This window comes from Rutidosis leptorrhynchoides, chromosome 2 (genome assembly GCF_046630445.1).
Source record: "Rutidosis leptorrhynchoides isolate AG116_Rl617_1_P2 chromosome 2, CSIRO_AGI_Rlap_v1, whole genome shotgun sequence".
Taxonomy (NCBI): domain Eukaryota; kingdom Viridiplantae; phylum Streptophyta; class Magnoliopsida; order Asterales; family Asteraceae; genus Rutidosis; species Rutidosis leptorrhynchoides.
In genome coordinates, this window is record NC_092334.1 from 378,885,485 (window position 1) to 378,957,573 (window position 72,089).

Genomic DNA, 72,089 nt, shown 5'->3' on the forward strand with positions numbered 1-72,089 from the left:
GAAAATACCAACCGAGCTTTAAAACGTATTCTAGAAAAAACCGTAGGATCAAATCCGAAGGAATGGTCCATTAAATTGGAGGATGCACTCTGGGCTTTTAGAACAGCCTACAAAACTCCAATTGGAACCACACCTTTTAGACTTGTTTATGGAAAAGCATGTCATCTTCCAGTAGAAATTGAACACAAAGCATTTTGGGCTTTGAAGACATGTAATCTTGATTTACATGAAGTTGGACATCTACGGTTAAGTCAACTAAACGAATTAGAAGAATTAAGATATGAAGCATACGAAAATTCGTTAATCTATAAGGAAAGAACGAAGAAATGGCATGATAAAAGAATCAGAAGTTCAAAAGAATTCAAAGAAGGAGACAGAGTTCTTCTTTTCAATTCACGATTCAAGCTATTTCCTGGAAAATTGAAATCAAGATGGTCTGGACCATTCATAGTCAAAAGAGTTTTCCCATACGGAACGATAGAATTAATAAATTCAAATGGGATTGAATTTAAGGTTAATGGTCACAGAGTTAAACACTACATAGATAGTCCGATGGAAGTCGACAACGAAGTTAATCACAATTTCGACACCACAGCTAACTAAGTGTGGGGAGAATCAAGTCTTTAAAGGATAATATGTATTTCTGTTAGAGTTAGATTTTCTGTTTTCGTGTAGTTCTCGAAAATGGAACCCGAATGTCTTTCCCTAGCAGACCCTAAAGAACTAGTCTTCTCCCCCCATTCTGAATTTTTATTTTTTTAGGTTTTTACGAAATGAAGACTGCCTGTGAACTAAACCATGGTCTAATGCTACACGTTTTGATCACTAAACGTAATAATGACACACTTCCGAGTGAAATAGTATCAGTAATCAGAGAAAGATTGGACGGAGTAAGAAAAGAATCCATATGCGAAGATAATAAGTTACAATTTGGTAAAGGAAAATCAAAATCCGCAGCGAAAAGAAGAGCACGACACCTTGAAAGATGTCACAAATGCGGAAAATGGTCACATGGAGGTAAATGTTCAAATAATCAAACCTATTCAAACACCGAATTTGTTACTTTATACAGAGACGGACCGTTCATATGTTTAGAAGAAAAAACACTGAATGCTCGAGGTTACGCCTATGTAGCTATGGAAAACTAATTAAACCGACTATCTTATGAATGGGATAGATCATATCACTAAGAATACTATCTCACAGGTAAGTCTGTACAGTTTTTATTTTTATTTTTATTTTTAACCTTTTGATAATAAACGCTAATTTGTTCGCTATAAAGTATTAAATTGGTATTGAATAAAATTAGGTTTGGCGACCGAAATTATTGATATCATACAAAAATTTATTACGTCACTGCGAAATTTAACGTTTATTCTTAAGGTATAAATATCTTTAATCAATCAACCCAAAATATTTCAAAAATTCGTCATGAGTTAAATTAGGTCATGGAACCAAAATTACTTTACCAAAAAGAGGGGCGCATATTTTTGATAATATTTGATTGGTTAAAGTGGGATAAAAGCCAAAAAGATTTTTAATTTTATTTTTACCATGTTTTTAAAATTAATATATAAATCTTAAATTAATATTGTGAACTTTGTAAGATCAATATATTTAAGCTTGTCAATATTTGAAAAATTTTAATATTTTTAATATAAGTTTGTATGTATAACAACAAAATTAAATATAAGTTTGGTGTGAATTTTTAATATGAATTTTTAATTAAGTTTGGTGTGAATTTTTAATTTTATGCATTTTAAATTTAAGTTTGATGTGAATTTAAAAACAAAAATTTACTTTATTTCGTTAAGTTAAAAATATGATTTTTAAAATTCGTCGTAAGTTGAAGACTAGGTCTTTGAACCGAAATTGCTTTACCCGAGGGAGGGACGAGAACTTTTATTATCATTATTTTTAATCTTATTAAACTAAAGTATACCAAAAACATTAAAAAAACCCAAAAATCTTTACTTTTAAAACCGCGCTTTGAATTGACAAATTTTAAAATTTTGTCGAGGGAAGGACTAGGACATCGATCCGAAACACCCTCGCTCCTAAAGGAAAAACAAATTTTTAAAATTTAATTAATTATAAGTTTTATAAAGTATAAGGTTTTATAAAAATAAAAAAAATAAAAAAACGCCGCGAGTTGCGGAGTTTGTAAGGTCCAAATGCCGCGACTCGTGGAGGTCCAAAAACCCAGAAAAAAAAATAAAACGCAAGGAAACAGATCAGTCCACCCCCAACCACACTCCAAACTGCGAAAATACACCCGAAAATACCGAAAAACACACACCAAATTCGCAATTTTTGACCGTTTTTCATCAAATCTTTTACTAAAATCATGTTGAGAAGGATGCTATCAAGGAATTACTCAAGAAAAATGGTAAATTTCTACACCTAAACACCATTTAATCCGAAAATTGGTGTTCTTGAGCAATTTTTTACCCAATTCGATTTTGATACTTTTTAGTGTAATTATGCTTAAATTGCTTATGTATTATGCTTGTATAACCTAGATTGATGCTATTTAATATGATTAGAAGCCTTAAACTTCAAATTTTGAGTAATCTAGGTTTTGTGTTCTTGAGCAATTTGGGGGTTTTTGATATAAACAGGTTATGGCCGATTTTTGTCATGAATTGTTGATAAATTAAGTAGTGTAACATGTTTAGGTAGTTAAATGATCCAAACTTTGAGCCTAAACATGATTTTGAGAATTAAAGTGGACTTTTTCAAGTCTAAAATTCATGAACTTGATTTTTAAGAGATAATGCCATTTGAAACTTGTTTAATTGCTAGTAATGATTATTTTGACATGTTATTTGAGTTGAATGCTTATGAACTTGGCGAACATTTTCGTATATGCTTATTTGAAAAAGTGTAGATTTGATAAAAATATGAAAATAAGCTTATGTTTGATATAAATTGAACATGTCATTGTAATTATTTTGATTGATGATTTTGCTGACACTAATGCATATTTGGATGCACAAAAATTGTGTTTGATGTGTTTTGCAGACTGAAAGGGGTGAACCTTCATCCCAAGCTCGCAATGCTCCTCCTGAGAATGCGGAACAACAGGATGTTGATAGCTATTATAAACAAGATATACCTCATCCAGTTATGACATTTTCAGATATGCACTTGGAAGATTTGCACCCGAACTTGAGATTTGACAGACGTTGGATAGATTATCCAAAATACCAAAGGGGCTTGCATACTCTTCATTCTAAAGCTGTTGAAGTACCTAGGGTAATAGAATGGGCACCGTTAGAAGCTGTAGAATTAGCCGGGCCAATTAGGGAATTACTTCACAGAGGTATGGTAATTCTACTTTTAACGATTGGGTACGTTTATTCAACATGCGTAGACCTGTATATAAAGTATGGTGTGAAGAATTATTGTGTAGTATAGAAATAAATGATCGGGTAGCTAGTTTAACCGATCGATCTTTTATTAGATTTTTGTTAGGAGGTTCGATGTGCCACATGTCTCTACTAGACATGGCTCAGGCCTTACGTATATATACGCCTGAGGAGTTAGCATCTGCCGATTGTAGAGGGTTGATATTGAACGGTAGGAAAATTGATGAAAATTTTGATACGCATGGTGTATGGAGTCAAATGACTAGCCATCACCGATTTAAAGGGGGAAAGTACTCTTATTTGGATATAGATAGAGCAGAGTTAAGAGTAATTCATAGGTTTTTAGCTAATTCGATTACACAAAGAGGTAAGAATAAGGAAAAGGTAAATGAACAGGATTTGTTTTACCATATGTGTATTCGAGACCCACAAAGCGCTGTAAGTATACCTTATTGTGTGGGTTATTATTTATCAGCTATGGTTAGGGGGATGAGACCGCATAGCATAATAGGAGGTGGTATATTTATTACTTTGATTGCTGAATATCTCGGTGTGGATATAAGTCGGGCGAGATTATTAGTCGAAGAACCAGAACCCCGCGATACAATAGGTTTAAATGTATACCATGGTGCGAAGGTTTTGAAGAGGCGAAATAACGCCGCAGTACAATACCATGGTAGACATCCACAGGTTGAGAGAAACCAACAGCGAGGTAATGTGGGAGGAGGAAATGAAATGACAGAAATGCAAAGGTTTATAGCTTCACAAGAGTATGAAAATGCTAGACATCGAGCATTTGAAGATTGGCAAGTTCATCAAAACCAAATCATAGCTCATTGCCAACATGTAGGTAGAAACTATATTCCTACTCCATCGCCCGTATTTCCTCCCTGGTCTATAGAGATCCAACCACCGTATCCTACGTATAACCCAGCCGAAGCATTTTATAACACATATGGTTATGCATGGAACCCCTACTAGTATCAGTATCATCCCTAGTTTACTTAGTTTTATTTATTTTATAATTTGTAATGTTGATACATTTAATACTTATGTTAATATCGTAATAGTTTTTATAATTTTCTAATTTTTTTATTAGATTTTAATAATTTTTGAATGTGGGATAATATACCAAACTTCAAAAATATGTATATATGTTTGCAGTTTATCTTATGTACACAACAGGGTAAAACAACGCATTTTCAAAGACTGGCATTAAGTTCAGCAAAAGCAACTAATTTTGACGACAAGATGCAAAATAAATGTGATATAACAACAAGACGGAATGAACAAATGATATGCACCATTTATCATTCAGCAAACAAACACAAATATGTTTGAAAACTTTGGTAAAATTTAATCATTTCTACGCTAATCACCCTCAATAATTTAAATTGTTACTGATTTCTTGCAAATGAGGGCATTGCAAGATCTTAAGTGTGGGAAGGGGTTAAATTCTTTCGGATTTTTATCTTAAACACTTGGTTACCATTAAAAATACTAGTAAAGCAGTAGTTGTATTAGAATCTAGTGCTCTCTGATAATAAAGAACAGCCCTAGTCTTATATACTGACTACCCAATTCTAGTAAAATTTTTTAAAATTTTCAACTAAATGAATTTAAAATCATGTTTATACATATTTATGAACGATAAAACTAGGTGTTAACACCGAAATTATTGTTACCTTGGAAAGGACATAAATTGAGAAACAAACTAAAATGTTAGAATTCATTTAAAATGGAATAGAGGACAATAAAAAGGAAAATAAAAGCCAAGTGTGGGAAAATTTACCAAGATATTTTAAACATATGTCACATATTTCTGTAACAAATAACTGAAAATACTTTTGCTTTGGACTAAACTAAACTGTTTTACCCGATGAAAGAAAAGAAGAGATAGATCTACACGATGAATCAATTCCATCATTAAAAGGAAGTAAAGTCTTCTGAAAAAGAAACGCGCTTCTTGATTTAGGTCAGGAAGTTGTCGTCCAGACCAGCTGTAGGTTGACGAAAAATCTAGAAAAGTCATCTCTAAAATCAGCAGGAAATCCACAGACCTTAGCATAAAACAGGGTCGCCAAGTGGTCAGATTTATCCTAGCCATGAGAAGGATTTATCTCGTAAAATGGGGGGCACCGTGCAAATTAGCTGGATAAGACTAATGAATCAGATCCCCGGAAAGGATAATCTCCTTAAAGATCAAAAATCAGCTTTTAAGACTGATATTACTCAATCCTTGAGATTGACCTTAAAGATTGAGAATTCAAACTCATGGAATTCAATGATATCTAAACTCGAGCTTGAACGAGAAAATATTTTGATCAAATTACAAACCGATTTGTTTTCTGAAAACCCATTTTCAATGCGTTCATTACCTTTGAACGTAAAATCCTAGGAATTCACCTGGAATTCATTAGGTCACCTGAACCAAATTGGGTGTCAACCGTAAGAACGGTGGTTGCATAGCATGGTCAAAGACAGGACCTTATGCCAGACCGAAAAATTATAAGGGTGAGCTTTACTATTGCTCCTACAAAGGATAGTAATTGCGTCCGACACGTTTTAGACCATAATTAAAAGCATGTCAGGGGACATTCCCTTAACAGTTGCTTGTTCAACGCTTTCCTTTACAACCGCACGGTAGTTTACCGAAAGGTAATATACGGAGCAAGTATACTGGACGTGTTGCTTTCCTAATACAAGGTTAGCAAGTGGGTGACACAAAACCATAAGTTTTGAGCCAAAATTTTCAAATCTAAAACCCACCAAACCCACAAAAATATTTTGCAAACACCGGTGAAGGGTTATTCCGGAAAACTAATCTAGGGCAAAAGCTAGATTAAAATTTTCAAAAGATCAAATGTTTTCATAAAGATCCAATTTCCTTACAGGATCTAAATTTTATAGTCATGTGGGACTGTAAACCATATCGTTACTACCATTGTTTATACCGCCGTATAGAAATCACTGATGTACAAAGTGTGAAGAATAAAGAAGTGATTCTAGTATTTCAAGACTATATTGCTTGAGGACAAGCAACACTCAAGTGTGGGAATATTTGATAATGCTAAAAACGAACATATATTTCATAGCATTATTCCTCAAGAAAGACAAGCTTTTAGTTGCAATTGTTCTATTTACAAGTGATATTCGTTTAAATAATAAAAGGTGAAGACAAAAGGCAGATTCGACGAATTGAAGACGCAAATGACCAAAAAGCTCAAAAGTACAAAATACAATCAAAGAGGTTCCAATTATTGATAAGAAACGTCTCGAAATTACAAGAGTACAAGATTCAAAATGCAAAGTACAAGATATTAAATTTTTCGCAAAGACGTTCGAAAATCCGGAACCGGGACCAGAGTCAACTCTCAACGCTCGACGCAACAGACTAAAAATTACAAGTTAACTATGTATATAAATATAATATAATATATAATTAATTATATAAATTATATATATATTATATTTATATAATAATCCGTCGGCAAGAAAGGCTCCAAAATGGTGTGAGCTGTAAAATCGAACTCCGCAACTTGCGGAGTTCAAAGAGGGAAAAGGCCGCGACTCGCGTAGTTCACCTGGACTCAAATTCCTATAAAAGCCAATGCAGTTCGACGAAAAATATATCCAAAAATATCAATCTCTCTATATCTATACGTAAATATTTATATTTATATTTTAATTTTAATTTTAATTTTAATTTTAATTCTAATAATAAGGGTATGTTAGCGAATATTGTAAGGGTGTAAGTCGAAATTCTGTCCGTGTAACGCTACGCTATTTTTAATCATTGTAAGTTATGTTCAACTTTTTTAATTTAATGTCTCGTAGCTAAGTTATTATTATGCTTATTTAAAACGAAGTAATCATGATGTTGGGCTAATTACTAAAATTAGGTAATTAGGCTTTGTACTATAATTGGGGTTTGGACAAAAGAATGACACTTGTGGAAATTAGACTATGGGCTATTAATGGGCTTTATATTTGTTTAACTAAATGATAGTTTGTTAATTTTAATATAAAGATTTACAATTGGACGTCCCTATAAATAACCATATACACTCAATCGGACACTATGGGCGGGGTATTTATAAGTACGAATAATCGTTCATTTAACCGGACACGGGAATGGATTAATAGCCACTAGAATTATTAAAACAGGGGTGAAATTATGTACAAGGACACTTGGCATAATTGTTAACAAAGTATTAAAACCTTGGGTTACACGCAGTCGATAACCTGGTGTAATTATTAAACAAAGTATTAAAATCTTGTTACAGTTTAAGTCCCCAATTAGTTGGAATATTTAACTTCGGGTATAAGGATAATTTGACGAGGACACTCGCACTCTATATTTATGACTGATGGACTGTTATGGACAAAAACCAGACGGACATATTAAATAATCCAGGACAAAGGACAATTAACCCATGGGCATAAAACTAAAATCAACACGTCAAACATCATGATTACGGAAGTTTAAATAAGCATAATTCTTTTATTTCATATTTAATTTCCTTTATTTTATATTTAATTGCACTTCTAATTATCGCATTTTATTTATTGTTATTGTATTTAATTGCACTTTTAATTATCGTACTTTTTAATTATCGCAAGTTTATTTTATCGTACTTTTATTTATCGTAATTTCATTATCGTTATTTACTTTACATTAAGTCTTGTATTTATTTTTAATTTTGGTTTTAACTGCGACTAAAGTTTTAAAATCGACAAACCGGTCATTAAACGGTAAAAACCCCCCTTTATAATAATAATATTACTTATATATATATATATTTGTATTTATATAAATTTAAACTAATATAGCGTTAAGCTTTGTGAAAAAGATTCCCTGTGGAACGAACCGGACTTACTAAAAACTACACTACTGTATGATTAGGTACACCGCCTATAAGTGTTGTAGCAAGGTTTAAGTATATCCATTCTATAAATTAATAAATATCTTGTGTAAAATTGTATCATATTTAATAGTATTTCCTTGTAAAATATAAGCTATTTTATATACACCTCGCATAACATCAAAGTCTTTCAAAAGTGTAAGAATACATATCAAAACACAACATGTATATACATTCTAATGGAGTCGTTAAGTCTTCGTTAGTCGTTACATGTAAGTGTTGTTTTCAAACCTTTAAGTTAACGATCTCAATTAATGTTGTTAACCCAATGTTTATTATATCAAATGAGATGTTAAATTATTATGTTATCATGATATTATGATGTATGAATATCTCTTAATATGATATGTACATTAAAATATCGTTACAACGATAATCGTTACATATAAGTCTCGTTTCGTAATTCTTGAGTTAGTAGTCTTGTTTTTACATATGTAGTTCATTGTTAACACACTTAATGATATATTTAAATATCATTTTATCATATTAAATATAGTGTATTAATATCTTAATATGATACATATGTATTTAATAGACGTTATCATAACGATAATCGTTATATATATCATTTCGAGTTTCTTAACTTAGTAATCTCATTTCTTATGTATATCACACATTGTTAATATACTTAGTGAGATACTTACTCATCATAATCTCATGTCAACCATATATATATGTCTATATATACCACCACATGTAGTTTTTACAAATTTGTAACGTTCGTGAATCGCCGGTCAACTTGGGTGATCAATTGTCTATATGAAACTTATTTCATTTAATCAAGTCTTAACAAGTTTGATTGCTTAACACATTGGAAACATTTAGTCATGTAAATATCAATCTCAATTAATATATATAAACATGGAAAAGTTCGGGTCACTACAGTACCTACCCGTTAAATAAATTTCGTCTCGAAATTTTAAGCTGTTGAAGGTGTTGACGAATCTTCTGGAAATAGATGCGGGTATTTCTTCTTCATCTGATCTTCACGCTCCTAGGTGAACTCGGGTCCTCTACGAGCATTCCATCAAACCTTAACAATCGGTATCTTGTTTTGCTTAAGTCTCTTAACCTCTCGATCCATTATTTCGACGGGTTCTTCAATGAATTGAAGTTTTTCATTGATTTGGATTTCGTCTAACGGAATAGTGAGATCTTCTTTATCAAAACATTTCTTCAAATTCGAGACGTGGAAAGTGTTATGTACAGCCGCGAGTTGTTGAGGTAGCTCCAGTTAGTAAGCTACTGGTCTGACACGATCTATAATCTTGAATGGTCCAATGTACCTTGGATTTAGTTTCCCCCGTTTACCAAATCGAACAACGCCTTTCCAAGGTGAAACCTTAAGCATGACCATTTCTCCAATTTCAAACTCTATATCTTTTCTTTTACTGTCCGCGTAGCTCTTTTGTCGACTCTGGGCGGTTTTCAATCGTTGTTGAATTTGGATGATTTTCTCGGTAGTTTCTTGTATTATCTCCGGACTCGTAATCTGTCTATCCCCCACTTCATTCCAATAAATCTGTCTACCATAAAGTGCCTTAAATGGCGCCATCTCAATACTAGAATGATAACTATTGTTGTAGGAAAATTCTGCTAACGGTAGGTGTCGATCCCAACTGTTTCTGAAATCAATAACACATGCTCGTAGCATGTCTTCAAGCATTTGTATCGTCCTTTCGCTCTGCCCATCAGTTTGTGGAGTACTCATGTCTAAACGAGTCCCCAATGCTTGTTTCAACGTCTGCCAGAACCTTGAAACAAATCTACCATCCCTATCAGAGATAATAGAGACGGGTATTCCATGTCTGGAGATAACCTCCTTCAAATACAATCGCGCCAACTTCTCCATTTTGTCATCTTCTCTCATTGGCAGGAAGTGTGCTGACTTGGTGAGATGATCAACTATTACCCAAATAGTATCATAACCACTTGCAGTCCTTGGCAATTTAGTAATGAAATCCATGGTAATGTTTTCCCATTTCCATTTCGGGATTTCAGGTTGTTGTAGTAGACCTGATGGTTTTTGATGTTCAGCTTGGACCTTAGAACACGTCAAACATTCTCCTACATATTTAGCAATATCGGCTTTCATACCTAGCCACCAAAAGTGTTTCTTGAGATCTTTATACATCTTCCCCGCTCCGGGATGTATTGAATATCTGGTTATGTGCTTCCTTAAGTACCATTTCTCTCACATCTCCAAACCTTGGTACCCAAATTCTCTCAGCCCTATATCGGGTTCCGTCTTCTCGAATATTAAGATGTTTCTCTGATCCTTTGGGTATCTCATTCTTCAACTTTCCTTCTTTTACAACCCCCTGTTGCGCCTCCTTTATTTGAGTAGTAAGGTTAGTACGAATAATTATATTCATAGCTTTTACCCGTATAGGTTCTCTGTCCTTTCTACTCAAAGCGTCAGCTACCACATTCGCCTTCCCCGGGTGGTATCGAATCTCAAAATCATAATCATTCAACAGTTCAATCCACCTGCGTTGTCTCATATTCAGATGCTTCTGATTAAATATATGTTGGAGAATTTTGTGGTCGGTATATATAATACTTTTGACCCCATATAAATAATGCCTCCAAGCCTTTAATGAAAAAATAACAGCACCCAATTCCAAATTGTGAGTCGTATAATTTTGCTCGTGAATCTTCAATTGTCTAGACGCATAAGCAATCACCTTCGTTAGTTGCATTAATACACACCCGAGACCTTGCTTTGATGCGTCACAATAAATCACAAAATCATCATTCCCTTCAGGCAATGACAATATAGGTGCCGTAGTTAGCTTTTTCTTCAATAACTGAAACGCCTTCTCTTGTTCATCCTTCCATTCAAATTTCTTCCCTTTATGCGTTAATGCAGTCAAGGGTTTTGCTATTTTGGAGAAATCTTGGATGAATCTTCTGTAGTAACCAGCCAATCCTAAAAATTGACGTATATGCTTCGGAGTTTTTGGGGTTTCCCACTTTTCAACGGTTTCGATCTTTGCCGGGTCTACTTGGATACCTTCTTTGTTCACTATGTTACCGAGGAATTGAACTTCTTCCAACCAAAATGCACACTTTGAAAACTTAGCATACAGTTTTTCTTTCCTCAATACTTCTAACACTTTTCTCAAATGTTCTTCGTGCTCTTGATCATTCTTTGAGTAAATAAGTATGTCATCGATGAAAACAATGACAAACTTGTCAAGATATGGCCCACACACTCGGTTCATAAGGTCCATGAACACAGCTGGTGCGTTAGTCAATCCAAACGGCATAACCATAAACTCGTAATGACCATAACGCGTCCTAAAAGAAGTTTTTGGAATATCATCCTCCTTTACTCGCATTTGATGATATCCAGAACGTAAATCGATTTTCGAATAAACCGACGAGCCTTGTAGTTCATCAAATAAGTCATCAATTCTCGGCAGTGGATAACGGTTTTTGATGGTAAGTTTATTCAACTCTCTGTAGTCAATACACAATCTAAATGTACCATCCTTCTTCTTGACAAACAAAACATGAGCTCCCCATGGTGATGTGCTTGGTCGAATGAAACCACGTTCTAATAGTTCTTGCAGTTGGCTTTGCAGTTCTTTCATCTCGCTGGGTGCGAGTCTGTAAGGAGCACGAGCTATTGGTGCAGCTCATGGTACAAGATTTATTTGAAATTTAACAGATCGATGTGGAGGTAGTCCCGGTATTTCTTTCGAAAATACATCGGGAAATTCTTTTGCGACGGGAACATCATTGATGCTCTTTTCTTCAGTTTGTACTTTCTCGACGTGTGCTAGAATAGCATAACAACCTTTTTTTTATTAGTTTTTATGCCTTCAAATTACTAATAAGATGTAGCTTCGTGTTGCCCTTTTCTCCATACACCATTAAGGGTTCTCCTTCTTCTCGTACAATGCGAATTGCATTTTTGTAACATACAATCTCTGCTTTCATCTCCTTCAGCCAGTCCATGCTAACTATTACATCAAAACTCCCTAACTCTACTGGTATCAAATCAATCTTAAATATTTCGCTACCCAGTTTAATTTCTCGATTCCGGCATATATAATCTGCTGAAATTAATTTACCGTTTGCTAATTCGAGTAAAAATTTACTATCCAACGACGTCAATGGACAACTTAATTTAGCACAAAAATCTCTACTCATATAGCTTCTATCCGCACCCGAATCAAATAAAACGTAAGCAGATTTATTGTCAATAAGAAACGTACCCGTAACAAGTTTCGGGTCTTCCCGTGCCTCTGCCGCATTAATATTGAAAACTCTTCCGCAGCCTTGTCCATTCGTGTTCTCCTAGTTCGGGCAATTTCTAATAATGTGGCCCGGTTTTCCACATTTATAACAAACTACATTGGCATAACTTGCTCCGACACTACTTGCTCCGCCATTACTCATTCCGACACCATTTGTTCCTTTCGTTCTGTTAACCCCTGGTCCGTAGACCTCACACTTAGCCGCGCTATGATCATTTCTTTTACACTTGTTGCAAAATTTGGTGCAGACCCCGAGTGATACTTTTCACACCTTTGGCATAGCTGCTTCTGATTGTTGTTGTTGTTGTTGCGGTTGTTATTGTTGTTGGGATCATTGTTGTAGTTGTTGTTGTTGTTGTTGTTATTGTTGTGCCGTTTGTTGTAGTTGCGATTGATGTTGCGATTGTTGGGATAGTTATTGTTGTATTGGTGACTCTTATCACCGTTTTCCTCCCACTTTATTTTGACTAGCTTCACGTTGGCCTCTTCGACCGCCTGTTCTTTAATTCTTCCCTCAATCTGGTTCACTAGTTTGTGAGCCATTCTACATGCCTTTTGTATGGAGGCAGGCTCGTTTGAACTTATATCTTCTTGGATTCTCTCCGGTAACCCTTTCACAAACGCGTCGATCTTTTCTTCCTCATCTTCGAACGCTCTCGGACACAATAGGCACAATTCTGTGAATCGTCTTTCGTACGAGGTAATATCGAATCCTTGTGTTCATAACCCTCTAAGTTCTGACTTGAGCTTATTGACCTCAGTTCTGGGACGGTACTTCTCGTTCATCAAGTGCTTGAATGCTGACCACGGTAGTGCGTAAGCAGCATCTTGTCCCACTTGCTCTAGATAGGTATTCCACCATGTTAACACAATACCTGTGAAGGTATGCGTAGCGTACTTCACTTTGTCTCCTTCAGCACACTTACTTATGGCAAACACCGATTCAAATATCTCGGTCCACCGTTTCAATCCGATTGATCCTTCGGTCCCATCAAATTCTGAAGGTTTGCAGGCAGTGAATTCCTTGTAGGAGCATCATACACGATTTCTTACGCCATTAGATGTATTGCTAGATTCATAGTTATTGTTGGTATGTAGCGCGGCCTGTACTGCGGCTATGTTTGAAGCAAGAAAGGCACGAGATTCCTCTTCGCTCATATTCAAGGTGTGTCGAGTAGTCGGTTCCATTTCCTTCAAAATAGTCAAATGAAACAAGTTAATCATACAGAATATTAAGAGTAGTTAATAGTATCTTGTAGCATAATATGAACTCATTTATAAAAGCTTTTTCTTCATATTAGCGTTTTATAAGTTTAAATTCGGGTACTACCTACCCGTTAAGTTCATACTTAGTAGCTAATATACAATTCAACTACTACAATTCCATATGAAAAACTGATTATAATAATATATCACATACAAATATTCTTCAAACTTACAACTTCGTTATATTACATATAACATGAAATATAGTACACTATGATACATGACAGTTTTGAAGATAAATCTAGTTAATACGCAAGTTGTTCAGCAAAGGAAATAAAGACACGTAATTCATAAATCCAGAAACAAGTCATGCATTCTGGTTTTACTACGACGACTTTCCATCCTTGGTCTTGTGGAAAATAACCGTTATGACCATTAGCTAGGCAGCATGTTGTAATGTCGTCAAAAGGACGAGGGTTTCGTAATGTCCAACAGCCCCGTAATAATCTAAAAACCTTGTTTATCACCCCAACTACTAAATCTTTCACTTGTGGGAAAGTTTTATTTAAAAGCTGCAATCCGATGTTCTTTTTCTCACTTTGGTAAGAAGCGAACATCACTAACCCGTAAGCATAATATGCTTCTTTATGTTGCATGTTAGAAGCTCTTTCTAATTCACGAAATCCTATGTTGGGATATGTTGAGTCAAAATAGGTTCTCAACCCGTAGCGTAAAATTGCATTTGGGTTCCCCGCATTTAACGATTTAAAGAAAACACGGCGTAACTTAAAGTCTCCCCAATGTGATATACCCCACCTATCAAAGGAAGGCCTTTTATAAACTAAGGCATTTCTAGAAAGTCTTTCAAATGATTGACAAGTTAATTTCACCATAACTAAATGTGCTGATGAATTCTGACCGACTCTAGACAAGATTTCCTCAATCATATCCTCTGGTAGGTCTTCTAAAATATTCGGTTGTCTACCCTTAACGTCCATTTTGTTTTTATACTGTAATATAGACAAGGATTAGATTCGTAATAACAAACAATACAAGCAATTTTTACATAGAACATAAAAGTACAAGCACACTACAATACATTTATTACACAACATGCTCACACCCCTCTAATCTGAATCACTGGTTTCTTCTTCTTCGGACTTGGTTCTTTTTCCTAATTTTCTAGGGATATATGATGTTCCTCTAATACGAGCCATCATTTTTCCACAATGGTTTAGAGAAACCTGGTGGTTTCGAGGTTCCCGGGTCATTGTTACATTTTAGAAAATACGGATGTTGTCGATACATATAAAGTTCATCGGGGTTGGAATCGGGTTTCTCTATTTTTATACCTTTTCCCTTATTATTTTCTTTCGCTTTATTAAATTGGGTCGAGGTAATTTCTATAACATCATCAAAATCCTCATCGGGATCCGATTCATCAGAAAATTGGTAATCTTCCCAATATTTTGCTTCTTCGGCGGAAACACCATTGACCATTATTAACTTTGGTCCGTTGGTTGAGGATTTTCTTTTATTTAATCGATTTACTATAGGTATCAATATTTCTTCCTCCGGATCCTCTTCTTCTGGTTCCTCCTCTTCCGATTCCTCCTCTTCTGGTTCCTCTTCTTTCGGTTCCTCCTCTTCCGGTTCCTCTTCGGGAATTTGTGAATCTTCCCAAAATATATTCGACTCTTCATTATTATTAAGTGAATCAATGGGATTTGTACTAGAGGTAGACATCTATCACATAATATCAAATACGTTAAGAGATTAATATATCACATAATATTTACATGTTAATAATATATAGTTTCCAACAAAAAATGTTAAGCAATCGTTTTTGAAGAAAAACACGGTCGAAGTCCAGACTCACTAATGCATCCTAACAAACTCGGTAAGACACACTAATGCAATTTTTTGGTTCTCTAAGACCAACCCTCGGATACCAACTGAAATGTCCCGTTCATATTGATTATAAACGTTCCATATTAATTGATTTTGTTGCGAGGTTTTGACCTTTATATGAGACGTTTTTCAAAGACAGCATTCATTTTTAAAACAACCATAACCTTTATTTTATCAATAAAGGTTTTAAAAGCATTACTTAGATTATCAAATAATGATAATCTAAAATATACTGTTTACACATGACCATTACATAATGGTTTACAATAGAAATATATTACATCGACATATGTTTCTTGAATGCAGTTTTTACACAATATCATACAAACATGGACTCCAAATCTTGTCCTTATTTTAGTATGCAACAGCGGAAGCTCTTAGTATTCACCTGAGAATAAACATGCTTTAAACGTCAACAAAAATGTTAGTGAGTTATAGGTTTAACCTATATATATATATATATATATATATCAAATCGTAACAATAGACCACAAGATTTCATATTTCAATACACATCCCATACATAGAGATAAAAATAATTCATATGGTGAACACCTGGTAACCGACATTAATAAGATGCATATATAAGAATATCCCCATCATTCTGGGACACACTTCGGATATGATATAAATTTCGAAGTACTAAAGCATCCGGTACTTTGGATGAGGTTTGTTAGGCCCAATAGATCTATCTTTAGGATTCGCATCAATTAGGTGCCATTTCCCTAATTCTTAGGCTACCAAGCTAAAAAGGGGCATATTCAGTTCGATAATCCAACATAGAAAGTATTTTCGATTACTTATGTCTATTTTGTAAAACATTTATAAAATCGCATGTATTCTCATCCCAAAAAAAATTAATAGATTTTAAAAGTGGGACTATAACTCACTTTCACAGATTTTTACTTCGTCGGGAAGTAAGACTTGGCCACTGGTCGATTCACGAACCTCAAGTTTTGTGGATAAACCTACTGGAAAAGAGACAAATGGATCTAGCTTCAAAGGATCCTTGGATGGCTTGAAAGTTCTTGAAGCAGAATCATGATACGAAAACAGTTCAAGTAAGATTTTCACTCGAAATAAGATTGTTATAGTTGTAGAAATTGAATCAAAGTTTGAATATGAATATTACCTTGAATTAGAAAGATAACCTACTGTAAATAACAAAGGTTCCTTGATCTTAGATGATTACTTGAAATGAATTAGAAAGCTTGGAAGTAGACTTGCAAACTTGGAAGTATTCTTGATTTTTATGAAACTATACTTATGGAATTTATGAAGAACACTTAGAACTTGAAGATGGAACTTGAGAGATATCAATTAGATGAAGAAAATTGAAGAATGAAAGTGTTTGTAGGTGTTTTTGGTCATTGTAATATGGATTAGATATAAAGGATATGTAATTTTGTTTTCATGTAAATAAGTCATGAATGATTACTAATATTTTTGTAATTTTATGAGATATTTCATGCTAGTTTCCAAATGATGATTCCCACATGTGTTAGATGACTCACATGGGCTGCTAAGATCTGATCATTGGAGTGTATATACCAATAGTACATACATCTAAAAGTTGTGTATTGTACGAGTACGAATACATGTGCATACGAGTAGAATTGTTGATGAAACTGAACGAGGATGTAATTGTAAGCATTTTTGTTAAGTAGAAGTACTTTGATATGTGTCTTGAAGTCTTTCAAAAGTGTAAGAATACATCTCAAAACACAACATGTATATACATTCTAATGGAGTCGTTAAGTCTTCATTAGTCGTTACATGTAAGTGTTGTTTTGAAACCTTTAAGTTAACGATCTCAATTAATGTTGTTAACCCAATGTTTATTATATCAAATGAGATGTTAAATTATTATGTTATCATGATATTATGATGGATGAATATTTCTTAATATGATATGTACATTAAAATATCGTTACAACGATAATCGTTACATATAAGTCTCGTTTCGTAATTCTTGAGTTAGTAGTCTTGTTTTTACATATGTAGTTCATTGTTAACACACTTAATGATATATTTAAATATCATTTTATCATGTTAAATATAGTGTATTAATATCTTAATATGATACATATGTATTTAGTAGACGTTATCATAACGATAATCGTTATATATATCATTTCGAGTTTCTTAACTTAGTAATCTCATTTCTTATGTATATCACACATTGTTAATATACTTAGTGAGATACTTACTCATCATAATCTCATGTCAACCATATATATATGTCGATATATACCACCACATGTAGTTTTTACAAATTTGTAACGTTCGTGAATCGCCGGTCAACTTGGGTGATCAATTGTCTATATGAAACTTATTTCATTTAATCAAGTCTTAACAAGTTTGATTGCTTAACACGTTGGAAACATTTAGTCATGTAAATATCAATCTCAATTAATATATATAAACATGGAAAAGTTCAGGTCACTACAGAAAGAACGTGTTTTGTCTAATGAGGGATTAGAACTGGGTTTAGGTTTTAAGGTGGGTTAATGTCTTGGGCCAAAATAAATCAAATGGACCTAGGGAAAGGTGTGTGGGCTGCCGATTGGGTTAAAGAGGGGAGTCCATGGACTCTATAAAATAGCTAGTTAATTTATATGGATAATATTCAAGCCCCGTTAACCGGAAAACGCGAGCCGGATTGCAAACCGAACGTTTAAATTAGATTTCCGGATCCTAAAGATTAATTAAATTCCAATTTAACTAAAGGAATTCTCAAAATTATAAAACATAAAATAATCATTATAATAATTAAATATACGATTCGTTGACTTTAAAAGTCGTTTTTCCCGATTTTCACTAACTGTAACTTTTTCTAGCGTTTTTTGAGTTTCTCGCATACTTCTAAATGAATGTATGAAATAAAGTAATATGTAACACATATTTAAATAGTATATTCTTGAATGTTCTATAACAAAAATTTTAACATAGAAAATCATAGGATTTAAGTAACGCTTGTTAGGTATTTAACGGAAAAAGGCGGGTTGTTACAAACTGTATCTTTATGGACTTTAATTCCTCAGAGTTAGGATCTCCACAAAAAGTTTTGGTAGTTCGAAAAAAAAATTTTAGAGTCGGAGTTGGAAAGAGGTGAAGAGTAATCCTGACTCAAGCAGTAGAGCTACCGCTTTGATGTAGATTTCCTGGCATCCATATTTGAATGTGAAAGCGAGATCTGTGGATTCATTAAAGATACGCTCGAGTTGTCTTGTCACGTAAGTGGCAAGGTTGTCTCGGTTAGGATCCAAATATGAGAATGGGTTGTTGCGTCTTTCCTCCTCCAAAACTACCACTCGTAGTTCTTTGATATTGGCGTGGTGATCATGTGTTACGTAGATCACTAGTCTATTTGGGGTGCTTTCAAAATTATCCCTAACTAAGAGAACGGAGAGGTTGTGAATGACATCGATCATTCTAGAGTTAGAGTGATAAATCGGGCTCCCGGTGGAATTATCCATGTATCTTCGGATGAGAGTCAGTAGTGCTCTTTGGTTGGTAGAGAAACGAAAAGCATATCCAGCTAAGGCATTGTAAACCTTAGAGTAGGTGATTTTCTGATCTCAGCAGAACCTTGTTTCTTGAACAGTGTGAACTACTGAGTTGTGTTATCTTTAACTTTCTTCTCTATAGATATGGTCGTGAAGCGCCATGATAAAGTCTCCAATGCTCTCTTCTAATAGTTATGTATCACTATCTTCTCTTGGTTGGTAACAATTGTACTCTACTTCGATAGCTTCAATCCATCCTTTAATCAAGGTGTAAATTCGATCATCGAATGGTGGATGGCTTCCAATATATCTTCAAACTCATCATTACATTGATGAATAATATCATATTAAGATGATTTGATATGATGGGAACTTCAGTGAGTTTTGAAGAAGAGTCTGGCTCCTCTTGATTTGCTACCGTTGGAAGAGAGTAAGGGTGTCACGACCCCATTTCGATCTTGAAATGTGACGTGATAGGTGTCCCAGTTATAGTTAATGATTTCTAATGACGGCAACGAAAACGTTTTTATTACGACATACAAGTACAAGTTTTAAGTTACATGTCGGGACTTAAAAGAAAAGTACAACAAATACAACCAAATCATGACAAAGTACAACACTTAAACATAGTGCATGATGATTTATTTTTAAAACGACGTCCTGACATCCTGACGACATCCCAAAAGCCAACCTGAAAGTATGCGGACTCCTGCTTAAGGACCTGAGTAAACACATGCTTAAAAATGTCAACAATAATGTTGGTGAGATCATAGTTTTAATGTATATAAATGTATGGACCATAAGATTTTCAAATATAAACAGTTATAAATATATTCTAAGTAAACATGAGCTCCCGATATTGAACTTAACAATCAAGAACCCGAAATCATGTAGTCTCACTTAGCTAGAGCTACAAAGTCGAAGGTTATGCATCCGCTAGTCTGAAGACTATGCCGGATGTGAGGCGTCACCTTCAAATAGATCTATCCACAGTATTCGCGTTTACCACAAACAAGTAATTAACGATATCAGAATCGGGGTTTAAGCTAAGTCATAAACTCAACACAATAGAATATAGTTTTAAGCACTTATGTCCATAATGTGTAAAACGTAAAAGAAGCATGTTTCTCATCCCAAAATGATAAGTTTGCTAAAAGCAAGTAAAAATGGAACTATGATACTCACAATTATGTGTAACGGCTAAAGTAGTAAGTGCGGTTAAGTGTTACAACGAATCCGAGATCAAGAACCCAGATCTAAAGTCTAAGTTGGTTTTTAGGTGATGAACTTACAAAAGCTGTTTTGGACAGATTCAAGGTTATGAAGTTTCTAAGTGTTTTAGTTAGTTTTTCTTGTGTTTTAGTGTTCAAATCTTCAAAATAACTTTTATTAGTGATATATAACATATATGTAAGTTTAAAAATACAGCCACAATTTGACAAGATCATGGCTTTGGCACATGAACATCCATGTGTTTAAACACTAGTTCAAGTATTCTCACCAAGTTTGATCTTGTTAGAGGGCTTGTAAAAGATGAAGAAGTTAGTTAAATTTTTATACCTTTATGAAGATGATTGAAGATGATGAAGATGACTTGAAGATGAGTTTGAATATGGATGAAGATTGATATGAAGGTGGATGAAGATTGAGAGAGAATTGCAAGTAACAAAACTGGTGAGTGTAAAATGATGGGTGGTGGTGGCGTAAATGGGGATAGAAAAGGGGACAAGGATGACTAAAAGTTCATGCAACAATAAATGTAGTGAGGTGATGTTTGATGCATGTGATTAAGTAAGCGTAATTGCATACATGGAAGCCTAATTACACTTAGGGTTAAGTAATGAAGGCTAGTAAACTAATCAAGAGCTTAAGTGTTAATGATGCTAGTTAGTTTGTAAATGATGCAAGACTTATTTTAATGTATATGTTCAAGTATCACTTTGATATAAAAAGATGTATTTTACATGTTACTAGTTAATAAGGTCTTTTTATATATTATAGTAAATACTTAGGAAAAATTATTTACATACACTTATGAAATGGCATATATAAAAATGTTATAGTCTTTTATATATTGTTACCTTGTGAATTAAAGGTAGGGTGAAAGTAGTAGTTCCCTAAATGCTTACAAAATAACCATAAATCTTACAAAAGACTAAAAAAGACTCAAGACATCAAATTGCTTATCGTGTTGAAACTTAAATCATTCAAGTTAGGTTAAGAAAACCTAGTCAGAAAAATCCGGGTTATCACAAAGGGTCGGCCAATGTCTATGCGTTGTTGTCCGTCCTTGTCATCGTCGGTAGTCAAGTCATAAATTTCAGGAAACTCGGTTAAATCGACGGTTGAAGGGTGTTCTTCTGTGCTTTGTGGCCTTGTTTCTCTGCTTGAAAGATCAATTTCTATATCTTTTAAATCAGATTTTTAATGTTTTCGGGAGGCGAATCACCATACTATTATTTTGATCTTCCGTCTCGAGCTGCATTATCTCTTCACGATGTTGTTGATTTATTGTTGAGCTGAGTGGGGATATTTTAGTTTCTTCCTCTTCCTCCTCTATTTCTTCAGCTACTTCCATCTCCTCGGTGAATTCTTATTCTTCATCTTCTATTTCTGTGTTGGGATCCCCTTCTTCCATTTCAGGATCTTCGTAAATCAGAAGGATTGGTGCTCATTTCTGTATCGGCAACTCGTGGTGGAGATTCATCTTCGGAAGTGATCCGCCTGGTGGAAATAGCGTACATCTCTCCCTGTTTAGAAAAATAGGTATGCGGTCAATTTTGAAGTTTACGCTCTCCTCATATGATAGTAAGACCTAGGTTTGATTGTACACATGAATGACAGTTCTAGCCGTATTCATGAACGGTCTTCCTAAGACAATCGGGGTATTTAGGTCTTCCTTAATGTCCATCACTACGAAATCTGTAGGATACAAGAACTTGTCAACTTTCACCAAGACGTTCTCAACTATGCCCTTCGAATATTGATGGTTTGATCGGCAAGTTGGATAGTCATTTTGGTTGGTGACAAGTCTCCTAGCTCTAATCTCTTGTAAAGATAATAGGGCATAAGGTTGATGCTTACTCCAAAATCATCCAAAGCGTGAATGGTTCTAGATTGGTAGATTGAACACGGGAAATTAAATTGTCACATATCTCCTAGCTTCTTAGGCAGAGAATTTATGAGTAATGCGGAGCATTCCACACCCATTGGAATTTTATCAGAATCTCCAAGAGTTTATTGTCGAGCTTGAAAGTTCCAAGCTTTTTTGAATGATCCTTGAGTCTTCCAGGATAAGGTACACGAATTGGGTTCTACTAGGGTAGCTATTGTGCGGTAGCTGACTTCTTCTTCATCCTAGTTGTTCTTCATCGAGGTGTTGGTTCTTCCTTCGGGATTACAAAATCCATTTTTTTGCTTCTTCTATGTGGGGATTTTGAGTGGTATTAATAGCTAATCTTCCATGCAGTTGGGTTTCAAGGCACTGGGATAACTGTCCGAGCTGCATCTCTAGACTGTAGTGCAGAGCTAATTGATTTCTCATGAGCACTTCCGCCTGGTCTTTTCTGGATGCAGTTCTTTGGTTTAACTATTGTTATTATGAACTTTTTTAGTTGTTCTTCGGTTCCGAGGGCTGAGTTGGTTTCTTTTGTAATTTGGTTGGCAAGAGGGTTTTCTTCTGCCGTAGATCCAGTGAGTGGGAGTGGTTGATCGTAGGTTAATTGCGATTGTTGAGGATAGGGATGAAATCGATAGCGTGGTTGAAAGGGTTGGTTATTCCTTTGAAACCGATTTCCCCCAGATTGCTGATTAAATCCAGGGTTTTGCTGACGAGCGAGATATTGAACTTAACAGACAAAACCACCAGGGTTTCCGTACTTAATTCGGTATTCTTCTATTAGTTGCGGGTTGGTACAATTATTAGAAGTTTGGACCTGATTAACTTACTGTGGTTGCATCTTCAATTCTCCGAGTTGTTTGGCAAAGGACTCCATCTTATCCGTGAGGACTTTGATGGCCTTCGTTTGGCTATTAAGTGCAGAGAGTTGTGCAGATGATGAAGGTTTTTCACCATTGTTGCCATCATGATAATGCATAGTCATGTTCGCTAGTAACTCACATGCTTCGTCTGTGGTTTGGTTCATCAGATTTCCTTTAGTTGTTGCATCAATCGTAGTCCTATGATTTACCGTAAGACCATTGTAGAATTTGCAGACTTGGGCTAACCATTCTAACTGGTGATTAAGGAATTTCTTCAGTAGGGCTTTAAATCGCTCCCATGTAGTGTAAAGAGATTCATCATAACTTTGTTCGAAGTTTATGATGTCATTTTTGAGCTTGGTTCGTTTGGACGGGGGAAAGTACTTAGTTAGAAACTTCGTAGCCATTTCCGCCCATGAAGTAATGGAATCATTTTCCAGTCCTTCAAACCATGTTTGCGCATGATCAGAAAGAGAGTAGGGGAACAAGTATAGCTGGACTATATCCTGGCCTACTCCATGCTGCTTATAAGAGTTCGATAAAGAAATGAACTTATCAAAATGAGAGTTGGGGTCGTCATTCGGTTATCCATGAAATTGACAGCCATTTAGGATGGGCTGTACAATATGCTGTTTTAACTCGAATGAGGTTTGTTGTCTCTGGAAATCTGGTTGGTCCTCCTTGACCTTCAATTGAGGTTTTGGTGTTTTCGGCAAGTGTAACTCGTAATGTCATCGGTGAGAGCTTTAAGTCTTTCTTCCTTGCGTGCTTTATATAGTATCGATTCCAGATCAGGGTCAAATATCAACATTCCTAACCTGGATCGAGTTCTGGTCATGCCCTGGGTATGCCTAATTAGCTTATATAAGAAAATGCTAAGGAATTCTAAGGTAATATTGGGTATACTAAGGGTTTAACTAGGGCGAGTTGGTTCTTACTGTTGTATCCATGGTATGTCAATAACAGAGTTTCGCACGAACTATTTAACAAACCAAGTGGCTAGGTAGACTAATGAGAAGCATGATCCTTTTGGTTCCAATATAATTGGAGACTGTCTGGAAAATCCAACAACCAAGTCTGTGTAGAATTTTCTTTCTCACACACCACTGATGTGTGGAAAGTGTGTGCAGTAATGCTTAATCTTTTATTTCAACTTTTAAATTTATAAAACCTTTATTAATACACTTTAACACCCTAACGAGAAACAAAACTCGATCAGATGTAGTATTTTAGGTTATTGTCCGAAGAGAGCGTAGATGCGTTATAAGTTGTTTAATTATATAGTTTAATTCTTATTAAAGAATTAAAGATAGATTTTTTATGTCTTTTTATAGGATAGATTCTTATCTCTTAGGAAAGATATGTTTTAAAGATAAACAAAACAATTGAAATAATAAGGAATTGAAGATTCAAAGCAAACAATTATACATAAAAGAAGTTAGATGAACGAATACTCATACTGGAATCATATTAGACAAGTTTCATTACTTATATTAACACAAAGCAAGATAATAATCATAGACCAACTATTATCCCTTAACAGGCTAAGCTAAGTGTTGCATATTATTCAATAGGTAGGAGTTAAACCATATGCTAGATATGTGATCTGCATGACTAACATCTCAATTTTTCATGTTCAATTCAATTACATGATACACATCAATCTTATGATGCGGATCAATATGCAAGTAGACTGACAAATTATATAAGCTATTAAATACCAAGTAGATCAACTCAAGTTACTAGCTGAAAGTCAATTACTACTAAGTTTTCATGCAGTCATTAATTAAACAAATCCAAACAAAGGATCTTCGATTAAGCCTAACAATATCAAAGTCTATTATTTAAGCGTAATTCAAATTCAAAATATTTATCACTATTATGATGTTTAACTTAGTTGCATGCAATTCAATTTAACAAGTTTGATGGACTAGGTCTAAATAAGTAGCATGAATCGAATAATAGATCATTGGATTAAGTATTAATCAACCCTAAAATCATGTTATCTAATCGTTAAGCATGGCAAACAAGTATATTAAAGCATAACAGATTCAAAACAGTTCAAACATCATTACAGAAACTCGACGATACAGATCTGGAAAAGAACCAGAAACTATACGGATGAAGCACGAAACCGGCAGCTTTGTTCCAGTCAAACCGGCAGCTTTGACTGGTGAAGTCGGCGGCTTCATCTGATTCCCAGACAAAGTTTAGTTTTCGATCAAGTAACCACTACGAATGCTTAGTTCATAGTGGAAGACGAACAGAAATAATTAAAGTAAATAAAACAGAATAAACGATAAGATAAAGATAGAATAATACCTCAAAAAGGCAGATGAAAAGAACTTAAGTAAATAACTTCGATAATCTTGATTACAATTAAAAGTAAACCTAATCTAAGGGTTTTAGAGAAAACCCTAAAAGAAAAACGAAACTACTATCTAAGTATTGAAGGTATATTGAAAACTGAAACAGAGGACCTCTATTTATACTTTTCAGATTCGGTGCCCAAGCCGGCGGCTTTAGTGGGAAGCCGGCGGATTCCTTGGGTCGGTAACTCCTTTTAAAAGTTTAACTTGATCCGGTGGCTTTGATGGAAGGCCGACGGCTTCAAAGATCTGGCAATCTTTTTGATTTCGTTTTCATTTTAACTTGAACTTGGTCGGCAAGTCGAGAAACCGTGTAATTTAGGCCAGCGGATTCAGTTTGAAGTCGACGGCTTTAACTGAATTTTGCTTGGCTAACAAGTTCATCAAATTCCGCGATCAATTCTAGAACATTCTGGATTATTCTTCTCAAGCCGGCGGCTTCCTTGTATCCATGCAGCGGCTTCATAGCATTTTCTGCAATTTTTCTTGTTTTTGATCCTATTTGATACATAACTTTAATATAATCATTAGAATTAACTTTTTCCCCATTTTACCCATTTTAGTGTGTTTTAGGATTAAAATGACTTTAAAATGCTAAGATAATTCCTTAAAATGTTATCAAAAAAACTGTATAATTTTGGAGTTATCAACCACTCAAAGCTTGTAAATAAGTTTGATTGAAACAATATTGTCTAATTCCAGTCCCCGGCAGCGGCGCCAAAAACTCTTCCTACCAAATGATATGGCCAAAACGGATGGTTTATTTTCTCACGGTGTCGTCATGCAGCTGACCTTCTACCAAGGCTTACCAGAAGGTACCTATGGTTTTAAATTTATAATAGTGGGGCCTATATCTACTACTCCTCTCTATGGATGAGTACGGGAAGTATGACCTAGGGTCATTCGTTTAAGAAGACAATAAAATCAAATCTTCGTAATATCAAACTAAGGCACTTAGTAGACTAATTATGCTAAGGATTAGTTTGGGGTAATTTCGGGTTTTCTAACTTCAAAGATAAACAGATAAATAAATAAAGCGATAAAGATAAAATTTTGTATTTCAGATAAGGTTAAAGGAAGTGCATGTTATGTTTTTTTATTAGTTACTTAGCTGAGAGTGTATAATGTCTACTCATGGATAGATGATGGCCTTAGACTCATTATGTTGTACCTAAACATCCCTTGATATCGGCTAAAAAGTCACATTTTTACCCCTGATATTGAGTCCCAAAAGCATAAAGTTCAAAACTTTGTCGGTAAAATAATCATTTTTTAGTTAAAAATGTAGATAAAGTAATTACGAAGACGATGAAAAAGGAATCAAGAGAATCGGAGCTAAAACGAAGATTCTAGAGCGAAAACGGTGAAAGACAAGAAACCAAGTTATGATCCAGCAAATCAGCAATCCAAACGGCTTGCCAGTATGGCAAACGACCTGCCATACGCCCACATCAGACGGGCATGTCAAGCGGGCTGGCTTGGCAAACGGCCTCACTAAAAGGCCTGCCGGCCGTTTGCAAGCCATTTTCACTTCTATTTAAAGGTCTTTTGTCATCCAATTTCAACACACCTCTCCTCACTCTCTTACTACAATACACTTTCTCTCACTAGAGCTTTCAAGGCCTTCTCACCTCCGAGCGGGAAATTAAGTACCCGGAGGCGAACGTCGAAGATTGTAATAGGAGCGGTCTAGAGGATGTCAGCACTTGTAATGGTCCAGATCTCCTCTGTAAACGGTGAACGATTTCCTTAATATAATAAAGTTATCTTGTTATTTTAAGTTACTTTCATCTTGCATGCCTATCTATCTATTACAAATGTTTATTATGTGTTGAATAATTTGTCTGAAACTTATGCTATTTTTATACTGAAACCTTTACGGTTTAGAGGTTTAATTTACGGATCACCCTTTTCGCTTACTCACGTGGCTATAACCTAGTATTAGGACCTGCTCAACTCTAGGATACAAGGTAAGTAGTTATGTGTGCTTAACGTCACAATAGAGATATATTACCTACGTACGAATAACTATTTATTCGTCAAAGAAGAGCTGCCCATTTAGGTTGTGATTAGAGTAGGCATTATAGAGTCCAGTGAACACTGGCTTGCTCAGAAGCATGATTCGCATCAGAAGCAACGTTCTTGAGATGTTGTAAGATGATCTGGGGTTGAGTAAATGATCGCAAAGGATAGACTTCTAATCCAATTAGCAATACCTTAGAATATCTAAGTTTCCACATCTGTTAATGTTAATGCATAGCTTAGTATTAAGTGGTAGAATATTGCTTTAGTTAGACCAACTATGATTAAGAAAAGCTGAAACTTTCCTTTAGTGATATAGCACATTGTTCATGTACCTAGGATTCTATCCATAAGGTCGTTTAAACCCTCTAAGATTAACGTTGGGAGTAGGGATATCCGTCTTAGCCAGAATCTTCAAGGCCTAAACTCTTAGTGACAAATCAATTAGGTTCATAGCCCAAGTTGATTGAGGTTTAGTGTTCTAGGAAGTTAAACTCTTGTGATCATTCCCCATCATGATTATATTCTTCATACTTATCTATCTTTATCTTTATAGTTATATTCTAGTATTAGTAGTTAATCTCAACCTATCACCACTTGTCGCTAGGTTTAACTATATAGGAACTTTTATTTCATGTTACTGAGCAAACATACAAAATACGAACCTGAGTTATATTTACCACTTACTCGTTAAAAGTGAAATGTCCCGTTCATATTGATTATAAACGTTCCATATTAATTGATTTCGTCGCGAGATTTTGACCTCTATATGAGACGTTTTTCAAAGGCTGCATTCATTTTTATAAAGAACCATAACCTTTATTTTATCGATAAAGGTTTTAAAAAAAACATTACGTAGATTATCAAATAATGATAATCTAAAATATACCGTTTACACATGACCATTACATAATGGTTTACAATAAAAATATATTACATCGAAATAAGTTTCTTGAATGCAGTTTTTACACAATATGATACAATCATGGACTCCAAATCTTGTTCTTATTTTAGTATGCAACAGCGGAAGCTCTTAATAATCACCTGAGAATAAACATGTTTAAAACGTCAACAAAAAATATTGGTGAGTTATAGGTTTAACCTATATATTATCAAATTAATATAACAGACCACAAGATTTCATTTATTCAATAATCTTACACTCGTAAGTGTATAAAAATCATTCTATGATGAACACCTGGTAACCGACATTAACATAATGCATAAATAATATTCCCCGCATACTCGCAAGTATGCTATATAACGACAATCCCAATCACCTTTTTAAATCGAAGCACTAAAGTATTCCAAATTCCAGAATGAGGTTTGTTAGGCCCATAGATCTATCTTTAGGATTCGCGTCAATTAGGGGTTATTTCCCTAATTCTTAGGCTACCAGACTTGAAGGGGCATTATTCGGTTTAATAATCCAACCATAGAATGTAGTTTCGCATACTTGTGTCTATTTTGTAAAACATTTATAAAGCTGCATGTATTCTCATCCCAAAAATATTAGATTTTAAAAGTGGGACTATAACTCACTTTCACAGATTTTTACTTCGTCGGGAAGTAAGACTTGACCACTGGTCGATTCACGAACCTATAACAAATATGCACATATATATCAAAGTATGTTCAAAATATATTTACAACATTTTAATATGTTTTAATGTTTTAAGTTTATTAAGTCAGCTGTCCTCGTTAGTAACCTACAACTAGTTGTCCACAGTTAGATGTACAGAAAATAAATTGATATATATTATCTTGAATCAATTATAATTGTTTTTGTAAATAGAAAATTATAATTTTATAGTCAGTTAGATGTACTTAAGTTTTTGAATCTAAATAGAAAATTATAATTTTATAGTCAGAATACAGGTTACAAGTTGTTTTTGTAAAGGTAGTCATTTCAGTCGAAAGAACGACGTCTAGATGACCATTTTGGAAAACATACTTCCACTTTGAGTTTAATCATGATTTTTGGATATAGTTTCATGTTCATAATAAAAATCATTTTCTCAGAAGAATAGCTTTTAAATCAAAGTTTATCATAGTTTTAAATTAACTAACTCAAAATAGCCCGCGGTGTTACTACGACGGCGTATATCCGGTTTTTACGGTGTTTTTCGTGTTTTCGGGTGTTAAATCATTAAGTTAGCATATCATATAGATATAGTAGGATTAACTTTTGTTTGCGAACAAGTTTAGAATTAACTAAACTATGTTCTAGTGATTACATGTTCAAATCTTCGAATAAGATAGTTATACATATATGAATCGAATGATATTATGAACATCATTACTGCCTCAAGTTTAGTAGGTAAACCTACTGGAAATGATGAAAAAATAACTTGAGCTTCAAAGGATCTTTGATGGCTTGGAAGTTCTTGAAATAGAATCATGACACAAAAACAAGTTCAAGTAAGATTATTACTCGAATTAAGATAGTTATAGTTATAGAAATTGAATCAAAACTTGAATATGAATATTACCTTGATTTAGAAAGATAACCTACTGTAAATAACAAAGGTTTCTTGATCTTAGATGATTTTTTGGAATGGATTAGGAAACTTGGAAGTAAATTTGTAAACTTGTAAGTGTTCTTGATGTGTTCTTGAGTAATTATTTTTATGATGATTATAGGTAATAACCAAAGCTTGTATTTGATGATTTTTGCTGAAAAAATAGTAACTTAGACGTTCATGGAAGAGTGTGTGTGATTTGAGAGAGAATTGGGAAGAAAATTGGAAGTGAAATGGAGTGGGTGGTGAGTGGTGAAGGTGAGTGGGGTTAAAAGGAGTTCTTGTTTTTGTTTCCTTGCTCATAAGTCATGCTAGTTTTCTAATTAATGGTTCCACATGTTTTTTGACTATCTAGGGCTTCTAAGAGCTAAATTATTATGTGTATATACCAATAGTATATACGTCTAGGAGCTGGGTATTGTACTAGTACGAATACGGTTGCATACGAGTAGAATTGTTGATGAAAATGAATGAGAATGCAATTGTAAGCATTTTTGTTAAGTAGAAGTACTTTGATATGTGTCTTGAAGTCTTTCAAAAGTGTACTAATACATCTAAATACACTACATGTATATACATTTTAACTGAGTCGTTAAGTCATCGTTATTCGTTACATGTAAGTGTTGTTTTGAAACCTTTGAGTTAACGATCTTATTTAATGTTGTTAACCCATTGCTTATTATATCTAATGAGATGTTAAATTATTACATTATCATGATATTATGATGTATGAATATATCTTAATATGATATATATATATATATATACACATTAAAATGTCGTTACAACGATAATCGTTATATATATGTCTCGTTTCGAAATCCTTAAGTTAGTAGTCTTGTTTTTACATATGTAGTTCATTGTTAACATACTTAATGATATATATAATTATCATTTTATCATGTTAAATATAGTGTAACAATATCTTAATATAATACATATGTATTTAGTAAGACGTTGTAATAACGATAATCGTTATATATATCGTTTCGAGTTTCTTAACTTAGTAGTCTCATTTTTATGTATATATCTCATTGTTAATATACTCATAGAGATACTTACTTATCATAATCTCATGTTAACTATATGTATATCCATATATATATCGTCATGTCGTTTTTACAAATTTTAACGTTCGTGAATCGCCGGTCAACTTGGGTGGTCAATTGTCTACATGAAACTCATTTCAAATAATCAAGTCTTAACAAGTTTGATTGCTTAACATGTTGGAAACACTTAATCATGTAAATATCAATTTCATTTCATATATATAAACATGGAAAAGTTCGGGTCACTACAGTACCTACCCGTTAAATAAATTTCGTCCTGAAATTTTAAGAAGTTGGAGGTGTTGACGTATCTTCTGGAAATAAGTGCGGGTATTTCTTCTTCATCTAATCTTCTTGTTCCCAGGTGAACTCAGGTCATCTACGAGCATTCCATCGAACCTTAACAATTGGTATCTTGTTTTGCTTAAGTCTTTTAACCTCACGATCCATTATTTCGACGGGTTCTTCGATGAATTGAAGTTTTTCGTTGATTTGGATTTCGTCTAGCAGAATAGTGAGATCTTCTTTAGCAAAACATTTCTTCAAATTTGAGACGTGGAAAGTGTTATGTACAGTCGCGAGTTGTTGAGGTAACTCAAGTCGGTAAGCTACTTTTCCGACACGATCAATAATCTTGAATGGTACAATATACCTTGGATTTAATTTCTCTCGTTTACCAAATCGAACAACGCCTTTCCAAGGTGCAACTTTAAGCATGACCATCTCTTCAATTTCAAATTCTATATCTTTTCTTTTAATGTCAGCGTAGCTCTTTTGTCAACTTTGGGCGGTTTTCAACCGTTGTTGAATTTGGATGATCTTCTCGGTAGTTTCTTGTATTATCTCCGGACCCGTAATCTGTCTATCCCCCACTTCACTCCAACAAATCGGAGACCTGCACTTTCTAGCATAAAGTGCTTCAAACGGCGCCATCTCAATGCTTGAATGGTAGTTGTTGTTGTAGGAAAATTCTGCTAATGGTAGATGTCGATCCCAACTGTTTTCGAAATCAATAACACATGCTCGTAGCATATCTTCAAGCATTTGTATCGTCCTTTCGCTCTGCCCATCAGTTTGTGGATGATAGGCAGTACTCATGTCTAGACGAGTTCCTAATGCTTGCTGTAATGTCTGCCAGAATCTTAAAATAAATCTGCCATCCCTATCAGAGATAATAGAGATTGGTATTCCATGTCTGGAGATGACTTCCTTCAAATACAGTCGTGCTAACTTCTCCATCTTGTCATCTTCTCTTATTGGCAGGAAGTGTGCTGATTTGGTGAGACGATCAACTATTACCCAAATAGTATCAAAACCACTTGCAGTCCTTGGCAATTTAGTGATGAAATCCATGGTAATGTTTTCCCATTTCCATTCCGGAATTTCGTGTTGTTGAAGTAGACCTGATGGTTTCTGATGCTCAGCTTTGACCTTAGAACACGTCAAACATTCTTCTACGTATTTAGCAACATCGGCTTTCATACCCGGCCACCAAAAATGTTTCTTGAGATCCTTGTACATCTTCCTCGTTCCAGGATGTATTGAGTATCTGGTTTTCTAAGCTTCTTTAAGTACCATTTCTCTCATATCTCCAAATTTTGGTACCCAAATTCTTTCAGCCCTATACCGGATTCCGTCTTCCCGAATATTAAGATGCTTCTCCGATCCTTTGGGTATTTCATCCTTTAAGTTTCCCTCTTTTAAAACTCCTTGTTGCGCCTCCTTTATTTGAGTAGTAAGGTTAGTGTGAATCATTATATTCATAGCTTTTACTCGAATGGGTTCTCCGTCCTTTCTGCTCAAGGCTTCGGCTACCATATTTGCCTTCCCCCGGTGGTAACGAATCTCGAAGTCGTAATCATTCAACAATTCAATCCACCTGCGCTGCCTCATGTTCAGTTGTTTCTGATTAAATATGTGTTGAAGACTTTTGTGGTCGGTATATATAATACTTTTGACCCCATATAAGTAGTGCCTCCAAGTCTTTAATGCAAAAACAACCGCGCCTAATTCCAAATCGTGAGTCGTATATTTTGCTCGTGAATCTTTAATTGTCTGGACGCATAAGCAATTACCTTCGCTCGTTGCATTAATACACAACCGAGGCCTTGCTTTGAGGCATCACAATATATCACAAAATCATCATTCCCTTCAGGCAATGACAATATAGGTGCCGTAGTTAACTTTTTCTTCAACAATTGAAACGCTTTCTCCTGCTCACCCTTCCATTCAAATTTCTTCCCTTTATGCGTTAATGCAGTCAAGGGTTTTGCTATTTTAGAAAAATCTTGGATGAACCTTCTGTAGTAACCAGCCAGTCCTAAAAATTGGCGTATATGCTTCGGAGTTTTCGGGGTTTCCCACTTTTCAACGGTTTTAATCTTTGCCGGATTCACTTGAATACCTTCTTTGTTCACTATGTGATCGAGGAATTGAACTTCTTCCAATCAAAATGCACACATTGAAAACTTAGCGTACAATTTTTCTTTCCTCAACAACTCTAGCACTTTTCTCAAATGTTCTTCGTGCTCTTGGTCATTCTTTGAGTAAATAACTATGTCATCGATGAAAACAATGAAAAACTTGTCAAGTTATGGTCCACACACTCGGTTCATGAGGTCCATGAACACAGCTGGTGTGTTAGTCAACCCAAACGGCATAACCATAAACTCGTAATGACCGTAACGCGTCCTAAAAGCATTCTTTGGAATATCATCCTCCTTCACCCGCATTTGATGATACCCAGAACGTAAATCAATCTTCGAATAAACCGACGAGCCTTGTAGTTGATCAAATAAGTCATCGATTCTCGGTAGTGGGTAGCGGTTCTTGATGGTAAGTTTGTTCAACTCTCGGTAGACGATACACAACCTAAATGTACCATACTTCTTCTTGACAAACAAAACAGGAGCTCCCTACAGTGATGTGCTTGGTCGAATGAAACCACGCTCTAAAAGTTCCTGTAACTGACTTTGTAATTCTTTCATTTTGCTGGGTGCGAGTCTGTATGGAGCACGAGCTATTGGTGCAGCTCCTGGTACAAGGTCTATTTGAAATTCAACGGATCGATGTGGGGGTAATCCCGGTAATTCTTTCGAAAATACATCGGGAAATTCTTTTGCGATGGGAACATCACTGATGTTCTTTTCTTCAGGTTTAACTTCCTCGATGTGTGCTAGAATGATGTAACAACCTTTTTTTATTAGTTTTTGTGCCTTCATACTACTAATAAGATTTAATTTCGCGTTATTCTTTTCTCCGTACACCATTAAAGGTTTTCCTTTTTCACGCACAATGCGAATCGCATTTTTGTAACAAACGACCTCTGCTCTCACCTTTTTCAACCAGTCCATGCCAATTATTACATCAAAACTCCCTAACTCGACTGGTATTAAATCAATTTTAAACGTTTCATCCCCCAGTTTAATTTCTCTATCCCGACATATATTATTTGCTGAAATTAATTTACCGTTTGCTAATTCGAGTAAAAATTTACTATCCAAAGGCGTCAATGGGAAACTTAATTTAGCACAAAAATCTCTACTCATATAGCTTCTATCCGCACCCAAATCAAATAAAACATAAGCAGATTTACTGTCAATAAGAAACGTACCCGTAACAAGCTCCGGGTCTTCCTGTGCTTATGCCGTATTAATATTGAAAACTCTTCTGCGGCCCTGTCCATTAGTATTCCCCTGATTTGGGCATTCGTTTCTGATATGACCCGGCTTCCCACATCCATAACAAATAATGGCGGTATTATTTGTTCCGACATTATTTGTTCCTTTATTCTTGTTAGCCATTGGTCCGTAAACTTCACACTTCGTCATACCATGACCCTTTCTATTACACTTAGTACACGATGTCATACAAAGCCCAGTCGGATGGTATCCTTCACACCACTGGCATGGTTTCTGCCTCTGGTTGTTATTGTTGGGATTGTTGTTGTTGCGGTTATTGTTATTGTTGGAACGATTATTGTAGTTGTTGTTGGGATCGTTATTGTTGTTGCGGTTAAAGTTGCGATTGTGGTGGTAGTTATTGCATTTGTAACTGCGATTATTATTGTTGTTGTTGTATTGGTGACTCTTGTCACTATTTTCTTCCCACTTCCTCTTGACTTGTTTCGTGTTGGCTTCTTCGGTCGCTTGCTCTTTAATTCTTCCCTCAATCTGATTTATGAGTTTGTGAGCCATTCGCCTTGCCTTTTGTATGGGGGTGGTCTCGTGTGAACTCACATCTTCTTGAATCCTTTCTGGTAACCCTTTTACAAATGCGTCGCTTTTCTCTTCATCTTCGAACGCTCCCGGACACAATAGGCACAACTCTGTGAATCGTCGTTCGTACGTGGTAATATCAAACCCTTTTGTTCGTAACCCTCTAAGCTCTACCTTGAGCTTATTGACCTCGTTTCTGGGACGGTACTGCTCGTTCATTAAGTGTTTGAATGCTGACCACGGTAGTGCATAAGCAGCATCTTGTCCCACCTGCTCGAGATAGGTGTTCCACCATGTTAACGCAGTACCTGTGAAGGTATGCGTAGCGTAATTTACTTTGTCTTCTTCAGTACATTTACTTATGGAAAACACCAATTCAACCTTTTCGGTCCACCGTTTTAATCCGATTGGACCCTCGGTTCCATCGAATTCCAAAGGTTTACAGGCAGTGAATTCTTTGTAGGAGCATCCTACACGATTTCTTGTGGAATTAGTTCCACTGCTAGAACCAGAGTTATTGTCGTTATCTTGCATTGCGGCCTGTACTGCGGCTATGTTCGCAGCAAGGAAAACACAGAAGTCTTCCTCACTCATGTTCAAGTTCTGACGAGTCGTCGGTGCCATTTCCTTCAAAAAAATAGCAAAAAGAATTGAGTTAATCATATAGAATTTAAGAGTAGTCAATAGTATTTCGTAGCATAATATGAACTTATTTATAAAAGCTTTTTCTTCATATTAGCGTTTTATAGTTTTAATTCAGGTAGTACCTACCCGTTAAGTTCATACTTAGTAGCTACTATACAATTCAACTACTACGATTCTATATGAAAAACAAAATACAAATAATATTTTGCGTTCAAACTTTTATACAATATTTTACAAACTTACAATACCGCTATTATACATATAGGATGAAATATAGCACATAATAACTTTGCTACTCGACAGCTATAAAGGCAATTCTAGTTAATACGCAAGTTGTTCAGCAAAGGTAATAAAGACACGTAATTCGTAGGTCCAGAAACAAGTCATGCATTCTGGTTTTACTAAGACTATTTCCCATCCTTGGTCTTGTGGAAAGTAACTGTTATGACCATTGGCTAGGCAGCATGTTGTAATGTCGTCAAAAGGACGAGGGTTTCGTAATGTCCAACAGCCCGTAATAATCTAAAAACCTTGTTTCTCACCCCAACTACTGAATCCGTCACTTGTGGGAAGGTTTTATTTAAAAGTTGTAATCCGATGTTCTTTTTCTCACTTTGGTAAGAAGCGAACATCACTAACCCGTAAGTATAACATGCTTCTTTATGTTGCATATTAGAAGCTCTTTCTAACTCACGAAATCCTATGTTGGGATATGTTGAGTCAAAATAGGTTCTTAACCCGTAGCGTAAAATTGCATTTGGGTTCCCCGCAATTAACGCTTTAAAGAAAACACGGCGTAACTTACGGTCTCCCCAATGTGATATACCCCACCTATCAAAGGAAAGCCTTTTATAAACTAAGGCATTTCTGGAAAGTCTTTCAAATGTTTGACAAGTTAATTTCACCATAACTAAATGTGCTGATGAATTCTGACCGACTCTAGACAAGATTTCCTCAATTATATCCTCTGGTAGGTCTTCTAAAATATTCGGTTGTGTACCCTTAACATCCATTTTGTTTTTATTCTGTAAAATAGACAAGGATTAGATTCGTAAAAGATAATTAACAAACAATACAAGCAATTTTTATATAGAACATAAAAGTACAAGCACACTACAATACATATAATACACAACATGATTACAACCCTCTAATCTGAATCACTGGTTTCTTCTTCTTCGGACTTGGTTCGTTTTCCTAATTTTCTAGGGATATATGGTGTTCCTCTAATGCGAGCCGTCGTTTTCCACAATGGTTTAGAAAAACCTGGTGATTTAGAGTTTCCCGTGTTATTGTTACAATTTAGGAAATACGGATGTTGCCGATACATATAAAGATCATCGGGGTTAGAATCAGGTTTCTCTATTTTTATACCTTTTCCCTTATTATTTTCTTTTGCTTTATTAAATTGGGTCGAGGTAATTTCTATATGTAACACCCTAGGCAAATCCCACATCGCCCACAGACATGAGTGATCATGGGATTATAAGGTAATACTCACGCTTAAATGACACAACGCGTTTTGGGATCACAGGCTGAGTAGAAGTGCGAGTACGTTGTGGTTAAGCGTGCTCGGGCGAGAGCACTACCAGGATGGGTGACCTCCTGGGAAAGTGCTTCTCGTGTGTGGTCGCAAAGAAAAAGCAGTGCGCCTGCGGGCAAAGCGGACAATATTGTGGTCATGTTAAGCTGGGGTGTTACAGAATGGTATCAGAGCCACTCATGTGCCGTTGGGGGTGGTGGGGCAAACCTCATCGAGGACGATGAGTCCCTAGGGGGGGGGGTGAATGTAACACCCTAGGAAAATCCCACATCGCCCACAGACATGAGTGATCATGGGATTATAAGGTAATACTCATGCTTAAATGACACAACGCGTTTTGGGATCACAGGCTGAGTAGAAGTGCGAGTACGTTGTGGTTAAGCGTGCTCGGGCGAGAGCACTACCAGGATGGGTAACCTCCTGCGAAAGTGCTTCTCGTGTGTGGTCGCCAAGAAAAAGCTGTGCGCCTGCGGGCAAAGCGGACAATAATGTGGTCATGTTAAGCTGGGGTGTTACAGAATACATGTCATAACCCGACCTTAACCATAAGGACGATTACAATAACATATGATTTCATCGCGAGTTATTGACCTCTATATGCGACATTTTTCAAAAACTGCATTCGTTTTTACAATACAAACCATAGCTTTTATTACAAATACAAGGTTTAAACAACTTAATAATGATTATCGTTTACCGATAATCTTAGACTTACAAACTTTACATGTGATAATAACAATACGACTTCCAACATATTTTACATTACAAATCCTCCGATATGCAGTTTTATTTTTGACACAAATATGCATACTCAAGATCTTGCTTAAATTCAACATGTTGCAGCTGAAGCTTTTAGTTATCACCTGAGAATAAACATGCTTAAAACGTCAACATAAAGTTGGTGAGATATAGGTTTAATGCCGGCAGCATTATAAATATAGACCACAAGATTTCATATATAAACGTTTTAATAAAAATATTCTAAGTTGTTGAGCACTTGATAACCATATTTAACATTTAATCAATGTCGTATATTCCCTTTATTATGAAATCTTACTACACCGTACCAAGTGTAGTCACCGAAACGAAGTACTGTGCAACCGTTGAATACTGGTCGTCCAGTCCGGTTGGGGTTGTCAGGCCCGATAGATCTATCAACAGGATTCGCGTTTACAATACCTCATGTAAATAATAGTTACCAAGTTACAGGGAAGTATGGCAGTGGTACAACTCAACGTAGAATATATATTTTTAATCACTTGTGTCCATAACGTAAATCATAAAATGCATGTATTCTCATCCCGAAATATTTAGAGTTTAAAAGTGGGACTATATACTCACGTTTTGCCTTGAAGGTAATAAACACGACTTGGTCTCCGATTGATATCCCAAACCTAACCATATATATAATATATCAACATATTTTCTTTTCAAGTAATCGTTATATATATATATATATATATATATATATATATATATATATATATATATATATACTTTTAATACTTTTAATATTTTCTTAGTCCGTAGTTAACAGTCCGATGTTAGTGGCCCACAATTAGTTGCTTAAATAAAATAAATAAAGACCCCATCGTATTCGTATTGATCAGAATTAATCTCGACCCATGGTACCATGTTGTCAAGTGACGTGTTGCGTACATAAAGTACCATGTTGTCAAATGACGTGTTGCGTACAATCATGAGGTCTTATGATTAATCTTCTCGTGTTGTTTACGGGTGGTCCTGAAATATATAAAATCAAATCATAAGTAATTATATATAAAATATCATATTAATTAGGAAATATATGATTAATTTAATTTTTCTCCAAATATTTTCGTAGCTAAACTAGCTTCGGATACCCGATCTTGTTTTAGTCGTAGTTTCTTCATTACAACTCCGTTTTTGTTGGTTCAACTTGCCACTTCCTTGGATCGAGTCAAATTTTAAGAATATGAACTTAAAATACCTTAGGTTGTATTCGAAATCACAGGTTATAGGTCAAACTTTGATGAAACTTATGAAAGTGATCATTTTCCATCATAAAAACAACATTTAATGATCATTTTTCTAAAAATACTTACACTTTGAGTTAAACCATGAAATTTTTATGTGCTAACATATTCATAAGAAATATCATTTTTCCAGAACATGAACCTCCAATTCAAAGCTTAAGATGGTTTTTAATTATCCAACCCAAAACAGCCCCCGGTTGCACTCCGACGACGTAGATTCAGTTTTTAAGATGTTCTTTGTAAAACCAAGTTATATCTTGTTAAGTTAGCATATCATTATGATATATTACAGGTCTTGAAGTGTTTTAAAAGTTAAGTTAGAAGGATCTATTTAGTTTGCAAACAAGTTTGAAATCATTCAAACTATGTTCTTGTTGTTAAAATTTTACAACACAAAATAAGATAGCTATATAAATATGAATCGAATAAGGTTTTGAACAAGGTTACTACCTCAAGTTACTTGGAAAAAGTTACTGTAAAAGATGAGAAAAATCCTAGAACCAAAAGAGTGGTGGAGTTAGATCAAAAGGTTGGAAGTAAACTTGTATTTTTGGAAGGATTATTGAAGTTTTCTTGTAAGGGATTTATTATGATGATTAAGGCTTGTTTTTGAAGCTAGATCTTCATGGTTATTTGCTGAGATTGTGAAGAACACTTAAGGTTCCTAAGAGTGTGTTTTTGGTTAGAGAAAATGTGTAGTAAAAATGAAATTGGAATGGAGTATAAATGGTGGTTAAAAGATGTATAAATTTGTAATATTGTGCAAAAGTCTTGTAATATGCCAAATTGATTAATTATGCATGCTAATATCCAAAATTATCTGACTCATGGCTGCTAATAAAGTGATTGTGATGTGTATATATTAATAGTAAATACATATAGGAGCTGGGTATGATACGAGTACATATACTCTAGGTATACGTGTAGAAATTTTGAGGAAACGGAACGAGAATTCAAATATAGCTATCTTTTGTAAATATACTTATATTGTTTTATGTATATAAGCCCTTTAAAAGTGATTAAATACATATTTATACGATACTTGTATAAGTATTATAGGTTAAAGGTATATATGTCAAATAACGTTATGTATAGTTATCATTTTGAAAACTTAAGTTAGTAGTCTCAAAGTATACTTATAACTTATTGTTATTAGTACACAATGAGATGTTAAACCATTCTTAGATCATGTTAAATATATATAAATACATATATATACACCAATGTATAATTATCGTTTGTTATATAGTTCGTGATATCATCGGTCAAATTCGACGGTCAAACGTTGTGTAAAACTCTTTTTAAAAACATAAATCTCAACAATTTAGATTACTTATCATGTTGGTAAGGTTTAATTTATGTAAATATTAATCTCATAGGTATAAAATGATCGAAAAAATCCGGGTCGTTACAGTACCTACCCGTTAAATAAATTTCGTCCCGAAATTTTAAAATTATACCTATTTTGCGTTCTCGGGAAACAAATGTGGGTACTTTCGTTTCATCTGATCCTCTCGTTCCCAAGTAAACTCGGGACCCCTCCGAGCATTCCAACGAACCTTAACGATCGGTATGTTGCTCTGCTTGAGTTGTTTAACTTCACGGTCCATGATTTCGACTGGTTCTTCTATGAATTGTAGTTTCTCGTCGACTTGGATTTCTTCAAAAGGAATGGTGAGATCTTCCTTTGCAAGACATTTCTTAAGGTTTGATACGTGAAATGTATTATGTACTCCGGCAAGTTGTTGCGGTAACTCGAGTCGATAAACTACCGGTCCAATGCGTTCGATGATCTTAAACGGGCCTACATACCTTGGGTTCAGTTTACCCCTTTTACCGAAACGTATTACACCTTTCCAAGGTGACACCTTTAGCATAACCATGTCACCGATCTGAAACTCTAATGGTTTCCTTCGGACATCCGCGTAGCTCTTTTGGCGACTACGGGCTGTTTTCAATCTCTCCTTGATTTGTACTATCTTCTCTGTCGTTTCGTGTATGATCTCGGGACCAGTTAATTGTCGATCTCCTACTTCATTCCAACAGATAGGGGATCTACACTTCCTTCCATACAATGCTTCGAATGGTGCAGCTTTAATGCTCGCATGATAACTGTTATTATACGAGAATTCTGGTAATGGTAGATATTTATCCCATCCGTTTCCAAAATCGATCACACATGCCCTGAGCATGTCTTCAAGAGTCTAAATTGTTCTTTCACTTTGCCCGTCAGTTTGTGGATGATATGCGGTGCTCATATCCAAACGAGTTCCCAGGGCCTCCTGTAGTGATTGCCAAAACTTTGATGTAAATCTACTATCACGATCGGATATAATGGAAATAGGTATTCCATGCCTTGAAACAATTTCCTTTATGTATAATCGTAATAGTTTCTCCATTCTATCCGTTTCCTTTATAGGCAAGAAATGTGCAGATTTGGTGAGACGATCAACTATTACCCAAATGGTGTCATAACCCCAGGCAGTCTTAGGCAACTTTGTGATGAAATCCATGGTAATACCGTCCCATTTCCATTCTGGGATTTCTGGTTGTTGAAGTAACCCTGACGGCTTCTGGTATTCTGCTTTGACTTTGGAACAAGTTAAACATTCCCCAACATATGTTGCAACATCTGTCTTTAAATTAGGCCACCAATAATGCGTCTTAAGATCTTGATACATCTTTCCAACTCCAGGATGTATCGAGTATCTTGTCTTATGTGCCTCATTCAATATCAACTTCCTTAATCCACCCAACTTCGGTACCCAAATACGGTTTGCAAAATATCGAATTCCGTCTTCCCGTATAACGAGTTGCTTCTCATACTTCTTCATTATTTCATTTCCTATGTTTTCTTTAGTAAGAGCTTCTCGTTGAGCCTCTTTGATTTGTGAGTTGAGATTCATGCGAATTTTTATGTTCATCGCTCGTACTCGAATTGGTTCCCGTTCCTTTCTGCTTAGAGCGTCGGCCACTACATTCGCTTTCCCGGGATGATAGCGAATCTCACAATCATAGTCGTTTATCAGCTCGACCCACCTACGTTGCCTCATGTTCAGCTGTTTCTGATCAAAAATATGTTGAAGACTTTTATGATCAGTAAACACAGTGCATTTAACCCCATATAAATAGTGTCTCCATATCTTCAATGCAAACACTACTGCTCCCAATTCTAAATCATGCGTCGTATAATTCCGCTCATGAATCTTCAATTGTCGGGATGCGTATGCAATAACTTTCTTCCGTTGCATAAGGACGCAACCAAAACCTTGTCGCGAAGCGTCACAATATATCTCAAAATCATCGTTTCCTTCAGGTAACGATAAAATAGGTGTCTTAGTCAACTTCTTCTTCAGTAATTGAAATGCACTTTCCTACTCAGAGGTCCATTCGTACTTCTTACCTTTTTGCGTTAAAGATGTTAATGGTTTAGCTATTCGGGAAAAATCTTGAATAAACCTTCTATAATAACCAGCTAAACCCAAAAATTGGCGTATCTGCGTTGGTGTCTTAGGAGTCTCCCATTTTTCAATGGCCTCAATTTTAGCTGGATCAACCTGAATTCCTTTGCTACTAACAACGTGGCCAAGAAATTGCACTTCTTTCAACCAAAATGCACACTTAGAAAATTTGGCGTATAACTGTTCTTTTCTTAACAATTCTAATACCATCCTTAAATGCTGCTCATGCTCTTGCTCACTCTTGGAATAGATAAGAATATCGTCAATGAAAACGATAACAAACTTATCTAAATACGGACTACAAACTCGATTCATGACTTCCATGAATACAGCTGGCGCATTCGTTAATCCAAACGGCATGACCAAAAATTCATAATGACCGTAGCGTGTCCGAAAAGCAGTTTTCGGAATATCTTCTTCTTTGACGCGTAGTTGATGATAGCCCGACCTTAGGTCGATTTTCGAGTAAACACATGATCCTTGCAATTGATCAAATAAGTCATCAATTCTCGGTAGTGGATACCGATTCTTGATAGTTAACTTATTTAATTCACGATAATCTATACACATTCGGAAAGATCCGTCTTTCTTCTTGACGAATAAAATTGGAGCTCCCCACGGTGAAGTGCTCGGTCGAATGAAACCACGGTCCAGTAATTCTTGTAACTGGCTTTGTAACTCTTTCATCTCAGATGGTGCAAGTCTATATGGAGCACGGGCAACCGGTGCAGCTCCTGGTACAAGATCTATTTGAAATTCTACAGATCTAAATGGAGGTAATCCCGGCAACTCTTCCGGAAATACTTCAGGAAAATCTCTTGCCACAGGCACGTCATTGATGCTCTTCACTTTTTCCTTCGTTTTGACTTTATTAACATGTTCTAAGATAGCATAGCACCCTTTGTTCAAGCACTTTTGAGCTTTCAAACAACTAATGAGTTTTGGCTTCGAGTTACCTTTCTCTCCATAAATCATTACTGGAGTTTTATCCTTACGAGGAATGCGAATTGCCTTCTTGGCGCACACAACTTCAGCTCCTATTTTGGACATCCAGTCCATGCCGACTATTACATCAAAACTTCCTAATTCTACGGGTATCAAATCAATCTTAAATGTTTCTCCGGCTAAATTTATTTTACAATCACGGAAAATTTTATCGGCTTTAATTAGTTTACCATTAGCTAACTCAATCATGTACTTAGCATCTAGAGGTAATGATGAACAATTCAATTTAGCGTGAAAGTCTCTACACACGTAACTTCTATCGGTACCAGTATCAAATATAATATATGCGGATAAGTTATTAATGGTAAACGTACCCGTAACAAGCTCCGGGTCTTCGCACGCCTCTCTAGCATTAATAACAAATGCTCTTCCACGTGCAGATCAATTATTCTTCTCTGGATTCGGGCACTGACTCTTATAATGACCCTGTTTCCCACACCCATAACAAGTAACAGTGGCCAAGGCAGTTCTATTTGCATTGGTGGCAGGAGTCTTGGTACCGTTTGTATTTGTAGCGGGAACCCTACAATCTTCAGCAAGATGACCTTTTTGATTACAATTGTTGCACACCGCATTACAATAACCAGAGTGATGTTTGTGGCATCTGTTACATAAAGGATTTCGTCCCTTGTAACCTGAGTTCTAACCGCTACCCGCACCTTGCGTGGTTTCTTGTTTCTTGTTGGATTGTTGATGATTACCTTCCCACTTTCTTTTGTTTCCCGATGTCTTGACATCGGTGTTCTTATCCAGAATAATCTGGTCCATCAACTCGTTCGCCATGGTGATAGCTTCATGAATAGTCTTGGGTTTGGATGCTGTAACATTTGCCTTGACCTTTTTCGGCAAACCGTCTTTGTACAGTTCAATCTTTCGTTCTTCGGTTGGTACCAATTCGGGACATAGCAAAGCTAATTCCATGAATCGCTGATTGTAGTTGGTGAGTTCTGTACCAACAACTTTCAGGCTTCGTAATTCAGCTTCCAACTTCCTAACCTCGTTCCTTGGACAATATTCGTTGATTAGCATTGTTTTGAATTCTTCCTAGGGAGTATCATAAGCTACATCTCCTCCTACGGCCTTCACATAGTTTTTCCACCACGTGAGTGCACTATCTTGTAAGGTGCACGATGCATACTTGGTCATGTCCTTCTCAATACAACCACTGATTTTAAACACAGACTCAATCTTTTCGATCCACCGGGTTAAACCGACCGGTCCTTCTGTTCCACTGAATGATGAGGGCTTGCAACCTTGAAAAGTTTTGTAAGTGCATCCCACACGAGGATTTGGGTTAACTGCAGCACCTCTTGCAGCCTCGACCCATAACATTCTGTCGTTCACTCGCTGATTGATAAGTTCCTGGATTTCTTGTTCCGTCATTCGGTTCAATCGCGCCATAATCTTCAATAAGAATGAAAAAAATAATTATTCACATGGAATATTATAGATGTAGTATGTCTTTACAGTACATCATAGCTTATTAATAATATGAACAAGTTATTATTATAAAAGCCTTTTCTTCTTATTAGCGTTTTATAATTATACCAAGGGTAGTACCTACCCGTTAAAGTTCATACTTAATAGCTTAGTACGAAAATCAATTACTATCACCCAAATAATACTCAACCATGGAAAATTATTGCATTTCACACTTCACTATTTTACATATGCTTATCTTACATCAAACATTAAGCAAAACCACACAATTAATATTATACAAAACGTTATATGATCCCATGGTTTAAAACAACAGCGTATCATTTAACCAAAAGCGTTTGTGTTCAAAGGAATCGCTTAAAGGTTATCATGATTGTCTCCCTGCGTTTTGGCTGAGGGGCTGAAGAACTGGATGCCGGGATAGAACTAATAGGAATAGCGGGAATAGGTGTGGAAGTATCTGGTGGAGTTGGTGCCACAACATCCTCTCTAAACTCGGGATTCGGATTTTCCAATTCAGTAGCCTTTCGTTTCTTTCCTCGTCCGAACTTGTCTTACGTAATTTCCTGTATTTCTTCCTCCTCGGGATCACCTTCCGATTACTCTTCAATTGATTCATCCGGAACTTGTGAGTCTTCCCCAAAGGTGTCGTTTTCATCATCGGATAGGTTAATGACTGGAACACCATCTGAAGATTCTGGTTCGGAGTCGCTGAATGTGATAACAAGTTCTAAGCTAGACATCTATCACATAACAACTAGCATGTTAGTATCACATAATATTTACATATTAATTTTTAACCAACAAGGATAAGCAATAGTTTTCTAAATCAAACACGGTCAAAGTCCAGACTCACTAATGCATCCTAACAAACTCGATAAGACACACTAATGCAAATTTTCTGGTTCTCTAAGACCAACGCTCTGATACCACATGTCATAACCCGACCTTAACCATAAGGACGATTACAATAACATATGATTTCATCGCGAGGTATTGACCTCTATATGCGACATTTTTCAAAAACTGCATTCGTTTTTACAATACAAACCATAGCTTTTATTACAAATACAAGGTTTAAACAACTTAATAATGATTATCGTTTAGTGATAATCTTAGACTTACAAACTTTACATGTGATAATAACAATACGACTTCCAACATATTTTACATTACAAATCCTCCGATATGCAGTTTTATTTTTGACACAAATATGCATACTCAAGATCTTGCTTAAATTCAACATGTTACAGCGGAAGCTTTTAGTTATCACCTGAGAATAAACATGCTTAAAACGTCAACATAAAGTTGGTGAGATATAGGTTTAATGCCGGCAGCATTATAAATATAGACCACAAGATTTCATATATAAACGTTTTAATAAAAATATTCTAAGTTGTTGAGCACTTGATAACCATACTTAACATTTAATCAACGTTGCATATTCCCTTTATTATGAAATCTTACTACACCGTACCAAGTGTAGTCACCGAAACGAAGTACTGTGCAACCGTTGAATACAGGTCGTCCAGTCCGGTTGGGGTTGTCAGGCCCGATAGATCTATCAACAGGATTCGCGTTTACAATACCTCAAAGTTACAGGGAATTATGCCAGTGGTACAACTCAACGTAGAATATATATTTTTAATCACTTGTGTCCATAACGTAAATCATAAAATACATGTATTCTCATCCCGAAATATTTAGAGTTTAAAAGTGGGACTATATACTCACGTTTTGCCTTGAAGGTAATAAACACGACTTGGTCTCCGATTGATATCACAAACCTAACCATATATATAATATATCAACATATTTTCTTTTCAAGTAATCGTTACATATATATATATATATATATATATATATATATATATATATATATATATATATATATATATATATATATATATATATATATATATATATATATATATATATATATATATATATATATATATATATATATATACTTTTAATACTTTTAATATTTTCTTAGTCCGTAGTTAACAGTCCGATGTTAGTGGTCCACAATTAGTTGCTTAAATAAAATAAATAAAGACCCCATCGTATTCGTATTGATCAGAATTAATCTCGAGCCATGGTACCATGTTGTCAAGTGACGTGTTGCGTACATAAAGTACCGTGTTGTCAAATGATGTGTTGCGTACAATCATGAGGTCTTATGATTAATCTTCTCGTGTTGTTTACGGGTGGTCCTGAAATATATAAAATCAAATCATAAGTAATTATATATAAAATATCATATTAATTAGGAAATATATGATTAATTTAATTTTTCTCCAAATATTTTCGTAGCTAAACTAGCTTCGGATACCCGATCTTGTTTTAGTCGTAGTTTCTTTATTACAACTCCGTTTTTGTTGGTTCAACTTGCCACTTCCTTGGATCGAGTCAAATTTTAAGAATATGAACTGAAAATACCTTAGGTTGTATTCAAAATCACAGGTTATAGGTCAAACTTTGGTGAAACTTATGAAAGTGATCATTTTCCATCATAAAAACAACATTTAATGATCATTTTTCTAAAAATACTTACACTTTGAGTTAAACCATGAAATTTTTATGTGTTAACATATTCATAAGAAGTATCATTTTTCCAGAACATGAACCTCCAATTCAAAGCTTAAGATGGTTTTTAATTATCCAACCCAAAACAGCCCCCGGTTGCACTCCGACGACGTAGATTCAGTTTTTAAGATGTTCTTTGTAAAACCAAGTTATATCTTGTTAAGTTAGCATATCATTATGATATATTACAGGTCTTGAAGTGTTTTAAAAGTTAAGTTAGAAGGATCTATTTAGTTTGCAAACAAGTTTGAAATCATTCAAACTATGTTCTTGTTGTTAAAATTTTACAACACAAAATAAGATAGCTATATAAATATGAATCGAATAAGGTTATGAACAAGGTTACTACCTCAAGTTACTTGGAAAAAGTTACTGTAAAAGTTGAGAAAAATCCTAGAACCAAAAGAGTGGTGGAGTTGGATCAAAAGGTTGGAAGTAAACTTGTATTTTTGGAAGGATTATTGAAGTTTTCTTGTAAGGGATTTATTATGATGATTAAGGCTTGTTTTTGAAGCTAGATCTTCATGGTTATTTGCTGAGATTGTGAAGAACACTTAAGGTTCCTAAGAGTGTATTTTTGGTTAGAGAAAATGTGTAGTAATAATGAAATTGGAATGGAGTATAAATGGTGGTGAAAAGATGTATAAATTTGTAATATTGTACAAAAGTCTTGTAATATGCCAAATTGATTAATCATGCATGCTAAGATCCAAAATTGGCTGACTCATGGCTGCTAATAAAGTGATTGTGATGTGTATATACTAATAGTAAATATGTATAGGAGCTGGGTATGATACGAGTACATATACTCTAGGTATACGTGTAGAAATTTTGAGGAAACGGAACGAGAATTCAAATATAGCTATCTTTTGTAAATATACTTATATTGTTTTATGTATATAAGCCCTTTAAAAGTGATTAAATACATATTTATACGATACTTGTATAAGTATTATAGGTTAAAGGTATATATGTCAAATAACGTTACGTATAGTTATCATTTTGAAAACTTAAGTTAGTAGTCTCAAAGTATACTTATAACTTATTGTTATTAGTACACAATGAGATGTTAAACCATTCTTAGATCATGTTAAATATATATAAATACATATATATACACCAACGTATAATTATCGTTTGTTATATAGTTCGTGATATCATCGGTCAAATTGGACGGTCAAACGTTGTGTAAAACTCTTTTTAAAAACATAAATCTCAACAATTTAGATTACTTATCATGTTGGTAAGGTTTAATTTATGTAAATATTAATCTCATAGGTATAAAATGATCGGAAAAATCCGGGTCGTTACACTATAACATCATCGGAATCCTCATCGGGATCCGATTCATCGGAAAATTGGTAATCTTCCCAATATTTTGCTTCCTCGGCGGAAACACCATTGACCATTTTTAAATTTGGTCCGTTGGTTGAGGATTTTCTTTTATTTAATCGATTTACTGTAGGTATCAATATTTCTTCCTCCAGAACCTCTTCTTCTTCTGGTTCCTCCTCTTCTGGTTCCTCTTCTTTCGGTTCCTCCTCTTCCGGTTCCTCTTCGGGAATTTGTGAATCTTCCCAAAATATATTCAACTCTTCATTATTATTAGGTGATTCGATGGGATTTGTACTAGAGGTAGACATCTATCACACAATATCAAACACGTTAAGAGATTAATATATCACATAATATTTACATGTTAATAATATATAGTTTCCAACAAAAAAATGTTAAGCAATCGTTTTTGAAGAAAAACACGATCAAAGTCCAGACTCACTAATGTATCCTAACAAACTCGGTAACACACACTAATGAAAAAATTCTGGTTCTCTAAGACCAACGCTCGGATACCAACTGAAATTTCCCATTCATATTGATTATAAACGTTCCATATTAATTGATTTCGTCGCGAGGTTTTGACCTCTATATGAGACGTTTTTCAAAGACTGCATTCATTTTTATAAACAACCATAACCTTTATTTTATCGATAAAGGTTTAAAAAAAATATTACGTAGATTATCAAATAATGATAATCTACAATATACCGTTTACACACGACCATTACATAATGGTTTACAATAAAAATATATTACATCGAAATAAGTTTCTTGAATGCAGTTTTTACACAATATCATACAATCATATACTCCAAATCTTGTCCTTATTTTAGTATGCAACAGCGGAAGCTCTTAATAATCACCTGAGAATAAACATGCTTAAAACGTCAACAAAAAATGTTGGTGAGTTATAGGTTTAACCTATATATTATCAAATTAATATAATAGACCACAAGATTTCATTTATTCAATAATCTTACACTAGCAAGTGTATAAAAATCATTCTATGATGAACACCTGGTAACCGACATTAACATAATGCATAAAGAATATTCCCCGCATACTCGCAAGTATGATATATAACGGCAATCGCAATCACCTTTTTAAATTGAAGTACTAAAGCATTCCAAATTCTAGAATGGGGTTTGTTAGGCCCATAGATCTATCTTTAGGATTCGCGTCAATTAGGGGTTATTTCCCTAATTCTTAGGCTACCAGACTTGAAGGGGCAATATTCGGTTTAATATTCCAACCATAGAATGTAGTTTCACATACTTGTGTCTATTTTGTAAAACATTTATAAAGCAGCATGTATTCTCACCCCAAAAATATTAGATTTTAAAAGTGGGACTATAACTCACTTTCACAGATTTTTACTTCGTCGGGAAGTAAGACTTGGCCACTGGTCGTTTCACGAACCTATAACAAATATGCACATATATATCAAAGTATGTTCAAAATATATTTACAACATTTTTAATATGTTTTAATGTTTTAAGTTTATTAAGTCAGCTGTCCTCGTTAGTAACCTACAACTAGTTGTCCACAGTTAGATGTACAGAAAATAAATTGATATATATTATCTTGAATTAATCCACGACCCAGTGTATACACGTCTCAGGCTAGATCACAACTCAAAGTATATATATTTTTGGAATCAACCTCAACCCTGTATAGCTAACTCAATCATTACTGCATATAGAGTGTCTATGGTTGTTCCAAATAATATATATACATGGGTCGATATGATATGTCAAAATAGTTGCATACGTATCTATGGTATCCCAAGATTACATAATATATTAGAATACATGAATAATACAACATGAGTTAGCTAGGATATTATTAATATAGATTTGTTACCAATTTTCACGTAGCTAAAACAAGCAAAATTATCCAATCTTGTTTTACCCATAACTTCTTCATTTTAAATCCGTTTTGAGTGATTCAAGTTGCTATGGTTTCATATTAAACTTAAGTTTATGAATCTAAACAGAAAAAGTATAAGTTTATAGTCGGAAATACAGGTTACAAGTCATTTTTGTAACGGTAGTCATTTCAGTCGAAAGAACGACGTCTAGATGACCATTTTGGAAAACATACTTCCACTTTGAGTTTAACCATGATTTTTGGATATAGTTTCATGTTCATAAGAAAAATTATTTTCCCAGAAGAATAGCTTTTAAATCAAAGTTTTTAATTAACTAACCCAAAACAGCCCGCGGTGTTACTACGACGGCGTATATCCGGTTTTACGGTGTTTTTCGTGTTTTCGGGTGTTAAATCATTAAGTTAGCATATCATATAGATATAGAACATATGTCTAGTTGATTTTTAAAGTCAAGTTAGAAGGATTAACTTTTATTTGCGAACAAGTTTAGAATTAACTAAACTATGTTCTAGTGATTACATGTTCAAATCTTCGAATAAGATAGTTATACATATATGAATCGAATGATATTATGAACATCATTACTGCCTCAAGTTTAGTAGGTAAACCTACTGGAAATGATGAGAAAATAACTTGAGCTTCAAAGGATCTTTGATGGCTTGGAAGTTCTTGAAATAGAATCATGACACAAAAACAAGTTCAAGTAAGATTATTACTCGAATTAAGATAGTTATAGTTATAGAAATTGAATCAAAACTTGAATATGAATATTACCTTGATTTAGAAAGATAACCTACTGTAAATAACAAAGGTTTCTTGATCTTAGATGATTGTTTGGAATGGATTAGGAAACTTGGAAGTAAACTTGTAAACTTGTAAGTGTTCTTGATGTGTTCTTGAGTAATTATTTTTATGATGATTATAGGTAATAACCAAAGCTTGTATTTGATGATTTTTGCTGAAAAAATAGTAACTTAGACGTTCATGGAAGAGTGTGTGTGCTTTGAGAGAGAATTGGGAAGAAAATTGGAAGTGAAATGGAGTGGGTGGTGAGTGGTGAAGGTGAGTGGGGTTAAAAGGAGTTCTTGTTTTTGTTTCCTTGCTCATAAGTCATGCTAGTTGTCTAATTATTGATTCCACATGTTTGTTGACTATCTAGGGCTGCTAAAAGCTAAATTATTATGTGTATATACCAATAGTATATACGTCTAGGAGCTGGGTATTGTACGAGAATGAATACGGTTGCATACGAGTAGAATTGTTGATGAAAATGAATGAGAATGCAATTGTAAGCATTTTTGTTAAGTAGAAGTACTTTGATATGTGTCTTGAAGTCTTTCAAAAGTGTACTAATTCATCTAAATACACTACATGTATATACATTTTAACTGAGTCGTTAAGTCATCGTTATTCGTTACATGTAAGTGTTGTTTTGAAACCTTTGAGTTAACGATCTTATTTAATGTTGTTAACCCATTGCTTATTATATATAATGAGATGTTAAATTATTACATTATCATGATATTATGATGTATGAATATATCTTAATATGATATATATACATTAAAATGTCGTTACAACGATAATCGTTATATATATATGTCTCGTTTCGAAATCCTTAAGTTAGTAGTCTTGTTTTTACATATGTAGTTCATTGTTAACATACTTAATGATATATATATAATTATAATTTTATCATGTTAAATATAGTGTAACAATATCATAATATAATACATATGTATTTAGTAAGACGTTGTAATAACGATAATCGTTATATATATCGTTTCGAGTTTCTTAACTTAGTAGTCTCATTTTTATGTATATAACTCACTGTTAATATACTCATGGAGATACTTACTTATTATAATCTCATGTTAACTATATGTATATCTATATATATATCGTCATGTCGTTTTTACAAATTTTAACGTTCGTGAATTGCCGGTCAACTTGGGTGGTCAATTGTCTACATGAAACTCATTTCAAATAATCAAGTCTTAACAAGTTTGATTGCTTAACATATTGGAAACACTTAATCATGTAAATATCAATTTCATTTAATATATATAAACATGGAAAAGTTCGGGTCACTACAAAAAGGAAGACACGTAGGTGAGTTATAGCTAGGAAACCCCATCTAAATATAAATAATAAAACCATTACTGTCTTTTGGTAGCTAATTTTGACATATTGCGACCTAACGACACCGCACAAATAAAACCGTTCATTTTGGCCATATCATAAGTAAAGTAAAACTTTTTGGCGCTGCTGCCGGGGAACTTATTTTCTGTCTGTTAAGGTAACCATTGATTCTGTCAAGATATCTGCGATTCTTGAGTGGTGTCTAAGAAAGACAATTATACACAGACTTGGTTGTTGGATTTCCCGAACAATCTCCAATTATATTGGAACCAAAAGGATCCTGCCTCTCCGTTATCGGCCTGGCCACTTGTTTCAAAGATAAATTGATAAGGAACACACATGCTTAACAAACATGGAGTTTGTCGGTATAAGATTTAAAGTCGCCATTATAGTAAATCCTTTTTAAATTATAAAAACAAAATATTAATTATGCTATTAATTTCTGTAGATTCAAACTTAACCCATTACGAAGAAAGTGCGAAAGGCAGTTGCTCTCCCACAACTTCGGAAACCGGAGAAGTTTTTCTTTATAAAACCAAAACAAATCTAGACCCTGATGAATCTCATCAAGAATTAGTTCTTGATCCTTGTAGCCCAAGAAGCTGGATAACTTCATCCGACTTAGAGATTTCATTGCTTTTAGATAAGTTTTACTCAAATGAACCATTGATAAAACAAAAGCTCCATTTACTGAAAATCTGTTAAATCCTAGTAGAAGGTTAGACATCTATAGAGAACTCATTAGGCACCTCTATTCCTCATACTTCCCGTTCTCAACATTTCAAATAAATGTGTTAAATATCAAATTCGATTTAGAGTCATTCATCAGTTTTCTTCCTCACATCAGTGATAAGGAATTTTCTCAAATTCATATCAACCGTTATGTTGCCGCAATGATTTCTGAATTAGAATTTTGAATTGAAAGCAAAAAACCTAACCCTATTTCAAAATATGGAGATCGAGATTTCTTTTACTTTGATCCAGCCTCATTTCTCATCAAAAGATTAATTGAAGTTTTTCCGGATTCAACCGAGGAAAGAATACATCAGAATTTCTTCGCAAAAAGAAAGGAAATATATTCTGAACTCGTACAAATCATCACTATGTCAAAATTTCCATTTACAACTCCGCAAAGAAAGATCATTCGGGAAATATCTGAAAACTCTAAATTTACTATCGGTGATCCTGACTATGCAGAATATCTTTTATTTTAAGACACAGTGTCAAAACTTCTTTTCGAACTTAATTATTGAGATACTGGACCTAGGGATGGAATTTCAAACATTAAAGAGGTTAGAAGGGCTTTGGTTAAACTTATGGACGACATCGGAGATTTACAAAAGCGTGAGCGTAAAATGTTACGTGATTTTGAAATATTTTCAGTACACTCCGCTGATTTACTCTGGATGGTCAAAGAAGCTTTAAATTTATCTTTCTTTCCGCGTCATTTCTGGAACTTAGTTGTGGAACCTGTGTAATTTGTTTTTTTAATAAAATAAAATTTTTAATTTTACTCCGTCCATTTGTCTTTTCTTTTAAATTTTAGTTTAATTAATAAAAATAACCGGATTAAGATCCGAAGTAAAATTTCATTTATCTTTTATTAATCTAGTGAAAATATTAAAATTTTAAAAATATAAAATTTCGTGAGTCGGGTCGGGAAAATAAGCCCCTGAGCCACACGAGCCCATTTTTCTTCCTTTTCTTTCCTCCTCTCCTTCTTTCTTCTCCTTTTTCTTTTCTTCTTCTCTTCCCTTTGAACCCTTCGGCCGACGCACATCCATAACACCACCACCCTCAAATCTTAACCAATATTCACGATTCAAAGCACTAATTCGCATCTCTCGTGACTCCTAAACACGTTTCCATCGTCAATTTTGCATAAAGGGTACTCTTTCACGGTTAAAATTCGAGTTTTTACTCGGAGTCAAATTTTTGACTTTTGAGAAAAATTGTGTTTTATGCCCAATTTTGAATTCCTATATGCTTAGTTAGATAATGTGATTGATATGTGTTAGTCTTTAGGTTCGATTGAAGCATTTTGGTTCACTTTTAGCTTTTGATTCGTTAGTTTAGGTTTTCGGCTAGGAATTGGTGAAATCTTTTGAAAATTGATGTTTTGCTAGCTCATTTAGGCTTCGTGATTCATCTAGAGTGCTTAGAAACTAGTTTTGAAACAATTTAGACTTGTTTGCTTGAAAATTGAAGTTTTGGTAAAACTACACTAAATTAGGCTTTGGGTTATTCCTATAGTTAAAACGTTTTTAAAACTTAGGATTGCTTGAAAAGTAGCCTAATGAAGATATCATTGACTTGCAAATGAAAATTGAGCCTAGTCTTTGACTTTTCTTATATTGTACGTTTTGAGCAAAATGAATATTTTTCGGTAAAAACGGTCTTAAACCTTGACTTAAGGATGTTATAGGTAAAGTTTGATGTTTAAAAATATTTAAGGTAACTAAAAATGGTCATTAGAATCATTGTAAGCTTAAAAATCATCCTACTTTAATCAAAGTTGCTTATTACGACTAACTCGCTATAATTATTATTTTTAGCATTATTTATTGCAATCAAGGGTACGCTTTGAATTTTGCTTGGAAATAAGTTTATAGTAAGATTAAATATTGTTTGCGGTAATTTTGGCTATAATTGACTATAACAGGGAATTGGAAAATACCATTTTTAAAGCCCTCATTTCGAATTTTTTTTGTTTTCGAAATATATATAATCATTTTTCATTTCTAAGTGTTAATATAAGTCTTATTATTTTGGAACATAACCTACATTACTTGACTTTTGCAGATGGCTAATTATCTACCAGATGAGTATGAGTTGCCCCATTACCTCCTCGGGCAAGACAACCCGGCGGATAACGAACCATTCATGAGAAATTGGATAAACCGACAAAAGGGTGCCAACAAATACATAAACTGGGAAATGATGGAGCAATGTGGTTGGGCCAATGAACTGAGACGGATTTTGAATTTTACAGCACACGGGGGTACCAGGAGCCATATGCAGAATTCATGGCAACATGGAGATTTGAAGCAAATATTGACCAGGAGGAATACAACAGTCATGAGTGCATCCATTTCCGCCATCAGAATCAAAAGTATCACCTGACTCTTGCGTAGTTCGCAATACATCTAGAACTGTACAAGAGAGCACACGTTAACCAGTCAGTGTTTAAAAAGGGATACACCACCCTGAACCACATCGATCACCAAGCTTTTTGCAATCCTACACCTCCGATAATGAAGCCTGGAGGTCAAGTAAAAAGGTTTCGAATTTCACTAATCCTGTTCACCGCATTCTTCACCACCTCATCGGCAAAACCCTTCACCTGAAAACCCAACATGGCGGTGCCGTCACCGTTAATGATATGTGTCTAATGCACGCCATGATCAATAACCAAAATATACAAGTCGCACACCTTCTAGCTCAGGCTTTTACTAATGAAAGAAATGCCTCGAGAACATTTGTGCCAATTTTGGGAGCCGTTGTCAACAAACTCCTTCACAGGCTGCATGTTTTAGGTAGTATTGAGAGATTTGGGTATTTGACAGCAGCTGAGTCTGAAGAGATAGGGTAAATTACTGTACACTTGGCAGTACATTCGGATTGAGGATGAATAGTTGATAGTTGCAGCTAATCCGGCAATCCCAAACTCAGAAGATCGAACAGTGCCAGGGGTGAGAGTTAGGGGATTTAGGCCCGATACGAGGACTATGGATGGTCGGAGACAACGAGGTTCACAGAAACAACAGGATGAGGATGATCCCACCCCATAGGGTGGGCCTACTGACACCCGCCGATACTCATCAGTAGGAGAGAGAGAGATCGGCCACACTTTCCACCGTACCATTATCATATGGGGGATCTTCCCGGACATGAGAGTTGGTTTGCTCAGCATGCGATCTTTCAGAATCTAGATCACTTCACACATCATGCAGGCAGACATCTTAATGTCCCGCCGTATCCACATGAGTATCCAGAGATGTTCGCCCACAGAGACTTTAGAGGTGCATGACCTAGCCATCAGTATTCACAACCCCCATCTCCACCTCAGCATCATTACACACAGCACACGGTCATCTCATCTCCTCCAAGGGAACAGAGCACAGGGGTCGCGGATTTTGTTTCCAGCCTTTTTGAAACAACCTGCGTCAGCACTCACAGAGATACATCCACCGATGCTCAGGTTTCCGCATGACATCAGGCTGCGAGTCGGTATATGACTGAGGATGTCACACAAGGTATAGGAGGTATGGGTATGGACCTAAATTGGGGTAGAAATCTGCACGAAAGGCAGGGTTGGTGTACGGGCCTATGATTCACAAGAGCACCTCATCACTCACGGGACTGATCGCACAATCAGATGAGGTCCAGTTCAGGATATCCTCGGGGATGAACACGACAGAATTGGCATAACAATTCACTACCGAAGAGGAGATGACTGATGAAGGACAGTCTACTTTGAGGAACCCGACCAGGCCACGCACGAGTGTATCTTACTCTCTTCCCTACCATCTAGCTCACCCATAACTTTTCTCTGAACTATTTCTATGATTACTTATGATCTTTTGATACACTATTACATTACTAAACTATGTCTATATGCCCGATCTCGGGCATAACTACTTTTATATTTTTAAGTTTGTATGATAATTAGAATAAATTGCATGAATAACACATCACAAACAAATGACGATCGAGATCATACAAGATGGAAGCACGACTTGGAGCAAGGACGCACTGAACGAGGATGACGCTAGCACGAGAATAGAAGAAACCATAACTGGAAAACCATCCAATTGCATGCCTTGCAACCATAGGGGAGTACTACGACTTCACCACTTTTTCAATAGAACATATGCAAACTACTATACCACTTTAAACACTTAGTGTGGGATTCGCAACCCCATTAAAATAAATTTTTAATAACAAAAACGCTTCTTTCAAAACCTAAGTGTGGGATACGCCGTATCCTTAACATTGAGGACAACGTTATTTAAAAGTGTGGGATAGCAATTATTGCACATAATGATTCTTGTAAAAACCCTGAAGTGTTTTTAAACTAAATTTTTCACAAAATTTAAAACTTTCTGAAATATGAAACACTAAGGTTTATAAAATTCTATAAAAGAGCAAAAAGTTTTTGCTACAAAAGAGTAAAACAAGGTGAAAAACTTTTTGCAAAAATCAAACCGAATTTTCCAAAAGAGCATTGCATAACAAAAGGCGCAATTCAACCCATTATAATTGTTGTGAGGCACCCCCAAAATAAAGCTTTATAAGCACTCATTTTTAGTGCTTCACTATATACTTACGTTGAGCGCGCCAATGTTAACATCTCTGTATCAGAACTTGCTCTTGATCTACATTTCGGAATCACACATTTTGACGAGAAATACTAAGTTAGAACCTCGGCTATTCTTGAAGACAAAAACATCCCCATTACACACCTTCATTGCCATATTCACTCCAAATCACCACAATTCCATCCACCACTACCAATCCATTCTATTCGCTTCATAAATAAAGAAATAAATCCCGACAAAATCATTCCTTCCGGGAAATCCTCTATAAAACGGCATTAGAAAATGCAAGCATCTAAGCCAATTATCAAGAAGACCACCAATAAATGGAGACCTCGAAGAGAAAAGAAAAAGAAGCTTGTTGAAAAAAAATTGTTGATGAATAAAAGTTCAGAAAAAAAGAGCGGAACTAGAAAAGATTCGAGAAAAGGAGCTCTCGACATTCAAAACGAAGGATGCTCAACTTGAAATTCCTGACAAAAAGCTAAAAGGATCACCAAAAATCGATCTTTCAAAAGAACTCCTATCTATCAAACCCTTCACACCCCAAAAAACTCCAAAATCACCATCTCTTCACGATACAAGCTGAGTCCATAACTAAAAATTCTCTCAAATAAGTGATGGAGATTAGAGTCTTGATCAAGCCTATGACGAAGAGTGTGAGCATGACTGGCTAAGAGCGATTTCATTTCTTAGAACTATAGAACACCCAAAACACCTTAGTGAATTGAGTGACCCGAGTGAGATAACCTCAGTTATGTAACCTCCTCTCATACTTGCGGAAAAGGGTTTGGGAATAACGAAAAGAATAAAACCAAATTTTCGCTCCTGCGTCTTGCGGAACAAAGACCACTTGATCACTACGAATAAAAATCTTCAGTGTTGAAAGCTCGAAAGTTTACTTGAGGACAAGAAAAGTCTAAGTGTGGGATATTTAATATCGGCTAAAAAGTCACATTTTTACCCCCGATATTGAGTCCCAAAAGCATAATGTTCAAAACTTCATCGGCAAAATAATCGCTTTTTTGGATAAAGTTATAGATAAAGTAATTACGAAGACGATGCAAAAAGAATTAAGAGAATCGGAACTAAAACGAAGATTCTAGAGCGAAAATGGTGAAAGACAAGAAATCAAGTTACAATCTAGCAAATCAGCAAGCCAAATTGCCAAACGGGCTACCAAATTGCTTGCCAATATGGAAAACGGCCTGCCATACGCCCAGATCAAATAGGCATGTCAAACGGGCTGGCCTGGAAAACGACCTCACCAAACGGCCTGCCAAACGGCTTGCCAAATGGCCTGCCAGCTGTTTGCAGACCATTTTCACTTCTATTTAAGGGTCTTTTATCATCCAATTTCAAAACACCTCTCCTCACTATCTCACTACAATACACTTTCTCTCATTAGAGCTTTCAAGGTCCTCTCACCTCCGAGCGGGAAATTAAGTACCTAGAGGCGTACGCCGAAGATTGTAATAGGAGCGGTCTAGAGGATGTCAGCACTTGTAATGGTCCAGATCTCGTCTGTATACGGTGAACTCTTTCCTTAATATAATAAAGTTATCTTGTTATTTTAAGTTGCTTTCATCTTGCATGCCTATTTATCTGTTACAAATGTTTATTATGTGTTGAATAGTTTATCAGAAACTTATGTTATTGTTATACTGAAACCTTGAGGGTTTAGAGGTTTAATTTATAGATCACCCTTTTTGCTTACTCACGTGGCTATAACCTAGTATTAGGACATGATCAACTCTAGGATACAAGGTAAGTAGTTATGTGTGCTTAACGTTACAATAGGGATATAGTACCTACATACGAATAATTATTTATTCGTCAAAGAAGAGCTGCCCATTTAGGTTGCTTAGAAGCATGATTCGCTTTAGAAGCAACGTTCTGGAGATGTTGTAAGATGATCTGGGGTTGAGTAAGTGATCACAAAGGATAGAATTCTAATCCAATTAGCAGTACCTTAGAATATCTAAGATTGCACATCTGTTAATGTTAAGGCATAGCTTAGTATTAAGTGGTGGAATATTGCTTTAGTTAGACCAACTAGGATTAAGAAAAGCTTAGACATTCCTTTAGAGATATAGCACTTTGTTCATGTACCTAGGATTCTATCCATAAGGTCGTTTAAATCCTCTAAGGTTAACCTTGGGAGTAGAGATATCCGTATTAGCCAGAATCTTCAAGGCCTAAACTCTTAGTGACAAATCAATTAGGTTCATAGCCCAAGTTGATTGAGGTTTAGTATTTATTCTAGGAAGTTAAACTCTTGTGATCATTCCCCATCAGGATTCTATTCTTCATACCTATCTATCTTTATCTTTATAGTTATATTCTAGTATTAGTAGTTAATCTTAAACTATCACCACTTGTCGCAAGGGTTAACTATATATGCACTTTTATCTCACGTTACTGAGCAAACATACAAAAATACGAACCTGAGTTATATTTACCACTTACTCATTAAAAGGAAGACAAGTAGGTGAGTTATAGCTAGGAAACCTCAGCTAAATATAAATAATAAAACCATTACTCTCTTTTGGTAGCTAATTATGACGTATTGCGACCTAATGACACCGCACAAATAAAACCGTATGTTTTGGCCATATCATCCCTATCAAAAGACTGACATGTCAGTGGGTAATTATGTTAGGTTTCGTAATTCTGAATAGACATCAATGCCCTCATCCACCGACGTCCATCAATCATTGCTACATGAAGGTATGGGCGGCTCTTTAATAGGAGCGCTCGGAAAAAGCGGTATATTAACATTCCACATAGTCTAAACTTTATTATGCATAAAGAAGGATCATAAGATATCTGTAATTCGAGAGACGTGATGTGTTTCGATGTTTTTAATGATTGGTAAATGATCAGTTCGGCCCTTAATTAAAAGAGTTCATCCTTTAAGAACACTGTGGCCAATTTATCGTGTTATCTCTTAGAACACGTTCAGTTATCCCTCAGCTTATGCAATGTAGAGACTGCGTTATGGAGTAGTGTACTTAGTCTACCCTAGAGACTGTTTCCATGGCTATACATAGCAGGGATACAACTTATAACAATTGTTCTGCTTTAGCATGTTCTTACTATGTATATATGCTAGTGACTACACCGCATAGCTCAAGGACAAGCTTGTACTCCTAGTGTCTAGCTAGAGTTTTCATTACAAAAGTGTCATCTCCCAGAATCCATAGTATAGGTTGACATACTACAACTAGTGTGCCTCTGTCAAGCACACTATTTATCTGGTAAAGTTGTTCTTACCAAGGGGTGACACAGATAGTGTACTCTGAATTAGGGCTCGCGACTTCCCAATAACAGAGCCTATAACCATGTTCTATTAGTTGGAAAAGCAATTTAGTTTAAAACATAATCGGAAAGCATTTGAACAACATCTCAATATATATATATATATATATGTATGTATATATATATATATATATATATATATATATATATATATGTATATATATACATACATATATATATATATATATATATATATATATATATATATATATATATATATATATATATATATATATATATATATATATATATATATATATATATATATATATATATATATAGAAAAAGTATTTCAGCATGCTAACTGACTACGTCATAACATACATTTAAAGATAACTACTCGCTAATCATGTCAATAATATCAACTATCATAATCATAACGGAAGACATTATAAAAGATAGATAAAATGATAGAAGTACAAGTTGATTAATCCAGTTCCAAAAGTACAAAAGTGACAACTTCAGACGCACCTCAACTCGTTTATTGACTCCGTTTACCGCTTACTCTAGGTAATTATCATTGATCGATAATTATTTCATTATCCTAAAGAGATAAGTGAGATTGAGAGTAAATTTTATGTTGCAGTGTTTAGAAATGGATGGACAAACAGACCCTATTTATATGATTTCTAGCCTGGCAGGTCGTATGAAGAGCTAGTGTGAAATGGGCAGACCGGGTACCCGGCCCGTATGCTGAGCTCGTGTAGACTGGTAGTCGGGGTGTTCCACACGTGTACAGGAGATCATGGCAGCCCGTGTTGAGAGGTTGGCAGCTTGTGTGGCACTAAATGGTAGTCTGTGCAAGGTGGACGTGCGTCTGTGTTTCCAGATCGTTCAGGATGATTCCGAGGACATAACTTGGTTTTTGAGGTCGTAACTTGTCTTTCACCGTTTTCGCTCTAGATTCTTTGTTTTAAGTCTGTTTTCTTTTATTCTTATTGCATCATCTTCATAATCACTTGATCTACCAAATATAGAAAATAAACGCTTAATTTTTTGATCAAGTTAATTACTTTATTGATTTAGGCTTAATAACAGGGGTTAAAACATGAATTTTTGTTCAATATCATGACCCGATTTACCAAAATTGAAGCAAACATTCTCCTCTTTATTTGAAAGTTGCATATTTCTTCTTTGAATTCTTATCATTCTTGTTGTAGTAAGACGAGGTTGATGAAGATTTAATTATTTTTCTTGACTTTCCCTTCACTTTCTCTCTATTCAGCTCCATGGTGAACATTGCAGCAGCCTTGGTCAATGCACGGTGAGATTTATCCACATCTAAATAGCTATCTTCCTAAGAATCTTCAGAGTCTGATTCAATTACAGCTTTTTTGGAGTTGAAGAAGAGCCGTTCTTTTTCATTGCAATAACAGCATGTGGATCAGCAGGTACAGCTTTCTTTCTCTCAGCTCGAACCCTTGAAACTTTGGGTTGATAGTGCATACGAATCCAAACCAGTTTATGAACATTCAGATTATCAATCTTCTTGGTTGATTGAATAGTTGTTCCGTAAGAAGACCAGTCAAAATTTTGAGGAACTTCAGGTTGATTTCAGCAAAATTCTTTTGAAGACCACATTTCTTCATCTCAATGATAACGTTGTTGAACATTTTGTTAGTATCCTTCAAAAGTTCATCTTTCTTTTGCTTGAAATCCTCATAAAGTGCTAAAGCGTTGTTCATTTTAGTAACCTCCGACATGTCATAACCTTCCTGATGTTTTTTTATCTCATCCAAAATAACTCTAGCTGACTTGTTGTTGTCAACTGTTTTGAAAAAGATCACGCGAGATTGCTTGCGTGATTATAGTCATTGCATCTATGCCGGCTTGCACTGTATTTCATTCTTCACCAGATATTAATAGATAAGCTGATATGACTACAAAGATATAGCCGAAACAGATGGTTTAATTCGTGCAGTGTCGTTAGGCAGCATGATGTCAGATTCAGTTGATCAGGGTAGCATACAGTGGTTTTGTTTATTTATATTGTGCGGGGCCTAAATTTACTTTTACTTTCTAAGGTGTAGAAGGTGTAAGTTAACCTACTGTCGTATTTTTGAATAGATTAACGAATTGAAAATCAAGTGGATAATTATCTTTTATTTAAATTACCTAGATAAAGGATAGTAGTTGGTTTAAGCTAATAGACCTAAATGCGGAAAAGTAAACAAGTGGAAGGATATCCGGAGTATGCAGATCAGGGAAATGTTGACCAAGATATTAGTGTTGGGTTAGGGAAAGGTAATTATGCTTATGTTAAGGCTATGCTTGGAATGATGTAGATCTGGTTGGATAAGCCAATTACACAGACCTACTTGTCTCTGAACTCTCGGAGTTCTCTTTGAGCAGTGAAAAGTATGTCACTTGGTTGTATAATTGAAAGGTAGCTATACCTTGGAGGTTATCCTTAGTAAAGTACTAGGTTTATTAGTGAGTTGAGCTCTAATCCTAACCCTCTTTATCAGTTTAGTTAACTGATAACAATGTGCCATGTTGATTGAACACTGATCACAAACGGAAGGAGTCTGTCGGTTTAAGTTGGTAAAACCTTAAATGAAAAATAACAACCATTTCATCATACTAATGAGATCATACCAGTTCAAGCATTATACATCATTACAGTTGATATACTGAAAGTAAAGCAGATAGAAACCTAATAAATACCTAAACAGTTGATATGACTTAATCTTAAGGCAACAATCAAACAAGAATATGAAATAGGCTTGGGTCATATAGTGAAGTCACTAACTAGATCTTAACAGCTCCTAAGAAGTCTCTACGAAATAGTCAATAGGCATACTAGGTCATTCATGTCTCAATTCCTAAGTTCCGTGTCCTAAAAGCGCATTAAATGCCTCTCGGGAACTCCGGCCATACTGAGGTTATAGAATCTTCAGATACAGTATAACCAGGGGTCTTAATCCTATGAAGTAGCAAAGTTCATAAAGGTGGACAAGTCCTGGTCACAACCTAGGTTGGTCAATTCTTAAGATGCTAGCATACAAATCTATCAAACTTACTAGTTCAGTACTACGACAGTAATCGTACTAAATTAACATAATTACGCTAACCCAAACTTCTATCATGGCAACATACAGATTAATTAAGCTATCATGGTAATATTGGAACGCATTATTAAATATAAAAAGTAAGAACACATGTTTAATACAAAAGATAAGCATTTCGACTAAAATCCTGAAAAGGCTGAAGAAATCTGCCCGAGATCGCAGGGACTCGCCGGGATATCCTCTGGAAAATAAAAGCTAAGCTAACTACTACTAAAAACTAACTAAAAGCTTGAAAATATAAAGTGAATTACAAATTGAGTGTGTGTTGAAATTGATGGAGAGAGCCCTTTAAATAGACTTTATTTTTTACAGTAAACGTCTGGCAGGCCGTTTACTAGGCCCGTTTGCTTGGTTTGCCCGTTTAAGGTGCCCGTTTGATCAGGCCGTGTGGCAGGCCGTTTGACATACAGGCAAGCCATTTGGCAGGCTGTTTGACATACAGGCATGCCGTTTGGCTTGCCTGGTCAGCTGAAATTCACTGGATCGTAACTTGATTTCTTGTCTTTCAACGTTTTCTCTCTAGAATCTTCGTTTTAGCTCCGTTTTACTTGATTCTTTTTTCATCACCTTCGTAATTACTTAATCTACAAAATCAACCAAAAAAGTGATAATTTTGCTGACAAAGTTTGAATCTTTATTGTTTTAGGGTTTAATATCGGGGGTAAAAATGTGACTTTTTGGACGATATCAAATACCCCACACTTAGCTTTGCTTGTCCTCAAGCAAAAAGCGGGAATATAAGGCTCTTTCTAAGATTCTCCCTTGCCTACCCATGGATCCTTTTATTATGCCTTCATCAGAAGTCGTCACATCTTTCGAAATTATTAGAAAAAGTTTCGAGCATCGATGATTTGGTCGCTAGATGTCAATTGCGTCCATAGTGAAAAAGGCGTACTTTCCAACTCTCAGATGTAGAGTATACATGACCAGGCTTTTCACTAGTGGATCACTCATATCACTCAAGTGTTTAGGGTGCCCTAATCTAATTGTATTGTCACTCAAAAGCCAGTCGTGTAACAGTTCTCATCATAGGCTTGGTAAAGCATCGATATCTCCACCGGTTAAGTAAGGACGCCACTGATCTTCTTCCTATGCATTCTTTCAAGAGAAAGAAGGGTTGTAGGGTTTTGTTGAAATTTGAATGGTGAAAGGTATCCAGATCTTTTGATTTAGAGAGAATTGATAGATTTTGATTCTTCAGAGTATCCATTTTTGGATAGAGAGTGGCTTGAAATCCGTAAAATTTTCTTCGAAAGAGGCGGATTTTGCTAAGACTTTGTCTAGAATTTTCTTTGGCTCTTCCGGTATTCTTCTTTAGGGCAACTTCTCGGGTTTTTCTTTTCCTTTTTTCTAGAGACTTTGCTCTTTCAATTTTTTTTTCCGGCATACCCTTTCTTCATAATTTTTGTCTTTCGTTCCTGGTGCCCAGAGAGAAAGTGATAATCCACTAAAAATAGGTCTTTGACCTATCAAAAACAATCAGTGGTTCGGAATCTTTTAACAAGTGCTTTTGAAGCGAATTTGATCGATCTATCTCTTCATTAATCTCTGGATCTTTTGATAAGTGAAAGGGGAATGAAGGAGAATGGGTAGTGTTCTTTTGGGAGTGAATTTGGGGTGAATATTTCTGATTCATCAACTCTTTATGTGAGTTGGTCGGTTTAAATTGCGTGGAGTGGAAACAGAAACAGATGACTTTTTGTCTTCTCTATTCAGAATGATTTCGGAAGGAGTATCGCACCTGCACCATGTATGGTGCTCACTAACCATTGGCCTTGAAACGTATTTCAGAACCAAGTTCTAACTTAAACCGTACATCGGCACGCTCATCAATTGAAATGACAGAGTACTGTAGATTTGATGGGTCGTACAGATACTTTGGGTCCAAGAGTCCTCACTTTTTGGGAGTAGGGGTCGTGCTTGGTCATGCGTAGCCTTTTACATATTTTCTTAAAAGAAATATTTTGACACAAAACATAAGTTTCAGCTTAATCGTTCCGTTCTAATGAATGTTTCGAAAACCGATTTCTAGCAATTTTATAGGATCTTTTGGGTAAAACAAGGTAAGAATTTTTCGAAATCACCCAATATCCATTGCTAATTACTTTTTATACAAAAGAATTATTCAAAACTTGGCGTTTTATGGTTACTTGTCCTTTAAACCTTTACCCAATACCCCACACTTAGAAGAATATTGTCTCTAATGTTCTCTGAAAAAGAATATTTTAATACTTTATAAATTAAGGACAGTGTCTTCTAAAATTTTAAGTTGGTTGCGGGGGTGACCCCACACTTAGAGATTTTAGTGCGTAATAATGGAAATAGGTTTGAGGAATGATTACTTCCCTATGGTCAGGTTACTTTCCAAGTGTTGGCCTTCCTACGGTCAGTCTCCTAATTGCTGGAAAGGACCAGTCTCTTTTGATAAAATTTCTGCATGAAGAACAAAAAGAGAAAGGCAGCATTTCCACTATATATAACTTTTTAATACAATGCTTCAAAAAGATAAAACTAAAAGTAAATAAAGTAAAGTAGTCTATGGAATACTATCCTGGTCAATGTGCTGAGTCGTGACTATGAAGTATCCATGAAATCCGAAGGGATCATCATCATCCTATAGCCTCTGCAAATACTCAAGTGGTTGCCCTACATCCAACTCAGGGCCTAGTAGTGAATCCAGACAAAGGTCTGATGGCAACTCCAGATGTGATAGGCTCGGGAAAGGATCCTCATCAGGGATGTTCCCGGTAACCTCAAAGACCTGTGCTGTAGGTGGCTCAACTGATATGGGAATCGTGACTAGGTGACAACCCTCAGTGTAATGACCCGGAAATTTCGACCAAATTTAAACCTTAAACTCTTTATGTATCCGACACGATAAGCAAAAACCTCAATGTTGAGTCTAGAAAATCTGAAATCTATATCTGAAAGATTAGTTACCCTTTTACCCTGCCTGACGATTCACGAACAACCTATAATTTAAAACTCGAAACCGTCATGATTTATATATACGATTTACTTTCTTAAACGATGCTATTTCAAATTAAAATTTTACGTATTAAGTCATTTTATTTTTATGATATAACTTTTGTAATTTTTTTTAAGAAACGAAGTTAAATTAAAAATGTACAATTTGTAAAGCACAACGTACAACAATGTATAGCTTAAATAGTTGAACCGAAATTAATTCATTTACTATTTATATAAATAGTAAATGAAATGAAATTAATTAATTTACTATTCACATGAAAATGACATGATAGAAATTATTAATTATAAGTTACATAATATACCCCTAAAGTATTTGAGAAATACAACTTTTTAAATTCTAAAGATTCGTAAGATTTAAAATTGAATTATTATATATTATTTATTTTACACGTTTTAAAAATTTTATATTATTATATTATTTTATTATTACTTTATTTTAATTATTATATTATATTTATATTATTATATTAAATATATATGTATATATATATCACACACGCACACTTACACAAACACATGAGTACTCCATATTTATTTCTTTTATTTCTCTTTCTTTTTCTATTTTCTTTCTACTTATCTATCTAAAATTTATCATAATATCTACTTTTATTATTAACTATACTACTAATTATATTATGATTTATATTATCAAAATCAATATTATGATGATCTTATTAGTAGTAAGTGTTATGAGTGTTAATAATTCTATGACGGGGTTCTGCCCAAATATTTTCAAAACAAGATTATGAGTGGGATAAAACTAAGAAGATTATGGGTCAAATTATGGAAGTAATGGGTATGGATCGGGGGTTTTGCTCGTGAGACAAACTAGTGTTTGTCATCTCCGTTGCGTCTGAATAATATCCTGCAATATTGAATCTCAATATTGATACGTGAGCACTTTAAACTTAACTTTTAATTTACTTTTAGTGTATCCCTGACTAGTGCTCGAGAGGTTAGGATCGTGTACATTTTTATATCTATTTTTGTTAAAATATATTTAGGATAGAATCTGAATTAGTTACTTTTGCGGTTAAGATAAGGTATATGAATAATATGTTTTTGGAAAGGTGACGAAAAACTATAAACTTTTCATTTAGATGTCGAATAAATTCGACGGACAGATTTGAAGTTATAGCCAATTGAACTTTCGTACAAATTAATAAAAATGAATATTTTATTTTTACGTTATCATCAACAATATTATTATTGAATTATTATAGTTACGATTTTATTAATATTCTTATTAAAATTTTCAAACTATTATGTTGATCGCATTTGTTATTAAAATTATTAGATTATTATCAACAACGTTAAAAATATCATTTTTATTTAAAAGTAATTTTTAGAGATGTTATTACTATAATTGCTATGATTATTTTTGATAAATGAAAACAAATCATATTTTTAACAAATTAGTATTTTGATTATTATTATTATTAAAACTATTAAATTATTATTATTAAAATTAACATATTCATTAAAAGTAGTGTTTTAAATAAAAATAATGTAGTTATTATAAAAAAAATGCCATTTTTTTATTATTTAATATATTTATATAAAATTCTATTAAAAGAAATATATTGATAAATTTTGTAAAAATATTTTAAAATGTAAAAACAATAATATTTAAGCATGTACAAATTTTTGGGAAATTATTTTGAGTCAAATACAACCTTTTTAACTTTTGTAGATTAGTCTCGAGCATTAGGATTGGTACACTATAATTTGATTTTATCTGTTAATTAGATATTAATCGATATATAAATATATAATTAATTAGGTTCGTGAATCGAAGGCCAACCTTATAAGTTATCAATGATGTTATATGTATTTTTACTACAAAATACAATTGGTGAGTTTCATTTGCTCCCTTTTTAATTGCTTTTGCAATATATATATTTTTGGGACTGAGAATACATGCGATGCTTTTATAAATGTTTACGAAATAGACACAAGTACTTAAAATACATTCTACGTTGAGTTGTACCACTGGCATACTTCCCTGTAGCTTGGTAACTAATATTTACAGCGGTATTGTAAACGCGAATCCTGTTGATAGATCTATCGGGCCTGACAACCCCAACCGGGCTGGACGACCAGTATTCAACGGTTGCACAGTACTTCGTTTTGTGACTACACTCGGTACAGTGTAGTGAGATTTCATATTAAAGGGAATATGCGACGTGATTAAATGTTAAGTATGGTTACCAAGTGCTCAACCACTTAGAATGCTTTTATACACTCGCGAGTGTACAGATATTTATAACTATGAAATCTTGTGGTCTATTGAAATTTCTGATAACTGTTGTTATGTTAAACCTATGAACTCACCAACCTTTTGGTTGACACTTTAAAGCATGTTTATTCTCAGGTACGAATTAAGACTTCCGCTGTGCATTAGCTCATATTAAGGATACTAGTTGGGACCATTTAAGCCATGATACAAGAACGTTGCATTCGAGTCATTGAAGATCATTAAGGGCTAATATTAAGTCATTTGGATATTGTGAAATGTTAGACGAACATATCAATTTTGATGTAATGATAGATTGTCTTTTTAAGAATAAATGCAACGTTTGTAAAATGTATCATATAGAGGTCAAATACCTCGCGATGTTATCAACTATTATAATTCGTTTGTAATCAATATGGACGTTGTCCGAATGGATTAGGAACGGACCGTTATAGGTGGTATCAGAGCGTTGGTCTTAGCGAACCAGGTCACCCATTAGTGTGTCTAACTGGTAGCTGTTAGGATACATTAGTGAGTCTGGACTTCGACCGTGTCTGCCTGTCAAAAAGTTTTGCTTATCACTTTAGTCGGAAATCATCTGCTTATCATCTTTAGGGAATTGCCTGCTTAGCATTCTTAAGTCTAGACACGTCTTACTGCATTTAGTGCATCGATAGTGTATAGACGAAATTCATATCTTAGCGCATCCTAGATTTGCCTGACATATGCCGTAAATTCTTTTGAAGACTATGAAATCTTTGGAAATATATATAGATATTCTATATAGTTAGAATATCATACGACATCCGAAAATCATTTCACATCGAGGAACCTTTCTATCCACTAAATTACTCTTTTGGCGATAAACCTGAAACACTTACCGACGAACTTGTTCGAGAAACCATTTCTTTTCCCCTTTTTACGGATATCTCATCATAATTATATACCATCTCATATTCCGAATTTTATACATCTGCGCGCTTCAATCGCCAATCATTCCGGTGTACAAGTATAAGTTAACAAATTTCGCGTTCGTGTGACGGCTATGGAAAATATGTGCGACGGTTACAAACACCAGCAGCAGCCACAACCGCGTCGTAAACCTCAATGTCATAAACTATACCTTGAGTATATTCACCGTTCTATGTATTGTTCTATCTACTAAATTTTCGTTCGACATATCGTTCTATATCGATTACCTTCGCTTTACGTTTTACCTCATACATCTTCGTTCGACAGGGCAATTATGTAATCTCTAATATTTTAGAGATCATGTAATCAAGTGCCAACAATAAATCAAATGAGTATAATATTCTATTGACTCATTAAATTTCTAATTACATCTGAAGAAAATATATATGCAAGTATATTTTCATAAAGATTGTAATTAAAAATTCTTTCGTACAAACTGTTAATGATGAGAATATTTTAACGGGTGGGTAGCACCCGAGGAATATTTAGAATTCACATTAATAAGTTACACTGTACATTCTTCGAATCTGATTCAACGATTATCTATTATCCTACTCACAACCACCGATATTAGTATCCGCTTATCCCAGAATAACCATTCTCATTTAAATTTCATATTCGGATTTTGACTTATCAGAATCCAACAAGTGGCATAATGAAGAAAACATTGGATATATTAAAATTGTTAGAAACACACGATTTAACTAATTGAAAATCTATTAAGAATTTCACGCTAACTGTTCCGGCTAACTGTTCCCAGC